General features: G+C 43.3%; 1 protein-coding gene across 2 annotated transcripts; it reads right to left on the reverse strand.

Annotated features, from left to right (window-relative positions):
- Positions 1-1,670: 1,670 nt before the first annotated feature.
- Dcp1a (decapping mRNA 1A) lies at positions 1,671-51,006 on the reverse strand. 2 transcript variants are annotated; one of them, XM_041662377.1, is made up of 10 exons: positions 50,788-51,006; positions 47,445-47,485; positions 45,774-45,901; positions 26,952-27,018; positions 20,976-21,114; positions 14,420-14,533; positions 9,849-10,607; positions 8,627-8,692; positions 5,679-5,897; positions 1,671-5,450 (listed from the first exon to the last, which is right to left on the reverse strand). In XM_041662377.1, exons 1-10 carry the CDS (start codon positions 50,980-50,982, stop codon positions 5,370-5,372), a joined length of 1,809 nt encoding a protein of 602 aa, XP_041518311.1. In that variant the 5' UTR covers positions 50,983-51,006; the 3' UTR covers positions 1,671-5,369. The 2 variants fall into 2 exon arrangements, with proteins under 2 accessions (XP_041518311.1, XP_041518312.1); XM_041662378.1 differs by lacking the exon at positions 14,420-14,533.
- Between the last annotated feature and the right edge of the window lie 21,083 nt (positions 51,007-72,089).

Genomic DNA, 72,089 nt, shown 5'->3' on the forward strand with positions numbered 1-72,089 from the left:
TAAACCACAGTCATTGAGTGTGACTGCAGGTGCTTTACCCACTGAACCATCTGGCTGGTTCTCCACATGACTGAGACAGGGTCTCTCAACCTCATCAATCTGGCTAGGCTGGCTTGTTCTAGAGACCTGTCTCCATCCCCCACCGTTCCCCACTCACTGCCTGGGATGCAACCATAGGCGCTTGATGGGCGATGGGGCTCTGAGTCCAGGTCCCTCGTTTGTGCAGTAGGCACCTTACCAACTGGGCCATCTCCTGAGTTTATAGCCTGGCCTGCAGCGTCTTGAGCGCTAGAGCTTGGGGTGACCTTCGGCAGCTGTCTCCCAGGTGCTGCAATGAGATACATCTCTTTGTATGATGTGGTGCTGGGGATGGAACTTGCACAAGGTGCGTGGTTGTTGAGTGTGAGGTGCGTGCTCTAGCAAAGTTACGCTGCATCTACAACCTACCTGTTAAAGACTAGCAGCAACATGAAGGACCCAAGAACCTACAACACCGAATAATCTATCAGGGAGGGGATGGAGTAAAGACAGGCTTTCTAAGAAAAATACAACAAAGCAGGTTCTTACTATGTAGCTAGGTTGGTTCCTTTGGACTTACGAATCTTCCCGCCTCTGCCTTCCCGAGACAGGTTTCATTTATATAGCCCAGACTGATTCTGCTATGTAGACAAGGATGGCCTGGAACTCACCCCACTTGCTGCGTGCTGGGACCCAGGTGCACGCCACCATGCCTGCAGAGGTCCGGACAGGACTCCTGTCAGACAGCGTTTTCTTCCACTCAGCGGTCGCCCTCGTTCTCTTGATGTTCATGCCCCAACGCACAAAGTATTTTTAAGAAAGTATTAGTCTTTGACAGTTCCCACGAGGCCAGTTGTAGCTGGCATGATTAGGAAGGCCATCTGCTCTAATCTCTATGAAGAAGAGTAACTGAATTAATTTGCTTTCATTTTCTGCTATAAAGACCAACTTCCTAGGAAGTGGGAGTGTGGTTCAGTGCTGGGGTATACGTTTAGCACACACATAGCCCTGCGTTGAATTAAAAACAAAACTAAATTTTTTTTTTTTTTAAAAAGAGGAAACTTGGCAGAATTCTAGTTACAAAGAAAGTCAGTTCAGATCTAAACGGAATATGCTGTATTGTGGTCATGAGGCACACTAAACCTCTTCTGGTATACACACGTCTTTGTGTGGTGTGTGCGTGTGTATGGATGCCAGGGGGTTGACACCACGTTCTCTAAATCACTTTTCTACTTTATTCTTTTGAGACAGGGTCTCTCACTGACCCTGGAGCTGTTGAAAGGGTTACAGTGACTTCCCAGGATCCAGCTGTCCCTGCCTCTCCCGCACTGGGATCAGAGGCATGTCTTCACACTGGCAACAAACAAAACAGTTGCTGAGGGTCTGAACTCAAGTCTGTATGCTTGTGAAGCAAGCACTTAGCCACAGAGCTCAGCCCCACATCACACACCCGTGCCTGTTTTCTGATGGCCGGACTTCTGGAGAAATAGAAGCTGAAACAGGCATACATGGCTTGTCTTTTGATTTTGGCTGGTTTTGTTCCCTGCCCTTATGCCACCTGAGCAGTACAGGGGCTCTGGCAAGGTACAACTCATTCGACAGTTCCTATTTATACAAACTAAATAAAAACACAATTGGAACTTTTAGTAGGTGCTAAAACTTGGTTTTGAAATTTTATTAAAAAAATATATTTGCAAACATATAAAATTTAGGATGAAAAATGCTCATTTTAAAACATGTAATAACTTAATATTTGCAAACATACATAGATGGTATGAAACCCACACCACTAAAAAGGTTAATGAGGTGGCATCGCGCTCATGGAACAAAAGCTTCACGGTAGCGAAGGGCTTCTCGTCTCCTCGAAAGAGCTGAGAACCTGGTACAATGGAAAGTCATGAGAGCCACATGGCCAAAGCAGTACGAGGAAGGACCACTCACAGCACGTGCGCTAACTCGCTCCCTAAGGATTCACAGATCAAAGGGAAACACAACTTTGCATTTTTCCCCGCTTCAAAGTGATCGATATTGCAATGCAGCATTTTAAAGAATGATGGTGAATCTGAATCCATGGGAAACATTGCACATCTCGCCTGCTGAAACTTGAAGAAAAGACAACAAAGCAAAATAACCCCAAACCAAATCCCCAGCAGTCTCCTTGAGGCCCAGGCTGCTTGGGGAAATGCTCTCAGACATGGCCTTTGAAGTCCACTGTAAGGAGTTCTGCGCAGACCCAAACACGGGATTCTTGAAAACAGGGGCACTGTTGGTTTTAGATGCTCTGAACACAACGGAAGAAAACCAAAGGCAGGCAAGAACAAACTCATGGTCCACAGTAGATGTGCCACAAGGACACAGGACTTAGGCCATGGCCCTTACAGGGTCCTGCTGTGCCCAGTCCTTTCTTCCCTCCACGGTACAGCGCGATGGCTAAGTCTGCTTTGTAAGCAGTGAGGCACCTTCAGTTTCTTTTGCATCGTTAGTATCTCAATGGCAGTTATGGCCTCTACTACCGAAATGAGAAAACTCCAAACAATGTTCTTTGGGGAAGGAGAATAATAAAGCTGCATGGTTTCAAAAGACTACTCACTTGTGGGTTCAGTAGTGTTGATAATCCCCACTAGAAGATTGACAACAAACAGAACCAATGCTCACACATGCAAAATCTGCTCATCGGTATCTAAGCCAAGCCTGGGCCAAGGCCTTGCAAGAAACACCACTGTCCAGGGCAAACTGTGGACAGTCCATACGGAGAGTGCAGGGGTGTCTCTCCTGATACTGATGGTCATGGTCACTTGAGACTTAGGACTCAAAGTCAAGTAGATCAAGTGGCAAGCGTCATGGGGCCCAGGAAAGGTGTATAACTGGGAACAAGGTTGTCTGAGAGGAACTGGACTGGGGTGGGGTCAGCTGGGGTGTACACCCACTCAAAGACATGACATTAAGTACAACAAAAATAAGAGCAGAGTCACTCATTGGTGACACCCCAGACACACTGTACTCCGAACTCTGGGCTGCTCGTCCCAGACCCTTTGACCGTAGGGGTGAGGGATGGGATGTGTACACAGATGGACATAGTGGCCTAAATGCGGTCTCCTAGACTCTGCCAACCTAGCAAGAAGCATCTCCAATGTCCCTTTTAATTCAGCTAAGGTTCCAGCAAAGACATTGTAAACATGCAAGCTATGCTAGTAGAGTTTCTCGATCGTACGCCTGAATGAGGAATAAGGCAATGGAGCTGACTTTGAGGCCAGGCTCATCCAACTGCAACTACCCAGGCTTGGCCTGGCTCTCTGAGGATTCATTCTGGCCTGACATCCTAGTAATCATGAACTGGAACTTCTGGCTTCTGAATCTGAAGTAAATGCTTGGAATATATAAATCTGAGAGTTGAAATAGGTTTACCCTTTTCAAGTCTCCATCACTTCGGCACTTGGAAGTTTGTTTACACTGAGGAAGCCTTCTAGGAGATTCTACTTCAGGTTTGTCTTAGTCATTCCTAGGATTCAGGGTGAAAAGTAGCAGATCTGATTGCAGGTGCTCTCTAAGCACCCACTCTTCTCTCTGATATCACACACACTCAAAAGCATCACTAAACTCAAACTCCTACTGGAAGGAGGACGCTGACTCTCGTTCACTGATGTGCACTGCAGCCCCACCCGGGCGATCACACCTACAGAGTGTTCCCTTTATGAGCACAGCCCCGTGGTCCCTTGACCAGCACCTCCTACTGTCAGCAACACGTCATCTCACTAAACTTTATCTTCCTTAGATGACATAGGGACAATTAATTTTTGGTTGCTAAATTTATACACTATCATGAAAACAAACTATCCCTAATTGAGTACGAAAAAGTAGGCTTCCCTGAATTCTGCACACTGCACACAAAACTAGATAGACAGCAAGAGGAGACACTGGACCGAGACGCAGAAACACTGTCCAGGATGCATGTGGAGATCGGCAGGAGCCGATCCAAGGAGTCTCTAGGCTAAAAAACTAAGACCAAACTAAAATAAGTAATTAATAAGTAATTATCTAAAATTTCAGCTAGAAAGAAATTGATGAGCCTTTGATTGAGTTCCCATTAAAGCTTGAGCAACTACTCCCGCAGAACTGTCACGCCTGTCTGCATTATTCACAGCAAATCCTTATGCTAGCTGGTTGAGCCGACTGGGTTCTTCCCATCATTAAATAGTGCTCAGGAAAGTAAGCAGTGCATCTTAATTGGTTAAATACTACAAAATGACTTGTATCATAGAAACAGACACTTTTCATTCAAAGAATATCTCAAAATTGCTATTGCTGAAATAATCAAATTCTACATTAAAATATTACTAACCACCATTACATGCCATAAAAGAATAAATAGAAACCATGGCAGATCGATAGCAGCATCACAAAGCGTCTTCACAGTCGCCCAGGGCTGGAAGAGCTCCCAGCCTCGGGATACACTGGGGAGGCTCGGCGGCTCACGCGTGCTCTGCCTCGTCTTCCACACAAAGGAAGGGCAGTGTGAGTGCAGCTCCCTTTCCTGCATAGCTTTAAAACTGCTCTCAGCACACTGGAGGAATGGAACCAGAATGGCTTTGTCAGATCGGTCCACTGGTCCTTTTGTCAAAGCGTTAAGGAAACAATCAACAATAACTTTAACTGTTTAGACAGAAAAGGAAAATAAGGCTGTGCTTCACACACAAACTTGACACTTCCAAACCACTGGAGAGTTTACTAAAAGTGGAGCCTTCTGGTAGGACTGGAATCTTGGCAGCCCAGACTCTGCTTCCAGGGTTCCGTGTCTCCTCCATCAGAGCCCCGCCGGGCCCTATCCAAACAGCCACGCTTCGCTGGCCTTTGAGCACGGCGGGGCCAGGAACACGTAACGAAACACAAAGAAATCCCAGAAGTGTTAAGGCCCAAGCGGGTGCTCATAGAAAACATACTTCACTTGAACAATACCTTCTAAAGAATCAACTTAAATTCTGATCCTTAAAACTTGAAGCTACTTTGTGGAGCTGACATTCAGTTCAGAGCTTGTAGGGCCGGAAGTGGAGGGAGGGCATGGGCTCCACTGAGCTCTGCTGCAAGGCTGGTGGCTCCTCCTTCCATACACACCCATGGAACTCAACACAATGGTCTGCTTTGTTGTTTTTGTCAAACAAAGGTCTGCTGGTGATGCTTCACAGTGAAACCTCCATCATCACTGAGAATGTTCTAGAAAACATCCTTAAGGACCAAGGCTCTCTCAAAGGCTCACACTCAGGCTTCTCAAAGCTCCACATTCTAGTCAGATGGCTCACAAGACGCCTGCTTGTTTCTGAGGTGCGCCCTCCATCTTCACATGGACTGTACTCCAGTCATACATTGTGGTTGTCTTTGTTCTTGGTCAACATCTGCAAGTAGACTTCATGAAGTGTACTGAGGAAGCTAGAGTCGTTCTGGAAGAGACGGGAAACGGGGAGACAGTGTCAGCTACCTCTTCAGAACTGACTGTGTTGCTGACAACTTAGGAGGACACAAACATGATTGGTGCGGCTAACTCCCCAAACGCACACAATGACAGTGACAGTCATCACCCCGAAAGAGTGGGCTTTCTCCCAGGCAGCCATCTGAATTTGTACTTTGCTAAGATACAAAATTAGAAGCTAAGCTGACCCCCTCCATACCTTTATTAGATGTATCAGTGTGTCCTGGAGCTGAGACTTGCTGAGAATAATGGAAGGCTTTCTCTGACTTTCTGGTGTCCCAACAGTGAGCGGGGAGGGAGAGCTTGCTTTCCGCTCTAGGTCTGTGGACCTGGGAACGGTCTGCTGGAACACACTGGGGGATAGCAGGACAGAGGACACTGCTGTGGTTGCTGCAGCAGCCAGCGGGGGGCCCGCCATCTGTGGAGGAACGACAGAGCAGCAGTTACTTCGCACTGCAGCAGGAGCAGGCGTCCAAGTCCACACCAGGGACATGTGACGACAGAGCTAGTATAGCACAAGACTGGCACAGGGCAGAGCTAAACACTAAACTCTTAGATCCTCGTTTTTCTTTTAGAGAAGGCCTCACTCTGCAGCCTTTGCTACCCCGGAACTTACAATGTAGATGAGACTGGCCCAGAATTCTATCTCCCAAGTGCAGGATTAAAGAGGTGCCCCACACTCCTGGTCTCTTTTTAAAATCTCTGTGTACTCCACTGTGAACTCCATGGAGCAGGAATGGAAGCCAGAGGACAGCCTTGGCTTGGCCTTCACTTTCCACCATCTGAATTTGAGGATTCTTATCTGAGCCACTGTCTGCTTTTCCTTAAGACTTTATGTGAGCCCGAACCTCATAGAGGAGAAAGTGGGAAGTACACCGGAACACATTGCCACAGGAGACCACTTCCTAAATAGAACCCCAGCAGCACAGACACTGAGAGAAACAATTAATAAATGGGACTTCCTGAAACTGAGAAGCTTCTGTAAAGCAAAGGACATGGTCAACAAGACAAAACAGCAGCCTACAGAACGGGAAAGATCTTCACCAACCCCACATCAGACAGAGGGCTGATCTCCAAAATATACAAAGAACTCAAGAAACTGGTCATCAAAAGAACAAATAATCCAATAAAAAAAAAGGGGGGGGGGTATAGACCTAGACAGAGAACTCTCAACAGAGTAATCTAAAATGGCTGAAAGACACTTAAGAAAATGTTTAACATCCTTAGCCATCAGAGAAATGCAAATCAAAACAACTCTGAGATTTGATCTTACTTACACCTGTAAGAACGGCCAACATCAAAACAACTGATGACAACTTATGCTGGAGAGGATGTGGGGTATAGGGAACAATCCTGCATTGTTGGTGGGAGTGCAAACCGATACAGCTACTTTGGATTTCAGTATGGCAGTTTCTCAGAAAATTAGGAAACAACATCCTATCTCAAGACCCAGTAATACCACTTTTGGGTATATACCCAAAGGATGCTCAATCGTGCCACAAGGACATGTGGTCAACTATGTTCATAGCAGCATTGTTTGTCATAGCCAGAACCTGGAAACAACATAAATGCCCCTCAATTAAAGAATAGATAAGCCGGGCGGTGGTGGCGCACGCCTTTAATCTCAGCACTCGGGAGGCAGAGGCAGGAGGATCTCTATGAGTTCGAGACCAGCCTGGTCTACAAGAGCTAGTCCAGGACAGGCTCCAAAACCACAGAGAAACCCTGTCTCGAAAAACCAAAAAAATAATAAAAAAAAATAAATAAATAAAAAATAAAAAAAAGAATAGATAAGAAATATGTGGCACAGTTACACAATGGAGTACTACACAGCAGAGAAAAATGACATATTGAAATTTGCGGGCAGATGGATGGATCTAGAAAACATACTGAGTGAGGTAGCCCAGACACAGAAAGACAATTATCACATGTACTCATTGATAAGTGGCTTTTAAACATAAAGCAAAAAAACCAGCCTATAATTTACAATCTAGACAACAAAGAAGACCCTAAGAGAGACATACATGGATCTAATCTACATGGGAAGTAGAAAAAGATCTCCTGAGTAAATTGGGAGCATGGGGACCATGGGAGAGGGTAGGAGGGGAGTGGAGAAAAATATATAGCTCGATAAAAACAATTAAAAGAAGAAAAAAAAGATTTTATGTGTGCTTTTCCATTTGTGTATGGGTACTTTGCCTGCATGTATGCTTGTGTACCAGAAGAACTAGTGCTCAGCAACTGCTGAGTCAACTCTCCAGCTCTTTGCTTTTACTATAGAACTGGGCTGGGAGCATCTCCTGATGACCACAAGAGGACAAGCTTTCCTGAAGCAGACAGAGGAGAACTTCTGAATCTAGGAGAGGGTACAGGCTCAGCAGCAGGCAAGCAAGTGACACAGCAGAACTGTGTCTTTCAGGGTTGGTGGACAGCACGTGTCAAAACCATGGCAGTGTTGGAAAGAAGGGGTGAAGTGTGCAGGCCTAGGAGGCTCTGCCATCAGAAGTGAGGGGCTGTGCAGCACAGCGGTTGTCTGCAGGGACTCTCTGCTTTTCCAGGTCAAGGTTTTGATATGGTGCCCAGCACCCACCCAGTTACAAATAAGGCTGATGGCCCACCCAATGGCTGACCTGCCTGGCCCAGTCAATGCTGACGTCTCCCTAGAGTTAACAGAAGGTCTGTAAGGCTCAGCATCTCAGTTCTAGAAGGGACACCTCGACAGGTCGGAGCTTGAGCGCCTCAGCTTTCACTAAGGTGGTAAGAGTGGACTTCACACCAACAGAACCAAAAAATGTTCAATGTGCTCTTCAGAGAAAAGGAAGTCCCAGGGCTAGGGAAATGGTGAAGTGCTTGCCATGTCTGCTTTAGGTCAGCTTGAGAGGACCTGATTTTGGATCCCCAGAAACATGTAAAAAAATCTGATGGCTGTGGTGGCCCACCTGCAATCTCAGTGCACAGGAAGTGGGGACAGCAACTTGGTTAGGTTCAACCAGAAGCCCTGGCTCAGAACATAAAGTGGAGAAGAACTCAGGAAGACACCTAAAGTCATCGCTGGCCCTCCACACATGTATATGTATGTATGTACACACACACACACACACACACACACACACACACACACACACACACACACGGCGGGATCCTTACCGGGACGGCGCTGGACAACACCTTATGCTGGGCAAATACTTCAGGATCCTGGTTTTGCTGCATAGACTGAAATGTTTAATGGAAAAAAACAGACAGTTAGTGGTGACAAATCTTACTTATCAACAAGGAATGGTTCAGAGACTGAGAGAAACTTCTTGGCAATGCAACCAAGGACTCCTCTCCACCATGAGAGCTTTGGGCCGAGGACCCGTGGAGTCCCCTGGGAAGATGCGCTGGCAGAACCTTTCAGGTGGCTCTAAGAAGTGTGGTGGGGTTGAACTCAGGGCTTGCGAGTCAGGCAGACTGTACTAGTGACCACAGCCTCAGTTCTGGGGTTTGTATGTCTAGAGTGCAGGCTGGCCTTGAACTTACATTCTTCCTGCCTCAGCCTCTTAAGCAGCTGTGAGTTTTCTTTTTCTTTGCAAAAGCAAGATCTTAAAATCAGTTATTCCCATCTAAGTGAGTATTTACACATATGTAAATGTTTCTGCCAGGCAGCATGCAAGAGTGTTGTGCTGTCTTTTAGGGCTGATCGTGGAGAAGGTACCGCCTGAGCTTCCAGATTAACTGAGTCTTGGGACAGACCCTTTTCCTCTGCATCAGAAACCAAAGTAAACTTCCTTCCCTAGGCTTCTTCTGGTATTTTATCACAGCAAAGGAAAAGAGCAGGATCCTACCTCCCGACACAAGCCCGCCCCTAGAGCAGAATGCTCCTTCTGGTTGATGCAGTCAGCAGTCACAGGGCAGTCACTCCACTCCCTTCCGGCTGTGACCAGGCACCACTCACAAACTCGGCTCCTCTCCCCTCTACACCACTCTACCATGAAGCCTCACTGACTGGACATTTAAAAAAAACCCTTGTCCACACTGCCCGACACAGGCCCCTACTGCTCAGGCCCAAGTGACTGTCAGCTTATTCTGTAACGAATGGCCCGACTCCTGTTTCTGCCATCTCCAACACGGCATATTTCATTCAGAATGTTTCAGTGCCTTCCAAGGTCTGAGAACAAAACTCAAACTCCTTAACTTACAATTTATTCATCTCCCAATGCTAACTTCCCCAGGTTTGTTCCTATAGCAAATTCAGTTACTACTGACCATGGGCAGGGGTGGGGGTGGCTAGTGTACAACAACACACACACACACAGAGACACACAAGTGTGTCATATCACTTAAAACCAAGGCTCTTGCAGTTTAATCCCTTCACTCCTTCCCGCATTACCTGAAGGGCTGGAGCAAGCACCATGTTGCTCAGGGAGGCTGAGGTTGCTGCTCTTGCTGCTGCTGTCTTAGAGGGAGGCTCTATGAAGCTCTCAGGGGTGGCCAGCTGGCCAGCTGCTGAAGAAAAGTTGGGTGCCATTGCACCTTTTCCAAGTGGCTGTGCCTGTATTTGGTCATGCTGTGGGGTCAACCTGAGTTTCTGGAGCAGATCAACGCTTGGGAGGGGCGTGCCAGCTGTGCTCGACAGGCTCCCTGGGGCTCTGAAGGGGCTCTGGCTAGCAATCAGACTGCTGTGGCTGAGCTCAGGGACTGGCTGGTTCAGGAGTGGAGACTTCTGTCGAGGTGTGGTCTTCACTGCTTGCATTAAGGTACTATTCCGAGGTAAGTGAGGAAGCTGTGTGGCAGAAGCTTCGGCTGGCAGAGTGGGACTGAGGACAGGGCTTAGCGGGATCGTGTAGCTTGGGGCATGCTTTTCACCCGCCTGTGCAATGGAGGCAGGAGTGATGAGCACCGGGGTGGTGGCTTCAGGCTGGACTGTGTGGCGAGTGCCAGCATGGACACCCAGGTTTTCAGACTGAGGTGCTCCCCCTGACTGCTCGAAGGAAAATGGGAGGAATGAACTGGGCTCTTTCTGCGCTGTATCTCCGGGCAGCTTCTCCACGTCTTCTGACTCTAGACCCACGACTGCTGGCTGCTCCTTTGGCAATGAGGTTCCAAACAACTCTTCTACTGTCAGATGCTTGTGCCCAGATGAAGCAGACTAAAAAGTAAAATCAAACAACACAATGGAAGAACTCTCTGTGAACAACTGTAACCAAAATTCTTTTTCATTACATAGAAATATGTAGAAACAAGGAGAAAAAAATGCCTGGGGTAACCTAGGATGCAGAAGGATTCTGCAGCACCTACCAAAGGCTCTCCAGGTCAAGGATAGAAATCTGCTTCTAACAAAGTCTGTACTGTGGAGTTCCAGGCAATAGTTTAGCTTACTTGTTCCCCTGGTGAACTTAGCTGCATTTGAAGGGAACTGGTATCACAACAAAGCTCCCTGTGCTTAAGTGCCCATTGTTACTGACATACCGGAACATGACTCCAGCAAGAAAGGGGACCAAAGTCTAAGAAATTAATTTATACTGTTCTTCACAAAAAGCTAGCACTGAACTGCAGGAACCTAAATACCAGAAACAATCTCACCCATATTATGAGGCCTTTGCTGCTCCATGCCCTCAAATGTCAGGGACCCATCCATCCACTGAAGACTGGAGCAAGGGGAGGGGCTCGGTGGGGAACCTGCTCCAGCATGTGTGTGCAGAGGGAACCTGCTCCAGCATGTGTGTGCAGAGGGAACCTGCTCCAGCATGTGTGTGTGCAGAGGGAACCTGCTCCAGCATGTGTGTGCAGAGGGAACCTGCTCCAGCATGTGTGTGCAGAGGGAACCTGCTCCAGCATGTGTGTGCAGAGGGAACCTGCTCCAGCATGTGTGTGTGCAGAGGGAACCTGCTCCAGCATGTGTGTGCAGAGGGAACCTGCTCCAGCATGTGTGTGTGCAGAGGGAACCTGCTCCAGCATGTGTGTGCAGAGGGAACCTGCTCCAGCATGTGTGTGCAGAGGGAACCTGCTCCAGCATGTGTGTGCAGAGGGAACCTGCTCCAGCATGTGTGTGCAGAGGGAACCTGCTCCAGCATGTGTGTGCAGAGGGAACCTGCTCCAGCATGTGTGTGCAGAGGGAACCTGCTCCAGCATGTGTGTGCAGAGGGTATTCTTTATTCCTCTTTTTGCTGTGCTCTTAAGGTTAAAGTGAGATTCTGAATTTGGAGTGGTTTTATTTTATTTTGAGACAGGGTTTCTCTACTGCCCTGACTCTCCTGGAACTCACTATGCAGACCAGGCTGGCCTTGAACTCTGAAAGATCTCTTACACAGTGAGGCTACATCAAAATGTCTTTTTAAATTGTAGATGTAAAAAGGAATAATAATAATTCACATGGCTCAATTTCCTCATACTTTTACTTCTCTAGAGCCCAAATTCCAAATAAAAATTATCAAGGTTAAATTCTTGAGTACTAACTGGAAAATTTACAGAATTGTAAAGACAAAAATTACATAACCAATCACATAACCATATGTGATAATTATTTCACAGTTCTGCTACCAAGCTATGTACATATAAGATCTTGGGTCATTTATACTCTTTGGGGGATGTATCCAGGCGGGCCTTGAGTTTTCAACAATCATGTTTCAGCTTCCTGATCGCTCAATGTCCAGCAATTAAAAAAAATTTTTATGATAAAAAAAAATGGTTCAAGATTGTGTGATAAGAATTGCCCGTAACCCTGGATGGCGAGTGGAGGTAGGAGAATTAGTCTGAATTTAAGGTAAGCCTAGCCTACACAGTGTGTTCCACACTGGACCAAAACCAAGACCAAATCAAATAAAACAAAAATTCCAAACAATGTCCTTACCACTGAGCTGGGAGTGGAGCAGAGCTGTACACTAGAACCCAGGGGACAGTGGGGAGGAGGAGAGGGCCAAAGGTACCTCAGACACCTAATGCGTTCTCAGCTAGATGAAACTATCCTCTAGGATCTAACCCAATCCAGCCCAAGTTAACTTAAACAAAACCAAAGGAAAGTAATGGAAAACAATATTCATATTCATTAATGCAAATTAATGTAGATTATAAAATCATACTGTTATGTATATACAGCACATTTAGATCTATTTTGGAAAATGAAGTATTAGGGCTACTCTGCAGAAATTTCAGGTAAGAAGTCATATTTCTATGTTAAAGAATAGGAATAATTAAATCATATGAAAAAAACTAAACAAACCACACCAGAGAAATATTACCAAGAGAACTTAACAAGTGTATTATGAAATTGAAATGCATTTTTTGTGAGCTGTATTTGTGGTATACAGACAAGTTCATGTGGTATACACACGTAGGTAACGTGCATGTTTGTGGAGGACACAAGTCAATGTCCTATGTCGTCCCCTAGGAACCAGGACTCACCATTCAGCTAGAGCGGCTGCCCTGTGAGCTCTAGAAGCCTGTCTCTGTCTGCCTCCTCAGTGCACCAGCAAGCCCAGCTTTCGTGTGGATGCTGGGACCCACACTCTGGCCTTCATGCTTGCATGGCCAGCACTGCACTGACCCAAATCCCCCTTAGCCGCCTTCATGAAATGGGATTCAATACCAAGGTTTGGCAGCATCATCTCTACCCAGCACTAGATGGCAGTGTTACTAAACAGATAGTCTCTGTGTAGGGGCAGAGGAAGGATTTATAATTGTTTTAGACAATCACACAGCTTTTGACAAAATCCAAATCTCAATATTTTATAATTCCTTGGTAGTAGCTGAAAAAAAGATATAGTTTCACTTTTTTTTTTTTTTTTTTTTTGTTTTTCGAGACAGGGTTTCTCTGTGGTTTTGGAGCCTGTCCTGGAACTAGCTCTTGTAGACCAGGCTGGTCTCGAACTCACAGAGATCCTCCTGCCTCTGCCTCCCGAGTGCTGGGATTAAAGGTGTGCGCTACCACCGCCCGGCTAGTTTTAGTTTATTTCATGTTTTTGAGACAAAGTCTTGCTATACAGCTTACACAGCCTTCACATTTGGGAGTTTCCTGCTCAGTTTTGGGCTTCTAAGCCCGGTGCGAGGCAGGGGTGGGGTCACAGGGACTTACTGGCTAGTCTCCTCAGCCATGGCGAGCTAAGGAGAAACTCTGCTTACAACATAAAATGAGCCAGGTGGTGGTGTGTATCTTTGATTCTAGTGTGCAAGAGGCAGAAACAGGAGGATCTCTGTGAGTTTGAGGCCAGTCTGCGAGTTCCAGGACAGCCAGGGCTACACAAAGAAACCCTGTCTCCAAAAACCAAACAACAAAACAAAACAATAAAATAAAAAGGTAGGTGGGGTCTAAAGAATGGCATTTGAGGTGGTTGTGCCCTCCAAATGCACACAGGTCAGAGTGCTGTAACGAGGCAGGGACAAGGTGGGCAAGGAGAAAACAATTGTTGGCACAGGTAGATGTCAGGTCGAGTCTTGTGGGCCATTGCTATGAGTGAGACAGGACCCCACGGGAAGCTGTAAAAGCAGAGGCACGAAAGCTAGGCTTTAGCAGCTCATTCCGCTCATCTGGCTAAGCACAGAGAAAGGAAGCAGTGTCAAGAACAAAAGCCAGGGGGCTGGAGATATGGCTCAGCGGTTAAGAGCACTGATTGTTCTTCCAGAGGACCCGGGTTCAATTCCCAGCACCCACATGGCAGCTCACAACTGTCTGAAAATACAGTTCCACAAGATCTGACACCTTCACACCAATGCACATAAAATAAAGTTAAATAAATCATTAAAAGTTTAAAAAAAAAAAAGAACAAAAGCCAGGGGACTAGAAAGGAGGCTGCTGCACAGTCCAGATGAGAGTTTCATGGGCCTGGGGAAGGAGCTGGGGACATGTCATTATGTCACACATATGATCTGACAGACAAGTGATGAACCAAGCTTGCCCAGTGGTTCAAATCCTAAAATGTCACTGCTTTGTTACTTTGACAAGGCTAGGGCTTTAGCTGTACAAACCTTATCTTGTAACCCAGAGGGTGTCTCTTCTAGAGTCTCGGTGCTTCCCAGATTGGAGAGCTGAGTGCTTGGCTGTAACCCAGGGCTGGAGATATTTGAGCCGCCCATCTGATTCTTGGAAAAGAATTAAAAGAAAAAGTCTATCATCTGAAAAAGGACTGCTGTCTAAAATTTGGTTTACATTTGAAGTTATCAAAAAATTCCTTAATTAAAAAATAAGCAAAAAACCTCATAATGTTTCTATCAATTCTTATAACTTCTATAAAATTTCTATAAAGTGAAGAATCTATGTCTATATATGGTAGCTCCAATCATTTTGGTTTTAATCACTCATTTTAAGAAAAAGATATAATTTTTCTACCAGATTTTTCCATAACTTAAGTTACATAGGACACCTTTAACTGTTGGGAGCCACAGCTCAACCTGCATGCTCATCTCTGACAGTCCGCTGAGATCATGCCCCTGAGCACTCCAAGAAACTGGCAGTTTGCTCTCTGCCATGGCTTTGTCTTTTAAAAATGCTACATAAGGTAGAATGGAATACAAGCACAGCACTGGCTTCTGACACACAGCATAATGCCTTTAAGGTTCATGCAAGCTAATTTATAATACCAACAGCTCGTTCCTTTTCAAATGCCAAGCATACAACATCTGGATTATTTTCACCTTTAAAGATTTTTATTTTATGTGCATGAATGTTTTGTCTACATGTATGTATGTGCACTATATGCGGGGAGGTCAGAATGGGGCACTGGATCTCCTGGAGCTGGAGTTAAAGATGATGTGAACTGTTGGTCCTGGGAACTGAACCAGTTGCTCTTCTGAAAGAGCAACAGGTGCTCTTGACCAATGAACCATCTCTCCAGCACACTTTCAATCCCTAAAAGCTATCTGTCTATGTGTAGTAATCATGTGTGTGGACATGGGTGAGCACCTGTGCAGAAGAAGCCAGAGGAGGATTTCGGGTCACTCCCTCTCAGAATGAACCTGGGCTCACTCTCGTCTCACTGTTTTGGCCAAACAGGTTGGCCAGCAAATCCTTAATTTTTAATCCAAAATTCTGAAGCCTCTGTTCCTCCATCCCACCTGTACCTGTTGAGGGTACAGGTTGACAAGGCATGCTTTTTTATGGGGGTGATGGGAATCAAACACTGGTCCTCACACTGTACACTAAACTGTTTGACACACTGAAAAATCTCTCCAGTCAGTAATGAACACAGCTTGAATAACTGTGCAGACGAGCTTCATCTCACTAGAGTAGATACCTAGGCAAAGACAAATCAGGGTATAATTGGCAAATATTGTTTTCTTCTAAAAGTTTTCCTCCCTCCCTCCCTCTCTCTTTTTTAGACAGTCTTGCTATGCATTTCAGATTGATTCTGAATTCATGGTCTTTTTGCCTTAGTCTCCCAACGTTCTGAGATTACAGGTGTGACAACCACACTTGACTTAGTTTTTTTTTGCGCATGTACATGTGGATTTTGTGTGCAAATGTGTGCATATGAAGGCTGGGGTTGAAGCTGGATGTCCTCAGTCACTCTTTCCTTTATCAAGACAGGTGTCACGCTCACAGACTCTTCTATACTGGACAGCCACCAAGTCGCAGAGATCCTCTAGTCTCTGCCTCCCCAGCACTGTCCTGAACCCCACAGCTGGGGGTCCTGCTCCGGTCCTCATGCTTGCGTAACAAGCATGTACTGCCACCCTTCCAGAACTCAGGGATCAGCCTGATGTTTCTTTCCATTTAGATGTACAAACCAGTCTGAGCTGAATTTTGAATTAGATGCTATAGTTTGGTTAAAATTCATTTTATGTGGACGTGCATGCATACGGACACCCCAATCCATTTCAATACCACTTAAATTTGCACTTGCTAAAAGTGATGTTGCACCAGGCGTGGTGGTGCACCCCTTTGATTCCAGCACTCACAAGCAGGCAGATTTCTGTGAGCTCGAGGCCAACCTGGCTTACAAAGCAAGTTCCAGGACAACCAAGGATGTTACACAGAGAAACCCTGTCTCAAATGACCAAAGCCAAAAAAAAAAAAGTGATACTGCAAGTGAAAATATTTTTCGCAAATGGTCGGAAATAGAAAACACGATCCTGAGTGAGGTAAGCCAGACCCAAAAAGAGGAACATGGGATGTACTCACTCATAATTGGTTTCTAGCCATAAGTAAAGGACATTGAGTTTATAATTCATGATCCTAGAGAAGCTAAATAAGAAGGTGAACCCAAAGAAAAACTCCTCCTGCTGGATATTAACCTTCATCAGGCGATGAAAGGAGACAGAGACCCACATTGGAGCACCGGACTGAAACCCCAAGTTCCAAATCAGGAGCAAAAGGAGAGAGAGCACGAGCAAGGAACTCAGGACCGCGAGGGGTGCACCCACATACTGAGACAATGGGGATGTTCTATTGGGAACTCACCAAGGCCAGCTGGCCTGGGTCTGAAAAAGCATGGGATAAAACCGGACTAGCTGAACATAGCGGACAATGAGGACTTACTGAGAACTCAAGAACAATGGCACTGGGTTTTGATCCTACTGCATGTACTGGCTTTGTGGGAGCCTAGGCAGTTTGGATGCTCACCTTACTAGACCTGGAAGGAGGTGGGAGGTCCTTGGACTCCCCACAGGGCAGGGAACCCTGACTGCTCTTCAGGCTGATGAGAGAGAGGGGAAGTTGATTGGGGGAAGGGGAGGGAAATGGGAGGCAGTGGCAGAGAGGAGACAGAAATGTTTAATAAATAAATTAAAAAAAAAAAAGAATCTTTGGTTGGTCCTAGGTTCAAATCTTAATACTGAAAAATAAACACAAGGCAATGTAACATACACAAGAATCCTTAAAGATGACCACTGATGGACATGCAGTTATGATGTTTTGGAAACCTAAGTCACAGTTTAGAGATTTGTTCCAGCTTTTGTTAAGTACTGTCTATGTCAGGATAACAATAAAAACAAACAGCAAAACAAGAAACATCTCTAAACTTCACCACGCAACAGAACAATTCTAACAAGAAAAATAAGTTAATTTTCTTGATATTATACTTTTCAAAAACATGCTCAACTGAGGACTAGGGACTCAAATATTAACTGAATAGATAGAATGCTGCATTTCTCCTATTCAAATGATAATTCTTATATTATTTCAGAACATCTTTTTTTTTTTTTTTTTTTTTTTTAAAAAGACAAGAGTCCCTTCAGACTAGCCTGAAACTTACTAAGTAACTAAAGCTGGTCTTGAACCCTGACCTTCAGTCTCTGCCTTCTTGGGATCATAGGCATGTGTTACTACGCCTAGTTCCAGAACACAGTCAACCCATGTCACCCATCTGAGTTAAGGTGAAAAGGATCTGTAAAAGGCCATAAAATATTTTACTCAACCAGGGTCTTCAAAAGTCACTCAGGAACATAATGCTGTCCCTAAGAACACTTCAAAGCAGGTATAATGCTCAGACACACGGGCACCTCGTGGGCACCTTAGTAGCTGATCTGAGGCACTTCAGGGCGTGGCACCTGTATGAGTCTTTGTTCAAGGTCCATTTTCTGTGTTGATGATGGCCACCAGCCATAAAATTTAGTAGGAGATATGTCCAATCACATACAAATTTGTTGAAGGATAATAATATTTCACAAAATCTTTGAGGAGGTTCAAAACGGGTTGTAGTGGCCCATGCCTATAGTTATAACACTTGGGGACCGGAAGCAGAAGTCCAAGGTCTTCCTTGACTACATGATGAATCTGGAGCCTCACCTAACGAAAATCTTCTAATCTACTAATTCTATTTCAAGTAATTAATCTTATGGGAAGATTAGTGTGATATTTGGTGATTTAGTTATGGGTTTGTATTGCTGAGGTCTTAAGAACAAGATTTAAGGCAGGCAGTGGTGGCTCACATCTTTAATTCCAGAACTTGGGAGGCAGAGGCAGGCAGATTCTCTATTGAGTTCTAGGTCAGCCTGGTCTACAGAGCAAGGCTACACAGAGAAACCCTATCTTGAAAGACCAAAAAGGAATTAAGAGAAATCTCTAGGGTATTATTTATGTAAAGTTCCAGTTGGGAGTGGTAGTGCACTCCTTTAATCCCAGCAATTGGGAGGCATAGGAAGGCAGATCTCTGTGAGTTCGAGGCCAGCCTGGTCTATAGAGTAAATTTTTAGGATAGCCATGACTACACAGAGAAACTCTGTCTTGAAAAACAAACAAAAAAAATCCTAACATACATAAACTACACACTTGGACAAAATTTTGGAAGGACACAAGAATTATCACTCATTATTTCTAGCTGGCAGAATTACTACATCCCTTTCCTTTTGTTTACTACTTGTTGAACATAAAGCTTTCTACAGCATTATGAATTGTTTGCCTGGGAAAAATAATGGTATTCCTACAATTAAGAACAATTAAAAATACTGTTCTTAAATTTTTTTTTCCCACAAAACTTGGAAAAAAGAATCAAAATCCAGGATTATGTCCTGTGGCTAGAAGCAATGTAAACTGGGCTAGCTGTAAAGTCAGTGGCTTTAGCTGTCTTTCATTACATGAAATATTTGTACTGCTGTGGTAGTGTACAGCGTGATTTCAACAGTCAGGAGGCCGAGTCAGGAGGATCACTTGTTTGAGTTAGTCTGAGACTCTCCAAAAGGGGGGGGGGGGAGGAAGAGATGATTATCTTATATAAACTGTCTGAACAGGGAAGATTTAGAATTGAAAGTGAATCTCATTAAACCTGAGGCCTTGCCTATCCTTCCTGCCCTTGGCTGCCACTCTCTTAAATCCACCAAGAAGACACAGAGAGACCGTCTGCCTACGTGCTGCTGGGGAAGAGTCATCCACACACTAAGATCCAGAGCCATTTCTAATGGCAGCTCCATATGTCAAAACAGGCAAACAAGGCAGAAAGCAGAGCTTTTATTAAGGAAGCTCTGCTTATTTATAGTCTTTAAAAACAAAAAGAAAACCCTATAAGAAATCTTCAAGGGGGCTGGAGAGATGGCTCAGAGGTTAAGAGCATTGCCTGCTCTTCCAAAAGTCCTGAGTTCAATTCCCAGCAACCACATGGTGGCTCACAACCATCTGTGATGGGGTCTGGTGCCCTCTGCTGGCCTGCAGGCATACACACAGACAGAATATTGTATATATAATAAATAAATAAATATTTAAAAAAAAAAAGAAATCTTCAAGCATTTCATTTGAATTTAACTTTGCATAACATCTTATGTATTCCAGCATTTTTTTTTCAGTAGAAGATGCTTTCTGTATGATTTGCTTTTGCAGTAATTGAAAATAGAAACCTTATCAGATTTTCAGATCGTGCACTTGACACTAGTGTTTCTAGTGTCTAGGGGTTGGGTGCAGTAGTGGAGAGCATGCTCAACTCCAGGAAAAGTGCTAAAACATTTAAAAAAGAAGTCTTCTTTCCTTTTGTGGTTTCTCAGCCAGAGATGTAAGCCAAGGCCACTTCTCGCAACATCTGTCCTACTCAGGCAGTAATGATCAACACCCATGAACACAGACAGCTAACGAGAATTGCAAAGGTATCATGAGACGAGATCTATGGAGAATTAGTTAACCTTTGGACCAAGCCGTTTTTAACAAAAAAATAAACAAACCTCAAATTTTATTTTTATTTGATTTTTTTAACAATCATGATTTAGCCAGTTGGTGGTGGTGCATGCCTTTAATTCCAGCACATGGGAGGCAGAGGCTGGTGGATCTCTGAGTTAGAGGACAGCCTGGTCTACAGAGTTCCAGGACAGTCAGGGCTACAAACAGAAATGTCTCGAAAAAGTAAAACCTAAGCCAAAAGAAAAACAAAACAAAACAAAAGTAAAACTAATTAGACAGTCAGATTGATGGCACACACCTTTAAACCTAGCACTGGAGGCAAAGGTAGGTGGATCTCTGGGAGTTCAAGGACAGTCCGCGCCAGTCAGAACTAAGCAGTGAGACCCGGTCCCCCCAAAAAAAACAAAACAAAAAACAACTAGGAGACAAATTATTCCCAAATCACCTCCCTCAACCCCCCAAAAAAAGAGAAAAAAAAAGTCACGCCTCCAAACAAACGAGATAGATAACACCGAATTTCAGAAAAGTGTCACATTTGAGCAAAATTCCAAATGATGGGCTCAATTACAGAACACAAATGTGCCATTTACTATTAAGGAGCACAAATTACCAGACTGTTTTCAAAAATCCACATAAATTCCCAAGGTCATCTAGCACTGAACAGGACTGCAGGGGTGAGAAGGCGCTGTGATGCTTTCCCTGAGATACCCGCTGAGCACCAGCCTCTACCCTCCATGACCATCTTCTCCCACAGTAATGCTAAGATGATCACAGAACAGAGAACGAATTGTATGATTCCTCCCTAACCACGCACTCTTGGAGAAGCGGACTGTCCTCAGTCTGTTAGGTTTGATCTTGTAGACCCTGTTCTTTTCTAAACTGAGGACTGCTGCGGGCTCTGGAGTGACTCTGCCCATCTCCAAGACTCCAGCAGGGTGCTCTCTCTCCTTTGGTATTCCCTGGTCAGCACCCAGAGAGCCTTACCCTCTCATACTCATCCTTGGCTCTGCTAAGCATCTCCAGGATGTCAATGGGCCTCTGGTCGCTGCAGCCATTGGCTTGACTGGGACTCTGTTTATCTCGAGCAGCCTGCTGGGATCGCCGTGTCTCCTCTTCTACCACACTATAGGAGGAGAAACAGGTTTCAGAAAGACCACGTCACACAACTGGACTCTGGCACTCTCTTGTCGACTTTCCAAGTAAGAGTGTCACAAGACACTGTCCTTGCAATAGATAAAGAACCTTGGTTACCTCATTCCAGAAAATACATGACTTAATCATGTCACCATCTTAGTCAAAACAGTGAACAGCCCCTTACCTTAAGTAGACAAAAATAGAACCCCTTTCTGGAGGTGGTAAAAATGGGTCCATTAAGAAATCCGTTCAAGCATCTCCTTATCTCCCAAAAGTAATTCAAAGTCAGTAGGAGTAAGTGATGAATGGACATTACTAAGACATGGAAAACCAAGCAGGATACTGTGAACTAGCCTTGAAAATGGCTGTTGGTGAATTCTCTACAAGCAGACAAAAGGCTCTGTGCTGAACGGGTGACCAAACTCAGGGTAGTTATGGGTATGTATTATATTTTATTGGCACTATTTAATTCTTCATTTATGTTCCGAAGGCAAAAGTCTCAAGTTAAGAATGCCACGGACAGGGTTGGGGTCTTCAATTCTTTTTACAGGCTTACATTTTAAATAACACCCTTGCTCCTTGCATCCTCCACCAAAGAAAAGGTTTGAAGTCACTGAGCAATTTCAGTAAAATTGTTAGGAACTAAAGGCTGGATGGGGACCACATGGGTACTTTATTTCCTGTATAAATTTTAATAATGCAACTAATTTAAAAATACATTCAGATTTCAGTCACAAACTACAATGACTAGGCCTTCCTGCTATGAGATTTTATAGGTGCAAGTCCCATGTGGCAGTGTTAACTGAGATCTCACAGGCAATGAGTCAAACAACTCAGTAGCAAAAGGCTCATTTTGAAAGGACACGAGAAACAGAAGTAACACGAGCAACAGAAATAAGGCTACGTTACTCAGTGTCAGTTAGGACAGCCTGCCCAAGACTCCCATGTGAGACACAGCAATGGCAGTCATCGTTTCACACTAGGTTAAACAATACTGCGTCTTAAAAAGATGGCAGAGCTAAGCAAGACTAGACACGGAGCTCAGTTGCTACGCAAACCATGCTTTGCAAGCCAGTTGGAGCTCCAGAACTTACATAAAAAAGATGGGAGCTGCCGGGTGGTGGTGGTGCACAACCTTTAATCCTAGCACTCCGGAGGCAGAGGTAGGGGAACCTCTGTGAGGCCAGTCTACTCTACAGCGCGAGCTCCAGGACAGGCTCCAAAGCTACACAGAGAAACCATGTCTTGAAAAAACCAATAATAAATAAATAAAACCCAAAACCAACCAAACAAACAAAAAGCTGGGAGCTGGTTCAGTTGGTAAAGTATTCGCTGTGAAGACATTAGCTTTGGGATCTTCAGCACCCATTTAGAAACCAGGTGCAGCAGTGTGCACTTGGAATTGGAATCTAATTGGGGGGAAAGTGGAGACAAGACAGACCAGACCCTGGAATTCACTGGCCAATCAATCTACCTGAGTCAGTGAGGGACAGGTTCAGTGAGAAACTGTCTCAAAAGATAAGGTGGAGGATAGAGATAACACCTGCTTGACATTAACTCCTGGCTTCTACCTACATGTGCACACACATACATGTACACTCACACTCAGACACAAATACACAAAACAACGTGATGGTGCATGCTTGTAACCCCACAGCAGGGAATTAGAAGCAGGGAGTTTCTCTGGGACACACTGGCTAGCTAACCTAGCTTGCGTGGTGGGTTCCAGGCCAGTGAGACCTCAAACTCAGAGATCCACCTGCCTCTGCTTTTCGAGGTTTCATTCTCAGCCTGTGCTTAGTCTGCCTGTCTTGTGCATATAGGTAAGATGTAGGCTCTCAAGTGAGCATAATGGTGTACGTGTTTACTCCTAGTACTCACCTGGGAGGCAGAGAAAGGTGGATCTCTGAGTTCGAGGGCAGCCTGTGTTACATAGTAAGTTCCAGGATAGCCAGGACAGATAGAGAGACTATCTTAGGGTTCCTATTGCTGTGATAAAATACCATGACCAAAGCAAACTGGGGAGAAGAGGGTTTACTGTGCTTATTCTTCCATATCACTGTTCATCACTGAAGGAAGTCAGGACAGGAACCTGGAGACAGAGCTGATGCAGAGCCCATGGAGGAGTGCTGCTTACTGGCTCACCCCAATGCTTGCTCAGCCTTTCATCTTTGTTTTGTTTTTGAAATACAGTTTCTCTGTAGCTTTGAAGACTGTTCCAGTGCTAGTTCTTGTAGACCAGGCTGACCTTGAATTCACACGCACCTGCTAGCCACCGCCTGGCTTCAGCCTGCTTTCTTATAGAACCAGGGACCAGATGGGTGTGGTGCATGCCTTTAATCCCAGCACTTGGGAGGCAGAGACAGACTGATCTTTGTGCATTCAAGACCAGCAAATTCCAGGGCAGCCAGGACTATATAAAGAAACCCTATTTTGAAAACCAAAACCAAACAAACAAACAAACAAACAAAAAAAATCCAACCCAAACCACGCCCCCTCTCCAAAAAAAAAAAAAAAAACCAAAAAACAAAAAACCAAAGAGAACAAACCAAACCAGGACCACCAGCCCAGGGAGAATCCCATCCACAATGGGCCTGGCCCTCCCCCATCAATCCCTAATTAAGAAAATGGCCTACAGCTTGAACTTACTAGGTATTTTCTCACCTCTCTGATGATTCTAGCTTGTTATCAAGTTGACATAAAAGTAGCAAGCACAGAGACCCTGTGTCAAAAACAAAACAACAAAACCCAAACCCCAAAGACCCCAAACAAAACCTAAACAAAAACAAAAGGCACTCTAGTGCCATGCCTGTCTGCTCCCATGCTCCTCGCCATGAAGTCATGGATCTAGCCTCAGAAGCCCTAAGCCCCAGCCATGCCTGGCTGCTCCCATGCTCCTCGCTGTGATGTCACAGATCTAGCCTGAGAAGCCCTAAGCCCCAGTAAATGTGTTTCTACTGTAAGCTGCCTTCACTATGAGGTCTCTCTTCAACAATGAAAAGTAAGTGAGGGGGCTGGAGAGATGGCTCAGTGGTTAAGAGCACTGACTGCTCTTCCAAAGGACCCGGGTTCAATTCCCAGCACCCACATGGCAGCTCACAACTGTCTGAAGATCAGTTCCAGGGGATCTGACACTTCACACCAATGCACATAAAATAAAGTTAAATAAACCATAAAAATATTAAAAAAAAAAGAAAAGAAAAGTGAGGCACCCTTGCCCCTCTCCCTTCTCAAACTCCAAAAGCATGCACCTAAGATAGTAAGATCAAGACTAAAACACACTTTCACAATCTCTCCAAAGTCTATACAGTCATTTCTGAGCAAAGAGTTAAAGAGTTCTTTCTTTGTTTGTTTTGGTTTTTTGAGGGGGGAGGTTTCAAGACAGGGTTTCTGTGTAACAGTCCTGGCTGTCCTGGAACTGATCGGCCTGTCTCTGTCTCCTGAGTGCAGGAATTAAAGGCATGTGCCATCATGTCTTGCTTCAACATTCTAAGTTTTAAGGTTAAGTTTAGAATTTTGTCTTTGACCAAAGACAGCATCTGAATTTTAGATCTAGTATAGGTTTAGGTAGTCACTCAATTTCCCATATGGCCTCTCAGCTTTAAGTTAAAATATTTTTATTATATTGTGGCTATCAGAGAAGTTCCAAGAACTGTACCTAACAGACTGTGAACTGACAGACTTGCTTTGTTTATTTTGGTGCCAGAAACTAAACCCAGGGCCTGCCTACACATTTGCCAATGACCTTCATCTTTAGCCCAAATTCACTTGTTTAAATGTTCAAGATGCCAAAGTGTTAGTAGCATTAGTCAGTGGGGTGATAGTCCGAAGTACACAGAGAACAGAGGTACATGCAGGCAGACAGACAACAATGAAAGACGTTTTTGCCCCCCCTTCCTCCTTTTTCTTCAATCTTTGGTGACCAGGGTCATTTCTCCAGTTAGAGGCACCATTTGTGAGGCATTCTCTTCAGATATAAATAGGCCAAGCCCTCAAAAAGTCACTATCAACTGGGCACCCTTTAGTCGCTGTTTTGGGACACAAAGTTTCCCTCCTCCCATAGCTGAGATGTGCTGTCATCTAGGCTGACTGTAAACTCACAACCCTTCCCTCGGCACTGGGAAGCTGCACAGACAGCTGTAAGTACTCCAGTAACTCCCTTCAATTCCCTTTGCTAGTTCTCTATCTATTTCCAGGATCAATGCTGTCTTTTCAGATGGGCCTTCTGTCTTCAGCTCCAAAACCCACTAAGGTTAGTGTCTGGAGTGCCTCCGAGGCCCTCAGAAGAAACTTCAGTAGTTGTTAGAGCTCAGACAGACTTTCTCATTTGGGACTAAATACTCTAAATTGACAGGAGAAAATATAAATGTATTAATATATTCCAAAGTTTAAATGCACCTGCCACCTTTACAAAATAGCAAGCTACCAAATAAATGCCTTGGTTGAGATCATGAGGCAGGGCCCCAGGATCTCAGAGCTAGCATGTCCTCTGCCCATGCTAGCCCATGCTCCTGACCTATATCATATCTACAAGCAGGAGCAGAATAAATCTTTGCCTCTATAAACTATGAATGCCATTATTGAAAAGTAGTATAACTTTACAGAAAAAGTATTTTAAAAGGAAGTGTTTCTAGAAAGCCAACACTCCCTCTAGTAAGACTGTCAGTTCACAGGCAGCAAAGCCCTCCAAGGTGCAACCAGCAGTAAGCACAAGAGGTCTGTCCTGCAAGCTCACAGCGGAGCAGACGACAGAACAGTAGTGGATAAGCATTCAACCAGGCCACACCAGTAGTCCTGGGTTATAACTTGAACTTTGTATGTGTACCTTCTAATGATATGTAAACATGCCTAGAATTGAGGCTACTAGGCTATTATACTTTCAGGATGATTAATTAACATAGTTAAAAAAATCAAGACTATTTCCCTCCAAATACACAGTGACAAATCTTGAAGAGAGTTAACAGAATTTGGATTTGGCAGAACTAAGAGTTCACTGCCGATTCAAGCAAAAACTAAAGAGGACATATGCCAACATATGCCAGAACACACCACTCACTGCACGCTTTCCTCTAGTTCTGAATCATCCCACACCCCATCTAGCACTATAGTGTTCTGGGTTCCCAGAATTCAGATGGGCAGTCTTGCACTATGGTCACTCAAGAAGTGGCTTCTACAGGCTAGCACAAGGACAAGAAGCCATCCTTTGGATCATTAATTCAACGGAAATTATTTTCCAGATTTCAAGACTATGAGTTTTAAATATCTTTTGGAAAACAAACTGTAGATCAGGACTTGTTAAACCCAGCCTGTGCTCAAACCAAGTTCATCTACAGAATACATAATCTGTATCAAGTTACCGAACACAGTACCACTCATTACAGTCTAGATTGGCATAGTCAATGTATATGGTGGTTAGGCTATCTCCTGATGTACCTGATGTTCTCTGCCAGGCAATCTGGCAGCAGTAAGCACAGCTAAGTATCTGCTCAACTGAACCGTCTGTAGGACTGGATACAATGGATAAATACTACAAAGGAAACTTTCAAATCCTGAAAAAATGGTATTGACATCAAATCATTAAACAATTACATTTGTAGATAACAATCACATACATAAATCTAATGCGTACACAACACAGATGAAAAGGGAACAGACATTTGTAAATACACAGGGATCAGTAGTATTATATGTAATTTTTAGAAAAAAATCTGCCTTTGTCACACTTTTGGCAGTAAAAGGAAATTAACTAGTATGTTAGTACTGAAGAGAAGTTGGGATCAGAGTAATGTTTTATCTTTCATTAATCTATGGAATATATATACTTACTCAGCCATGAGTTTTGCTATGCGGTGACAGTCATTCTTGTCATAAAACCAGATACTGTATATTGACACTTGTAAAACAAAGAGAAAAAAGGAGATAAGCATAAAGTTTTCAAGTGTGAGTACATGAACAACATAATATGGATTTACCATCAGATCCTCAAATTATTAGTAATCCCTCTAAAGGAAAAAAAGGATAAAATGAAGCACAAGACCTCTTCCCCAGAAGTCCATCAAAACCAGGACAGGTAAAACATTCAAGATGTTAAAAACAAAAACCAAGTGAGGTACGGCAGCTATAATCCCAGCTACTCTGGAGGTTGAGGCAGGATGAGTGCTTGTCCAGGGCCAGCCCGGGCAACTAAAGCTGTCTCAAAATAAAATTAAAAATCAGTCAGGGATAGCTCAGTGATGCTTACGTCATCCTAGTAAAACACACACACACAGCCACTAAATATCAGTGTTTGGTAATGCTTAGATCACTCACAGTAAAACACACTCTCTCTCTGTTTTTCTCTTTCTCTCTCTCTGCCACTAAATATCAGTGTTTGGTTAGAACCTCCAGCTCACTCTTGCTTGATCTGGAAAGCCTCATCTTTTCCTCCCCCCACCCCTCTCCAAACCTTGCCCTCTCAGAATCTCCAACAAAGAAAGGCACCAAAAAAGCCCAGTTTCACATTCTTGGCAACTATTGCCACTTTCTCTCATGCTGCCACCAGCAGCTCCCCCCCCCGCCCAGTGTTCCGCTTTTGACCATATTTGGGCACAGACTCGGCCTGTGGTGAACACGTCATTACCCCTCTCCTACAACCTATATAATCTCCCTGCTTTAGTTCGGGTGTCTGGCTTCTCCAGCACTCATCTCTGAGACTGGAGAACCCACCTGAGAGTTACTTTGCTCAAATAGACCTGCTGTTATACTTTTTCAATTTGGCTTAATCTGGCTTCCTCTCATGCTGGATGGCTTTCCCTTGGGCACTGAGCATAATTTTTAAATGTATTAACGGACTTGATATGTTAGTATTTAGTAGAGGATTTCTGAGTCTATGTTCATAAAAATACACAAGCTAGTAGGTTTTCATCTTTCTTTTGGTATTATTGTAATAGCGGTCTTACAGGAACATTTGAGAAGTATTCCTTCTTTTCCTACTCTTGGGAAGAGACTAACATTAGTATCGATGCTTTTGAATTTCTGGTAAAAACAATCTGGGCCTGGATTTCTTTTTTAGAAACTTGTAAATTACAAATAAAATTTCTTTAACGTGGTTCAGTAATATTCAAGCTATCTATTTTGTCTTGGTTGAGTACCATAGTTTGAGCTTTTCAGGAGTTATTATTCTATTTCTTCTAAGTCAGCAAATGTTTATGAATGCAAATCTCAAGTTTCTAGACAGTTGCAGGATTTGCAATATCTCATCCCCCACCCCCACCCGAGACAACTCTGATTTTGTTCTTTGATGTTGGGCCTCATTTTGTAGCCTATGCTTTCTGGAACTTATGATCCACCCATCTCAGGATCCCTGTATCCTAAGAACTATAAGCATGTGGCATTATGTGCAGCTCTCACTACGTCAGTACTCCTGTTGGCTTTGCTAACATCTGTCTGTATTTCACACAAGCTCTCTGCCCCAGTGATTCCCTCACTTTCTCCAGCTTCACTGTGTTCTTTGTGTTCATCGGTTTAAGCTTTGAGTTAATTTTGCATCTTTCTTCTTCCCTTGTCTTTTTTTTTTTTTTTTTTTAAAGATAAGGTTTCTCATGGCCAGGTTGGCCTTGAACTCCTAATCCCCCCCTTCATTTACCAGGTGCTTGGGATCATAGGCATGTGCCAGCACACTTGGCAACAGGAATTCAGAAGGTTCTCAGCCAGTGCTGCACAGAAAGGCGGACATTTCTCATGGCTTGCTAGGCCACTGAAACTTCTTAAAAATCATGTCCCAGGCCTGAATGGAGCCATGAGCCCCTCTGCCATTCCCATCCTGACTTCTTCCTGGAGGAGAGGGAGAACATCTCCCTGGTGGTCACTTCTTATTAGCAGAGCTTCCGATCCTTGTCAGGTTTGCTAGGCTTCCCTAGTAAACCTGGCCCAAGTCCCATGCCACCTATGGGAGGCCAAGTCCACCTGGGCTACCTTCTGCTGCTTAGGCAGGCTTGCATCGTGTTAAGACTGTGAGAGACATCTTCCTACTGGGTTGGTGTGTGCGTCTGTCACAACCCCCATCACCCTCCTCTGGCTAGCCTCCAGAGTGCTTCATTGCTTTGCATTCTCTCCAGGTTTTACAGTTGTACTTATCAAGAAGAGACAAACCATTTGCTTGACTGTTCATGCTGTGTTGCATTTTTGTGGTTGGAAAACAGGAGTCTAAGAAGACAACTAGGTGGTTTATTAATAAAGCAGAGAAAAAGATTCGCTTTAGGATTATAGCTAGAACACAGGCTGGTGCATCCCAAGAGCATCTGTTTGCCACCCACACCTGGCACCTAGATCTCACTGCACTAGAAGTAAAATAAAACTAAAAAAACTTTTTTTTCACATCTATTTATGTCTGCATCACAGCATGCTTCTAGAGGTTAGAGGACAACTTACAGGGAGCTGGTTCTCTCCTTCTACTATGTGGGTTCTGTGGCTCCAACTTAGGCAGTAGGCTTGGCAGTAAGTTCCTTTATATGTTGAGTCATTTTGTCAGCCCCATGACCCCCCCCCCCGCCCCGCCTTCGAGATAGGGTTTCTCTCTGTTATAGCCCTGGCTGTCCTGCTCTACCTGCCTCTGCCTCCAGAGGTGAAGGCAGGAAGATCAAGTTTGAAGCCAACCTGGGTCACATAAAGAGATCTTGTTTCAAATTTTTAAAAACCCCTTTTAAATAAATAATTAAATAAGCTCTGTGAAGATATTATTAGAATATATCGATCTATAAAGCCAATTGATAAAGGCTATTTATTTGCTGCATCCTGAATTGAGACCACCCTTCTGCAAGACTTCATGGCAAACCATCTGATCATCTGCTATTTATTTTTCATAAAAGTTAAGCTGGATTTTTCTACTGCTACTGCCGTGTGAATTAAGATATTATTAAATAGAGCAAGCAAATGGCTTCATCTTAATGAATGGAGAACATGAACAAGAATTTTTTCCCTACTCTGTTTACAAGGTTCCGTGTTCTGGCATGGAAAACCTCCAACTGCATGAAAACTGCGCTAAACTTTCAGAGTCCCGTGTGTCCACAGATCCTTATGGTACTCGGGCATAGAGCTGCTTCCCATGCCTGGGACCCATTTTTTATTAAAGTGATTCTTCTAGTCACAGAATTTCAAAACACTGCATGTGCTGTCAATGAACAGAAATTTTGTAATGTTTTAAATAATGCAAATTAACAAATTAACTTAGCTTTGACATCTCAATGGAAGGACACAGAAGCAGCCTTGCTAGAGAGAAGATGACGACAAATTATCTACTTTACTGGGTCTAGAAGCTGAATTTCACCCCACCACTAATTCAGAGCAAATCACACTAAGGCTTTCAAAGATTCCATATATGGAAATTACAGGCAATCACCGTTCTTTAAATATCCCTCTTCCCAACCTTGGCTCGGAACACCTAAAACACTAAAGCCCAGCTACAGCCACATAAGCTGCAGTGCGGACAGAGCGCTCCCAACACGCAGTACATCAGGTGTGGACTGCAGTAAAGCTCTTTCTGGGCTAAAGGGCCAGGGATCCCAATTCAACAATTAGAATTTAAAATGAAAACCAGAGTAATTTCACCAGAGCTGCCAGCTTAAGGCAAATCTTCACTTAAGTTACCTCTTCCTCTTTCAAGAAATTCAATGTAATTTATAAACAAGACATTTGCTTCTAACTTGTCCATTATCAGACAAACTGCCAAAAAAAAAGCAAACACTTTCAAAGGCATGTTTGCAGAAGAAACCCAGATAAGGAGGCCAGAATGATAGCTTAATGGGCAAAGGATAAGAGTCACACTCAATTCTGCCAGAAGCAGACCTGTAAAGGTTCAGAGACGCATCCAAGAATCAGTGCTGTCTGCCAACATATCAAAAGCTCAGTGCATGCAACTGGCAAGAAGGCTCAGGGAGCTGCCACCAAGCCTATCACTGCCACCAATGAGGAAAAACAGATAGCCAAGACCGAGGACCTTGTCTCTCAGCCCAAGTTAAGCGTTCTTAAAGAACCTACACTGAAAGGTCCTGCACATGCTGCCAACACTCCGTGCTGAGATGGCCTGAGCTAATCTCCCCACTAACTGTCCCACAGACTCAGGCTTCTGGCAAGGCAGTACTATTCTGCCACAGCAAATAATGATTTGTACCCGTTTCAAAAATAGTTTTCCTCAAGATCAGGGGAACTAGCTGATGAATGCCACCACACATCTTGATGCTGGTCCCCAGACAGTCACATGCCATGGCAGCTACTGAAAAGGCAGGGAGCAGGATGTGGCTCTGCCGCCCTTCCATGGAAACACCCAGACAAGCGCTTCTCCTACTTTTCAATTGAGGGCCTTTCCTTTGGAAAATGAAAAAAATAACTGTTAAAAGCATTTGGATTATCTAAAATTGAGAAAAATTTATAAGCTGATGGGAAAAATGTTCTATTTCTCAGGAGTCCTACATGAGGACTGAGCTACTTAGGATAATTTGATATTTTACTCAGCTTTATTTAAGCTGTATAGGGTACACACAAGATCAAGAAAATTCAAAGTAATGTGGAGACTTGCCAAAGCCTTGAAGAATTCTAGAGCTACTGCAACTGACTCGTTTATCATTATACCTGACCCATTTTCTAAGATGATCTGGGGAGGCTGGTACTTTTTTTACTACTGAGCCAAGTAAAGTAGGAGGGCTCTAGTGGCAGTGTTAAGAGTTCTAAAACTTCTGAGGGCTGGAGAGATGGCTCTTAGGTAAGGGACTGATCTAACTCAATCCCTGGAGTTCACATGGTAGAAGAGAACTGACTCCCTAGATGTCTTCTGATTCTGCCATATTATCCATATGGTATTGTGCACACACACAAGAGGCACACATACAGAGGCACTTGCATGTGTGTGCTTACACACACCCACCATGTGAGCACGCACATGCATACACAACAACAACAACAACAAAGAATTAAGAAAAGAAAAAGATCTATGAATTTCTGGGCTCAGTGATAAAGCACTTGCCTAGCAGGAGAAAGAGAGAGGGCAGAGAAAGAGATTTCTGAGTTCAACTCCTACTACTGTGAAAACAAAAACCAAACCCCCAAAGTGGAAATAGTTCTAAAGATATAAAGAGGGGCTGGAGAAATGACTCAGTGGCTCATTGCTCATACAGAGGACCTGAATTCAGTTCCTACGACCCTTATACCTCCAGGGGCTCTAACAAATTCTGACTTCTGAGGGAACATATATACATACATGACACATATAAACTCAGTCAGACACATGTAAATAAGATTTACAGATGTGAAGATTTCTTATAATAGGAAGCAAAAAAAACCCCAAGAAAATCAGCTTTCAATATATTCAAATACGCCTTAATAATCTGAAATGGAACATTGCGGCTATATAAAAAGCAGTCTGCTCCAACTAGCAAGAACACAAATGTTTCTACACTGATGACAGATCTTTTCAGAATAAGCCTGGTAGGCCCTGTGCAGAGCCAAAGACAGACTGGCCTTTGACTTGAACAGGAGATACTTGGAGGCTGCCAACACTTAGGAAATGAGTGTGTGCTGTGCATCTCAAGAAGGCTGGCAAAGGTGGCTTACCCTTCAGTACGAGAGTAGTCACTCAGAACAATGCACACTAATATGGTAGGAGAGGAGCCCAAATCTTCAAAGTTAAGTGAGATCATCTACTTACTGAACACTGGGTAGAAAATTTGAATCATGTGATTTAAATTGCTACTCTGCAAGCGTCTCGATTTATTTGAAGAGGGCTGCCTTCTCAAAATTAAATACTGTGAGAGCAATGTGAGCTGAGTGGGATTCAGGCCGGTGAAATGGTCACTGGATTTGGGAATTAGGAAACAAATTCAACAGTGCTATGACTGATGTTCCCATTTAGCTAAGTTTTTTTCCCCCCTTTTTTTCTTCTTTGAGACAGGTTTTCTCTGTGTAACCACCCTGGTTGTCTGGGAACTTGCTCTGTACAGCAGGTTGGCCTCAAACTCAGGGATCCGCCTGCCGCCTGCCTCTTGTCTCCTGAGTGCTGGGATTAAAGGTGTGGGCCGTCATCACTTGGCTCCCATTTATCAAAATTTTCCTTCCTTCCTTCCTTCCTTCCTTCCTTCCTTCCTAAGGTTTTTCAAGACAGGGTTTCTCTGTAGCTTTGGAGCCTGTCCTGGAACTAGCTCTTGTATAGAGACCAGGCTTGCTTCAAACTCAAAGAGATCCCACCTGTCTCCCAAGTGCTGGGATTAAAGGCGTGTGCCACCATCGCCTGGCTCAAAATTTTTTTCTTAAATGAAAGGTAACTCCAAAAAAGGGGAGAATCACAGTAAAGTTTTCACTTGATATAGGACTATAGCCACTATTATCACAGTACTTAGCACTCACGGTAGGGCTTCCAAACTTGCGCTATGTATGACTTACGGGTATGGCACAATGTTGGGCATGTCCACCACTTGCTAGTCAACTATTTACTCTTTTCCACCCATCTATCATTTTAAGATACTGGATGGGAAAGATAAAGCGTGGAAAATGGCATTTGGAATTTACAAGTACGAATTCTTTTTTTTTTTTTTAAGATTTTATTTTATTTATTTATTATGTATACAACATTCCTCCCATGTATGCCCGCATGCCAGAAGAGGGCACCAGATCTCATTATAGATGGTTGTGAGCCACCATGTGGTTGCTGGGAATTGAACTCAGGACCTTTGGAAGAGCAGCCGGTGCTCTTAACCACTGAGCCATCTTTCCAGCCCCACAAGTACGAATTCTTATTTCTTAGATTTCCAGGAATCTACAATTAGAATGTCAGGATAGAGGTTTGATTATGGTTTAACCATAAACCTGTTTTTCCCCTTCACTTCTGCATTCCTATACATTTTCCTGTTAGTTTATGAAGAGATCATTAACTCAGAGGTGTAAGCACCAGTGCCTATAGCTCCAAGGGATCTGCTGTGTCATTAGCGATGGGCATGTCCTCCCCAGTGCTGTGGCTGGCATCAGTATTAGCAGTGATAGATACTCTGTGGTCCTAGAAATCCAGGTGCGTGGGATGTACCTGTGGCTCAGCCGGTAGAGTGCTTGCCTAGCATGCACACAGCCCTGGGCTCCATCTCCAATACTACACAAACAGGGGCATGGTAGATGAGAGATCACTAAATCAAAGTCAACCCTGGTTACACTGCGATTTTAAGGCCAGTCCAGGATATGTGAGTCTCTACTTTAAAATAACAACAAATCCAGGATGTGAGCGCTTAAGAATCAAATATATAATTTTTATAGGTTGGTTTAACTGAAAAGACAAAGCTGACCATGCCTGAACACAGTGACATTTCTGTAACTGTGATCTGCTTAGACTCCAGGTCACTGAACCTGCAGAGCTCAGTCTTGAGGTTTAGGCTGCCCACTCTACAGGGCTAGTGGTTAACTTGTGCTTCACATTTTATAGCAGTGATGAATTTTATTATATAAACACAACAGTAAATCTATATATATGCTGACATATTTCTGTCGAGATATGTGACTGTACGTAGTGACTTCTCAAAAGAAAAAATTCAAAGAATTTACAAAACAATATAGTTATCTAACTTACAACCAAGATAACACTGGAACACAAAGATAAAAGTTGCTTTTACAGGATAAAACCACCTTAGGGGAGAAAAAGTCAGTAATTAGTGAGCCACAAAAAAATATTGCTTTTTAAACATTCTGAAATGCTTGAGGATTCAAAAAAAAAAAATCACCAAGAGGGTATTTGGTGGCAGAAACAATGAGAATGCAATGTCTGACCTCACAGCGGCAGAGTCAGCTCCCAGTCTGAGTTCTGCATGTTCTCAGGGTGTTTTACCTCTTCAATCTCTAACTGCGGCAAGAGTGAGGAGGCTCTTTCCTTATCTTGGTCCTGGAGGCCAGGCTAATGCAGCTGCCACAGGTCCTTTCTCCCTTCTGATTACAACATCAAACCAACCTCAGGGCTGCAGCTGCTGAGACCACCTGCCTTTGCTCAGGCTGTGAGCAGCACAGCCGAGCCGGAGATCACAAACGAAGAAGTGCTGGACTTCTTTTGTTGTTTATAAATTCCTTTTTCAGTCTGGAGGTAGAACTCACATTTTTTGACTTGATAAATTATAAACTAATCTTGCGAGGAAACTTCTTGCACTGTGCTTTAAGTCTGAAAATCCGTTCCAAATGCCAAGAGCACCCACCGTCTCTTCTGCTCTGCCTTGCCCTTGAACTGAGAAAGGACACGGAGAAAGACAGAACAGCAGCGCTCCAGCGTTTCTTCACTAAAACTTTCCACTTGGCAGTTGTACTTTCAACACTATGGAAATGAACCTTCCGACATTTTCTAGTGATCTAATTTTAATTAAAAATGCTCTCTCCCAAGAGACTGATATCCGGTACAAAGGCAAAGTTGTGAGTGAAGTGGAAACCAAGGAGGACTTCTCCCAGGCCTTTTCAGGTGAGTTAAACAGTAATATTTTTACTATCAGCTATATTTGTAGGTAACTGTTGGGAAGGCTAAAGAGTAACATATGAGACTAGTAGCTGTATGCCATTAACATTCTCAGGATAAATTCCAGATTGGGTTTTATCTAAATATGATTATTTTCATACTGCTTTATACAAACACAGATCTGTTATTGCTTAAAAGTGTCAGGTAAGATGAAAATCAGGACACATCCAAGTGTTCTTGGGAAACCAGAAAAGGACTTTGCTCAACTGGGATTATAGAAAAGATCTTGTGATGAGGGAAGTGGCCTTCAGTGGGAGGCCCCTTCAGGTGCGGAGTGGGGGACCTGAATGGGTATTTTCCTTTAGAGAATTCTCGCAGTAATTAACTCTAACTAAGTGCACAAAATACCCACTCCTCTTTTGGTTAAAAATATCACCCAGGCTCCCCCAGTACAGAATAAGGTTAGGGCTGAGAAGAGAAAACCCACGACACATTTTTTTTTTCTAATTAATGGGTATATACTTGAAGCTTACCAAGAAAAGGATACAAAGTAACATCACATCTGACAGATGAGATTTTCAGCACAAAGGCTAACCCTCAAGTTTATAATTGGTAACTCTTTTAAGTTACAGACCTTATCATCAGTTTTTGCCACTCTCCTACAACTGTCTAAGAATGAAACATGTATAGCTCTAGCCTTAATGAAGTAGCCTTACTTTATTAAGAATCTGTCTCTGTGTGCGTTGTGTGTGCATATGTGTGTTTGGAGGGGTGGGGGGGATGACGTCTTGATACACGGTCCTTCTGGCCTGATACTTGCTATGGAGTTCAGGCTGGCTTCAGCCTTGGTCAATCCCGTCTCAGCCTCAGAGTTCTGAGAATTACAGGCACGAGCTGCCACTGTTGGCTTCACTAAGAATCATACTCTTCTCAAGAAGACAGACAAGTCACTGAAAGCTCCAGATTATTTCGTAAATTTTACTTAACAGTTCCCCAAAAAAACAGAGAGAACTTAAGAACCAACCAACCAGTCAAACAAATTAAAGTCCTTTGAAAGTACATAAAAGTTTTGAAATTTATAAGGCACGGCACCTGGTCAGGTGCTAGGCAGATGACATATCTAATAAATATTACTGAATTGGCATTACTTGAGTTAAACAATCATCTTTATTTGTTAAAAACGAAGTAAAAAGCAGTTTGAGATAGTTTTTGTCAAAGGAAATCAATGCAAACAGTTTGCATAAAAGAAAACGACTGAGTGCTAGAAGATTCCACAAAGCTCAAAGGTATCACAAACTCAGTATTCACATGCAATTAACTGGGTTATTACAGTCTAGCTGTAAGGAAAAAGGTTGCTTGGTTCTTTTTTTGTTGCTGTTGCTGCTCAGAATGTAATCTTACATTTCTGGTGGTAGTCCATTACTAGGTAAACATGTGCATCAGAAACTGATTCCGGGTTAAATCACTGTAACTCTAAGGTGCCCATACAGGAGAAAGAGTGAGGCATCTTGTGGAAGGGAAAGTGGATCATCAGGCATAGGTTCCCCAGAGCAGAAGCATAGCCTACAGACAGGAGACGTCTCCTGTGCTGTCAGAGCAGATCTGTCTCCTCAGAGTCTGCTCTGCACAGAGAGCTGTTCTAGTTGGTATCACTACCAAACACCACACCTCTGGGAATGTCTTTACAAGTGATGGGGGAGATTTTTAAATTTTAGACCATTTATTGTGCTGTTTGAGACCATTTAGGGCCTGAGGACACTTCTGTTAAATGGGACACTTCCAGGAAATCCCCTCTCATCTAAGTTTTAAACTCAGGCAAAAAGTTCACTACTGGTTTCTAAACCTGCATGTTAAAAAAAGACACCTCTACATATATCTTTTTTTCTTCCCTGAGACAGGGTTTCTCTGTGTAGTCCTGGCTGTCCTGGAACTCACTGTGTAGACCAGGCTGGCCTCAGACTCACTGAGATCCACCTGCCTCTGCCTCCCAAGTACTGGGGTTAAAGGCATGCGCCACCACCTCTCAGCTTAGGTATATCTTCGCATGCCCACTGTACCTCTTCTGTTTCTGTTGTTGATAGGTCAATCATACTTTCACATGAGGTTTTGTGTGTTTACTCTTGCAATGCAGTTTCTGCCTTCTGCAATGAATTTCTACACTCACTTTTATTTTCCTTCATCTTTATCCAGATTTCTCTTTTTCTTTCCTAACCCCTTGTCCTGGATAGCCTAACTATACCATCGCAATTAAAAAATTAAAAAGTAAGGATAACCTTACTGTGCAATTATGGGTTTTTCACATTTCATTTATAACTTTCATATATATTTGGTACAAACTAGTTCAAAATTGTTCGCATTTGTATCCCTATTAATATTTATCAGTTATGTATTCTTAACAGTTACCTCAACCTTCCTTGGTTAAAACTTGCCTGATATAGCTCATTCTACCCACCATTTTCAACAACACATGACAATTTTCATATTCATCTATTCTGATTAAATTACTGATCTAGTTATTCTGCCATTTTTGCTTGGAGTTTCTATATACTTTCTCCTTTCCTAGACTGACAGGGTAACTGCAGTAGCTATCCTGGATCTTTAATTTTTGTGGGGCTGAGAATCAAACCAAGGGCTTTGTGCACGTTAGATAACTGATTTACCACTGGGCTATTCCCCTAGCCCCCAAAATGGAACATTCGTAATCCCATTTAAAAATTCTCAAATAATCAATTCAGTTACCCTCATTTCCTTTTTTACCCCTTTCTTCCCTCCCTCTCTGTCTCTTTTCTCTCATTCTTCCCTCTATTTTGATTTTACTTTATTTACTTTTGTGGTTCTTTGAGACAGGATTCCTCTTTGTAGCCCTGGCTGGCCTCGAACTCAATGGAGACCCACCTGCCTCTGCCTCCTGAGTGCTGGGAATAAGGCATGTGCCACCACACTCAATTTCTCTTTCCTTTAGAAACAAGGTTTCATTTTGCAGCTCAGGCAATCACAGCAATGACAGGTGGAACCCACAGCAGTCATTCGCCTGAGCCTAGCAGTGTGCTGGGATTATAAGTGTGAGCCACAATGCTTACCTGTAACTATTCTCATCTCAATCTTGGGGTGCTTTTAGTGCGAAAAACTCTTGTCTATGTTCCTGCTCTCTAAAACCTTGCTTCGACCTTTCTGTACGAGTTGCAGACCTTGAGTACATTAGGCAATAAAGCAGGTGCTCCACCCTTAAGCTACTCTCTGAAGCTCAGTTTTGCTTTGCATATTAGAACTAGACATTTCATTGCTCTGTATAGCCATTGTCTATCTTGATTTGACTTTTTCTTTCCACATCATTCTTTTTTAAAGAAAGGGGTTTTTTTTTATGTTATCTCATGTTTTTTTTTAAAAATTGCTTTTTATTGAGCTATATATTTTTCTCCCCTTCTACTCTCTTCCATGGTCCCCATGCTCCCAATTTACTCAGGAGATCTTGTCTTTTTCTACTTCTCATGTAGATTAGATCCATGTATGTCTCTCTTAGGGTCTTCACTGTTGTCTAAGTTCTCTGGGATTGTGAACTGTAGGCTGCTTTTTCTTTATGTCTACAAGTCACTTATGAGTGAGAATTTTTATTATTTTTAATTATATGTGTGTTGTGTGTCTATGAGTGGGAATGCAGGGGTGGCCTTGGAAGCCAGGATATGGGATCCTTTTGGTGGATGATGAGGCTGAACTCCAGCCCTCTGCAGAGCAGCAAGCTCTCTTACTGCCGGGCCATCTCTCCAGTCCCCACCATTAGTTCTTATCTCATTTCTTCTGTGTTCAATTTTTTTTTTCTAAACTGTACTTTTGGAACTATGCTACTGTTTATATTAACTGAAATTAAGGATTAGGGATTAAAATGAAATTCAATTAAACACTGAGCAGCACTAGCACCATTTCAGAGCCTGACAGTCACACACAGTTGGTGGTTGTGCATTGCACAGGCTGCTTCGGAAGTCCCTCCAGCCAGGATCTCCAGAGACAAATGCTCTGTTGCTGTTGGAATGCCTATGCTCTCTTGAATTACTCACTGGTTAGTTGTCTGCCCCAGCCCTGGAGCCTTAAGTGGTCAGTCTGAAGGGTGTTCCTTTGAGTTGGGTTGTTCAAGCAACCTTTGGTTCCTTCTGCTTCTGCCATAAAGCAGCAGGCCTAGTATGCCTGGGCCTCTTTCAATGCCTAAATGGAAGATTTACATCTTCTATAGAATCTGGAAAGTCTTCCATTATAATTTCTTCGAATAGTGCCACTTTTAAATCAATTTTAACATCCTGTCAATCTTGTCCATCACATTAAACTTTATAACTGTCCTACTTTCAGTAACTTTTCCCCTTTTAAGGATTCATTCTCAATTTCCCCAGATAATCCTTCTAGTTTACCAATGTGTGTGTATTTAAAGCTGTTGCTAAATTCAGGCGGTGGTTGCGCAGTCTTTAATCCCAGCACTCGGGAGGCAGAGGCGGGTGGATCTCTGTGAGTTCAAGGCCAGCCTGGTTTATAAGAGCTAGTTCCAGGACAGGCTCCAAAGATACAGAAAAATCCTGTCTCGAAAAACCAAAACAAAACGAAAAGCTGTTGCTAATTGTTGCATCCAGGTAGAGAGTTTATTTTAGTAACTAAAATCTTAATTTCTGTAAGTTCTACTTGGTTACTTCTCAAGTCTACTTGTTATTTTTAATAGCATTTGATTCTGTAGTATACCCACTAGGTTCTCCATGTGGTTACTCCATCACTGAGGTTCTGAGGAAGGGCTGTCCAATGCTCTTCTTTGTTGTACAGTGCCCTCACTACTCATCGTGAATTACCTCCTGGCATATCAGTAACTTTGTACCACAATGCTTATGTGACATCTGAGGGCTACCTGGGTTATAGGCATATCAAAGAGTCTTGCAATTGCTTCTGCCCAGTATTTCTGAATACTTACTGGATGGTGATTAATTTTATGTTAATTTTTGCCTCAGTTTAACTCAAACCCAGAATTTATGATGAAAAACATATTCACAGCATACAGGGGGAATCGCACACCAGAAAGGCCTATGGTTACAACTCTTGGGAAGACATTTTCTATTGAACCTATAACTCAGACTTCAATATACTTAGCTGTCAACTCACTAGACTGACAAACGTATCTTCTCAATTGACTGACATGCATAAAGCATTAGATCTGGCTAGATACTGGTTTCTGTGTCTCAGCTCTAACTTTCCACACTTGTGAAATCTTAACTCCTCATCAGATCACAAAAAATAATAGCATCCTTAATTTAGGAGACTTCCCATCCCCAAGGGTCCCAAAACAGTTGGCAGCAAGTGTTAAGCTCACAGGCCTCTCATTTAAGTTTTCTGTTTTCACTTTGGTATTGGTTCATGGAAAGCTACTCCTTCTTTGGTTCTGCTATGTATTTAATGTTTCGTATAGCAAAAGAACTTTGCAACACCATGGCCTACTTGCCAGAAGTGTTTCTATTGAGTATTAAAAAAAAAAAAGATTTGGAATCTGGGCATACCTGTAATTCTAGTATAAAATCAATAGTTTAGCCGGGCGGTGGTGGCACACGCCTTTAATCCCAGCACTTGGGAGGCAGAGGCAGGCAGATCTCTGTGAGTTCGAGGCCAGCCTGGTCTAGAAGAGCTAGTTCCAGGACAGGAACCAAAAGTTACAGAGAAACCCTGTCCCGAAAATCAAAAAAAAAAAAAAAAAGAAAAAAAAAAGTCAATAGTTTAAGGCCATACAGTGAGTTGGAGTCACCCTGGGCTACGAAAGCACTGCTTTAAACAACAGTAACAACCAACCAAAAGGTGCGGGGTACCTACTACCCTAGAATGTTCAAAGCCTTGGAGTCAATTTTCAGCCAACATCTGACTACTTGAATAAAAAGTAGCCTTAAGTACTTAATTTTAGCATATGTATCTTTTTTCAATAGATAGCTCAAGTTATCTGTATCTAAAATATTTGAAATAGAACTGCGGATGTGGCTTAGGGGAAGAAGACTTGCCTAGCACGTCTAAGGCTGGGTTTGAGTACCAGCACAGCAAAAACTAGGGGTAAGAGGAGTGGAGAGAACTTGAGAAGCAGCTTGTTTGTGGTTCCTGTGAGAAGTGATATAGAACACTACAGGCCCAGGCTACAAGGGAATCTTGGTTATAGCTAAGTATTTACAGTTGTTTCAATAATAAGACCACCTGGTTTGAGTCTAAGACAGGGATACAATCCAATACTTCACAACAGGTTTAAGGATTCATACAAAGTCAGCCAGTAAGATGGCAAAGCTTAGAACTGTCAGCAAACAAACTCCGCTCTAAGAAAGTACTACCATGGTAGAGTCTTAGAGATTTATTCTGCAGCTTTTGAATGCAGAAATCATTTATAAATTTAAAAAAAGGAATGACTAAATAGGAGGCATATTTAAACAGGACACAACAAATGGTATGCTGGACGACAGCTTCATGCTTTAGACCTCACTGTTCAACACCGCAAATTCAAATGTGTTAAGCAAATTAAAAACATCATTCCTGGCCCTCAGCAGTCAGTCCCACATGGCAGGTGGTCAGTGCTAGATAGCACTAGCACAACCTTCCATCACTGCAGAGAAGCAGACAGTACTGCTCTCCGCTGAACTGTGTCATTTTACTGGAGCAGTGGTGATGGAACACTGGCTCCCAGTGCGGCAGGGTTAGACTCTACACCTCTTCTTAGCTTTCTAACTCCTGACCAGGTTTCTCAACACCCGAGGATCTCATCTGCTCATCTGTGATGGGGGCCAGAGAGAGGAGACAGGAGCATGATTACTGTTCAATAACTGCAGAATATGCAGCCCCTTAATTCCTCCCCAGTACAATTAAAGCCCTGTGTAGCTACCAAAAGGCTCTTAGAATGAAGATACAGTATTTCTCAGGGATCCAGGAGAATCACTGAATCCAGTGAAAGTACCTTCTCGAAGATTTTACCTTTTTCGTGGGAGGATTGAGAACTTTGTATAAAGAAAAGCTAAAAAATAAACTAAGGGGGCTGGAGAGATGGCTCAGAGGTTAGGAGAACTGACTGATGTTCCGGAGGTCCTGAGTTCAATTCCCAGCAACCACATGATGGCTCACACCCATCTATAATGAGATCTGGTGCCCTATATACATAATAAATAAATTAAAAAAAAATAAACTAAATAGAACAATTTAGAACTGGAAAAAGTTACAGTTCAATGTTTGCTCCCCGCCCTCATTTACTCTAAAACTGAACTCGAGCGGGAAAAAGCTGGATATAAAAGTATAATTTGAGCTAAATGGGCCAGGTATCTTGGTGGCATCTCCCACGGGAGGATGACGAAAGAGCAGCTACAGGATCAGTATAATTACCCATACATGGAATAGGATCTAGTGCTTATTTAATGGACAAATCCCCAAACAACTCAACAGTTTCCTGACTGACAGAGTTACGTTCTATGTTTACTACTCATTAGACAATCATACACAGTCCTAAGACCCCACATTACTTTATGCCAGGAGTTCTCAACCTATGGATTACGACCCCTTTGGGGGGTCGAATGACCCTTCACAGGGGTCGCCTAATACCACTGGAAATATCAGATACTTACATTATGACTCATAACAGTACAAAAATTACAGTTATGAAGTAGTAATAAAAATAACACCACCACATGAGGAACTGTATCAAAGGGTCATAGCATTAGGAAGGTTGAGAATCACTGCCCTATGCTGCCCTGCCATCTCTAATACAACTCCTTTAAATGTCAACCCCAATGGGATGACCTGGGTAAGTGAGCTGTTTCTGTACTTTTTAAATGCTTTCTAAAAAACTCTATAAACCAAAGACAAAACAAAACCACAAACTGATGGAGAAGGGTCATCTGTCTATTTGACGCGATGCAGTCAGCCACCAGGTCAGACATGCTGAATCTTTCCCGGTAAGACACCCATTATTAGACATGGGTTAATCAAGATGTGAGAGTTTGCCAGTAAGAGGCTACATAAAATGGGCCAAGCAGTGTTTAAATGACTACAGTTTGTGTGTTGTTATTTCGGGGCATAAGCTAGCCAGGCAGCCGGCAGGAACGCAGCCCGCAACTCCTACTATACACAAACCAAGCACATTACACTTTTCTCCACAAGAATATTTCAATTAATGTTATGAATACTGCTGATGGTTAAAGTCTATAATAGCATAATGGGTTAAACATACAGAACACTGACAATTTTGTGTCGATCCCAGTTAGTCTACAGATGCTAGGTTTTTACATGATGAAATCAGATGATAGTCTGTTTGCTTGTAAGTCTGCCTTTATTTGTTCTGCATAAGCACAAGAGAATCACTTCCAAATAACCAAACTCTGGTAGGTTAGGTTCTATTTGCTTGCTTGTTTGGTTTTAAAGACAGGGTTTCACTGTATAGCCTTGGGTGGCCTGTGTGGACCAGGTTGGCCTTGAACACACAGAGATCTATCTGCTCTGCCTCCTGAATTCTAGGAATAAGGGTGTGCTTTATCTCCACCATGCCCAATATAAGTCAATTTCACAGGACTCTAAATGTGAAGGACTTGGGCATAGGCTACAGATAATCAAGTCTCTTGAGGATTTTCCTCAGTGAGTAGGAGGAGTAATACACAATTGTCAAAACAGTAAAAAGCAGAACTTATCCAATTTTATTGTAAAAATGTACTTAAGTGTTCTTTTGAAGAATTCTCCCACAATGAAAATTTAACATAAAACGGCCATTTGTAATATTCTACTTTCTACTAGTTCATATAAATCCTGAATTTACAGGTATTAAATAACATGTCTTTTTTTGTTTGACTCTTTGAGATATGAATTTAGATCACAGGCTGCCCATCCTCCAAAGGGCTGGGATTACGAGTGTACACTACCACTCCTGGCTCAAGAAGTGTCTAATATGTCTGTAGGACTTAAAATCTGAGAGAATTTAAAAACTCAAGAAATAGTTTACTGAAAAATCAAGAGATATATCTTATTTTGCTTAGATACTTAAAAAACAATAAGCAAAAAAGAATTTAGGGTTCCTGGCTTTCTAAACCACTGTTTTGATATCCCTAGGGGTCAAGGACAAGCAAACTGCCCCTGTCCTCAACCACACCTCTAACACCCATATTGAAACATCAGAACCCAGTGGACATGGTGTGTGCTGCTGGAGCTCCAACCCAAAGCCTATGAATGCTAAGGATTTATCTACCACTGAGCAATGTCCTTGCTCTTTAAGTATACTTTTTTGTACAGATGGTCCCACACTTATGATAATCTAACTTAAGATTTTTGCTTCCAAAATGCTGTGATAAGTAGCATTTACTGAGTGAGAAATCGTATTTTGAACTGCACATTTCCTTTGGAGGATACATGGGAGACGCTACTGCAGTGCTGTACAGCAACAACCAGCCGCAGCCCCCACTCCCACATGGTCACAGGGAGACAACCAATAGTCTACAGTGTGTACTGTGTTGCTGAACTATAATATTTGGCAGTTTAAGTTTATTAATGAGCTTTCAATTTATGATATATTTGTCAGCAAGTAACTCCAATGTGACACAGTGAGGAACTTCTATACGTTTTTGAAAGGGCGACTCTGAGCTTTGTTACCTGAATTTCAATCACTATTAGAATCTGTAACACTTGAAAAGACCTTGGACAAGGATCTCTCCAACTAACTGTATGCCATGCACCTTGAGTCTACCTGTGTATCCTACATAGGGTACTCTTCACCATTAAAACACAACAGCTTCTGACACAGTATCTGTACCTACTAGATGACACTCTATTAACCTAAAAGGTTGAAAAGTGCCATTGTCCATGGCAAAGTCCTTCCTCTGTGGAAAGCATGAGTGTCTGCTCTCATTTTATCTCCCAGACCAAGTTCTGTTGCTCAGGGATATGAACTGACAAGAACTCAGCGCCACAACATAAAACAAAGAACTAAATATTTCATAGCAGAAACAAATACAGTGCTAACAATTGAGCTAGATAATATAGCTGACCAAAACAACCTGAGTTAGTTATCTGCAAAAGTCTTCAATTTTAAAGTTAGCTTAAAACGTTTGCTTCTGGGGCTGCTGAGATGGCGTAGTGAGTGAAGGCACTGGCCATCCAGCCTGACAACCTGAGTTCCATACTGGAACCCACATGGTGGGAGAAGAGAACCAGAAGTTGTTAACTGTAAAGAGATTACTCACAGCTTGCATTTCTATACAGAAGAAATGGTTCATGGAGCTGAAATTCCAAATCTTTATTCACTGGTTCAACCAGATTGTGCATGTTCAGTCGGTTGACAATGGTAAAACCATGGTAAGGCGAAGCTGACCTTAGATTTAAAGCAAGGGAACACATGTTACCTTTTAATCTATAGAAAAGCTATCTACTACCTTATTTTCACACACACACACACACACACACACACACACACACACACACACAGCCTATATTACCACATCACATGAACAATTAGCGTTTGAAACCATGAACAAAAATACAAGGCTGGAGCTCTAATTCAGTGGCAGAGTGCTTGCCTAGCATGAACAAAGTCCTGGGTTAAGACCTCTAGAAATTAATTAATTAAGTCAGGCCATTTCCCTCTTTGCTCCTAAGTGTTTCTAAGAATTTAATTCCTCAGCATAAAAGCTGAAGTCACCAGGTTCCCCGCCCCTTCACTGCCTGTCCCTCTCCTGTTCTGCCACTCTGGCTCCATTGGTGTCTCTGCAGGTTCCCTGCCCCTTCAATGCCTGTCCCTCTCCTGTTCTGCCACTCTGGCTCCATGGGTGTCTCTGCAGGTGTGCTTCTCTCTCCAGACTCACTGAAACTAGACTCCCGCCCCCAAACTAGCACCACATCTTCTTTCCAGCAAGCACCCTCATACCTCCACACCCACCCACTGCTTTCCTATTGGCCATCTTTCTCCCACTAGAATTTAAGCTCACTGTAACTGAGGATCTGTTTCTCTCCCCCATACACGTATACCAAGATTGATATAAGTGAAGAAATACCATTTTTTTTAATACAGTACAAGTATGTCTATGAGTCTCATCCATTGCAGCAATCTTTCCTATATTAAATCACTTTTTTGTATGTTTTTCCCGAGTTAGATGGACTTGACGTACACAGTAAGAACGCTCTTAGTGTCCTTACCAAGGGGATTCATCAACAACGCACTCAACACTCTTCAACATAACACAATACAAAAAAAAACAGACATCAATAATCTTGCTGCTACCACCCTAAGTTTCAGAAAACAAGGGAAGGACCTGCCTCTAAGAACAAGACCTGTAGGCATCTAGAAAGACAAGTGTCCCCATGACTGTCATATCCTGTGGTCTGTCTTTTAAGCATCTATGTTGTCAAACAAGGTAATATTGGAAACTATTGCAAATCAACAATTTAAAGAATTTTCAGAAGCTTAAAGTAAAATATATACAAGTATGAATAGCCCAGGCATTCTAAAGGACCCTCAAACTAAAATAGATACAATAAAGACTATAAAACCCAGGAGTTGGGAAAGAATTGAGAAAGGGGCAGAACCAGTCACAGAAGACAAATTTTCATTAGAAACTTACTATTAGCAAGACTGATATCTCAATTACTATCACTAATGTATTATGTCCAGTGACATTCATATGTTCATATTCTTAATATGGGATAGTTAATAATTGGAAAAGGCTTTCTATCTTGAGATAATTTTGTCAGGCTCTGAGAAGAGAAGCAGCTAGGATAGGATTGCACAGCCTGAACGGTTGAAACCTGGAAGAAAATGAACAGGAAGGCTCTAGAGACAAATACACACTAGAAATGGACCATGTTACATGAGACTGCTCACTATTCAACTGAAACAGAAACATGCTTTAAAAACTTACCTTCGATATACAAATAGGGTCCCTTCTATATCAGTCTTCTCCTGTAACAGATAATAATTGTTAGTTTCTTAATAATAATAATAATAATAATAATTCAATGCCAAATGGTTTCAGTGGAAAAGAAATGCTTTAAGGCCAACTTGTTTTATTTACTGTGAAATCTATTGTGTGTGTGTAACTAGTAGAGGTCAGCAGTCACCCTCAGGAGCGTGTTCTTTTGAGTCAGGGTCTCTCCTGGCCAGAAGTCGGGTAATTAAGTTAGGCTTGTTGGTCAGTGACCCCCAGGGAACCACCTGCCTCCACTTCCCCAGTGTTGGATTGCTTTGTTTTGTTTTTAAAGACAAGGTTTCTCTGTGTAGCTTTGGAGCCTGATGTCTTGGCACTCACTCTGTAGACCATGCTGGCCTCGAACTCACAGAGATTCACCAGCCTCCTGAGTGCTGGGATTAAAGGTGTGCGCCACCGCACCTGGCTCCCAGTGTTGGATGTTACTACACCCAGCTATTTATGTGGGCACCTCAGGTTCCTTAATTGTGTAACCATTCAACTCTGTAGGTATTTATATAAGTGCTGCAATGTCCAATTCAAAATGTCTACAACTGTAGCATTTTTCTATTTTAACCACTAAGGAACATTAAAAAACAAAACAAAACACAGAATTAGTTTTATTTTTATGTATTACTTTTTTAAATTAAAAAATGTGCCTGCATGTTTTGCCAGCATGTATGTCTGTGTACCATATGTGTGCCTGGAGCTCACAGAGGATAGAAGAGGGTATTGGATCCCTTGGAACTGGGCTTACAGATAGATATGAGTTACCATGTGGGTGCTGAGAATTGAACCCAGGTCCTCTGGAAGAGGACTAGTACTCTTAGCAGCTACTGAGCCATTCCTTTAGCCCCAGCTTTAACTTTGGAAAAGCCAAAACCTTCCAACTAGGTATCTTAATAGGGAGTTGAGGTACTTTATGTTGCAACTTTAAAAATAACACAAACAAGCCCCATCAAACTTTAACAGTCTATCAAAGTTAACAGAAAAAGAAAGTAAATTGATACAAGGGCTGAACTACGAGCCTGGTGCTGATGCTGGATAGCAACACGAGCTGAGCCAAATCCCCAGCCCTCAGAGCATTTTCTTAGACGCTACTTTGTTTCATCTCTGGAGAAGCTTTTCATTAGTAACAAATTTTGTAGTTCCTTAAGGACTACTACTATACACAATTCATTATTTTTCAAGCTTGGTTAAGCATCGTGGCTAGAAACCATTCTCTGAGTTAGGCAGTTCCGGCAGGTTTTAAACACCCGAAAATGTAACTAAGACATTGTAACTTATGCAGCCTAATGGCAGAGGCACAGTGCTCGCATAGCATCTTGAGGCCCTGGGTTTGATCTTCTGCACTGCAGGAAGTAAACAAGAGCATGGCAAGCCATTAGTGTTCTTTCACTTGTGACAGTGGCATAGTCAAGTTTTAGGCACAGGCGTAGTGCTTTTATTTTTTGTCTAAAACCAAAAAATCCTATCAGTTCATAGTTCATGACCTACATTGGATCTTAAGATTTTAAATGTAACCAAAAAAATTATAAAAAAAATAAGGTTAGTTATATCAAATTTGTTAGGAAAAAATTAAAAATAAATAAAAATCTTTTTTTTTGTACATGTCTTCTATGTCACTATGAAACTTTTCCTTCTTGAGGCCTTTTCTTGCCTTCAAAAGTGTTCTCATTAGAAGAAAATGGCAGTAGTTGTTCCAAAGTAAAAGTAAACTTGCCTCCCAAAATACATCGGGCAAAATTACAACTCATCCTAAAATATGAGAAAAGATGACGGCGAGTGCACTGTGTTAGGATCCAAATAAACAGCAGCTTAGTTTTCCTTCCTTCCCTCCTTTCTTTTTCTTTCAGTTTTTCAAGACAGGGAACTAGCTCTTGTAGACCAGGCTGGCTGGCCTTGAACTCAGAGATCCGCATGCGCCACCACTGCCCAGCACAGCTTAGTTTTCAATTTCATTTTTATACAACTCCATGGTTAAAATCCTCAAGTGTTGAAAGCCTTTGTGAAGAACTAACAGTAACAGATAATTTGCCACTTCAAATTCTCTGCCTTAGCCTGCAGTCCTGATTACACACACACACACACACACACACACACACAGAGAGAGAGAGAGAGAGAGAGAGAGAGAGAGAGCGCGCGCAAGTGAGTGCAAACAGAGAAAAATGACCCAAACCACTTCAAACTAAGACACTGTTTAACACAGGTATACCAGTAAAGCGGTTTGTAATTTCATCCTTCGGGGCTTCCTACATCCCTTTCTCTTCCAGAAGGAGGAGGAAAATGATTATGGAAACTTCTGAAGTAACTTCCACAAATGACAATAAATTTCCACAAAATTACATCTATGTATCAGTATCACACTGAAGAAAAGCTATGACAATTCTTCAGCGTTTTGTTAGTTTAAGGACCTCAATACTTGGTGAAGTGTGAATTCCAATCACTGATGAATTCTAGCCAACCCACGGTTACCCACAGAAAGTATGAAGCTTTTACAGCTGAACGAGTTAATTAGGAAGAGTCGAGCACAAAAATGGGCAACCACGTGAACTAAGCGACCAAAGGTGCTTCAAGTTGAGGCTAACCGGTCGGTGAATGGGCACCGTAACTTTCTGGACCGCCGTTGCCACTCACAATATTCAAAAAGTACTCAGATGTGAGCCATCGAAGATGGTTGTCACTGCTCTCTTTTCCCTGCAAAAGGTCTCCAAGGAATCCAATTCTTACCGTAGTAGCCCTTTTCCTAACTCCCTTGAAACCGTTCCCCAAAATCTGGAGATACACAGTAGTTCCATTAAAGCTGTACTAACTCTTGAAACTGACTTTTAAGTTTCAAATCCAAATCACCTTACTTCGGTAGGTTGGGGGAGAGGGGTGGATCTTGTAATTAAATACACGTAATTTATCTACTAGTTCTCGAAGTCTCAAACTCAGGTTTTCAGTCACTTTTTAAATAACCCCACTTGTCTCATATCTTTCCAAAGCAACCCGTAAAGAAGATAAATTACTCAAGCACCGAGAACCGACCCCGAAAGGCTGATCCTGCCTCATTCCTCCCCTTCATCTGATTTTCCCTGCTGTGTCTCTGGCCTACTTCTTCCGCTTCTTTCTTCCAATCCCGAGTGTCCCCGTCACCCCTTTGGCTCTGGCCGGACCCTTCAGTGAGGTTCTGGCCTCGCCTTGGCGGTCCTAGTCTCTTGCTTCTCTCCCCGCCCCCAATCCTAAACTGCCTGCGCGGCCCCTTTAAGAGGCGGCAGCGGCCAGGTTGGCACCTCCGCGGCTGGGCCTCACTCACCCACTGGTTGGCTTTAGGGCAGAAAGTGTACAGAGCGACCTGGCCCGTGAGGTCTGCGATGCTGGTGATGTAGGGGTCGTGCTGCTTCAAGGCCGCCAGACTCATCTCCTGCCCAGCTCGACTCAACGACTCCATCTTGACTCGCGGAGCCGAGCCCCTCCGGCGGGGGCGGACTCGAGGACAGGAAAGTGCCATCCAGGCAAAGTTCCCCCAGCTCCGTCGGTGCCTCACTTCCGCCTTTCGGCCTGGCCTTATGGAGGGTGGTACTTCAGCTATTCTGCTCCGCCGCTCCCACTCCCCGAAAGCCTGGTTCCGATCTCCTTAGGTCCGCATCGGCCGGAAGGTGCTGCGGCAGCGGCTGCGCCGTGACGAGGTTGTTGTCCCGGGTCCTCTCTCACCTGGCCGGATCTGAGCTCATTCCACTAGCGCTCCCGGCTCCGGCCGGCTGGGTGCAACATCAGTACGGAGGCTGTCGCGGGTTCGGGCGCAGAATCGAAATGGTGCTGTGGAAATGAGCTCTCCATGGACCGTTTAGAAAACTCAGAACAAATGAGAAAGTGTACTCGTGTGTGTGTGTGTGTGTGTGTGTGTGTGTGTGTGTGTGCAAGTAACTTCAGACTGCACCTCCACGGTTAACAATTTTGGAAAGAAATATTTCAAGGCAGCTAAACTAGCTGGCTTAGAACCACGCAGGCTCCCAGGACTCATTTTTCCCCCCCCCTTTGTTCGTATTTTTTTCTCATCTTAGTCCCAGGTAAATATTTCTATCGTTCTAGATGATAAAAACGGCAGTATTTTATAATATCTCTTAACCAAACAAGCAGCAAAACCGGGCGGTGATGGCGCACAACTGGTGGTAGCGCACATCTTTAATTCCAGCACAGGGAAGGCAGGGACAGGAGGAGCCCTGTGAGTTTAAGGCCACGTAGGTTCACAGTTACGTAGAAAAACCCTGTATCAAAGCCACCAAACAAAACAAACCCCAAATATTTATTGGGCATCTTAAGGAGTTAGGTACTACTAAAAAGTAAACAGCACCCAGTCTCTTTTCACTGAGTTGCTTTAAAAACCGTTTTCCTTATTGAAGACCGAATTGAGCATTTTTTTAAAGAACAAACTCTACATTGTCATCAAAACAACACATATTGCTTATGGTTTTACATCCCAAGATCATTTACTAATGGAAGGACAACTGCATTCTGTACAGAATCATGTGTGAAGCAAGTCCAAGCACAGGGAACGGAACGTACCTATGATGCATTCTGTACAGAATCCTGTGTGAAGCAAGTCCAAACACAAGGAACGGAACGTGCCTATGATGCATTCACTCTCCTCTCTCGTACACTCTAGTTGAATTTATAGAGTAGTGACCAGTTCTGAGCTTCCAACTCTGTTTTCGCTCTGGGAGAAGCTGAAAGCAAGCAAATAACCCCCTTACGCTTCTCTTTGAATTCCAAAGAGTGGAGCCCTTAATCCCATTTGAGCCAGAAAAGCTTTGAGGAGGAGGTTATGTCTGAACCGCTGCTTTGGGTGAATAGGTGGTCCCTGGGAAAGCAAAACAAGGGTTGAGATTTGCTTCACAGCCCAGTGGTGAGAGGGAACCTACCATAACTGATGATTTAATTCGGACTCCAGAGGAAGAAGTCAGTGGCTCAAAGTTTTCACCAGTCCAGAGGATTCTGGCATTAGAATCTCTAGGAGCCTTTACTCCACATCTGGGTCCTTTCTTTCACTCAGTGGTGGAGGGTAGGAGCCCCATTACTTTCTGTGTCTTCCGTTCCTCTCTACCCTAACTTTAATGTTATTGTTTAAATTTTTTATTTATCTATGTGTATATGTGTCTGTAAGTTTATGTAACATTCGTGCACGGAACTGCCTATGGAAGTCAGAGAGGGTGTTGTTGGAACCCTTGGAGCTTGAGTTATAGGTATTTGTGGGTCTCTGGACCTGGATCATGGCATCTGAACTCAGCTCCTCATTGTTGAGCAGCAAGTGCTCTTAATTAACAGTGGAGCCATCTACATAATCTTAAATTAGGTTCTAAATTCAGAGACACACTTGATAACTGTCTTTAGCTTTCTTTTTCTTATGTAGATATTCTAAAATAATCCAAAATGTTTCCTTTTGTTATGAAACATTACCCCCCCCCCCCCCCCCCCCCCCGCACTATTGTGCCATTGCTGTCTTAAATTTGGAGCAGCTATGATTACCTAGAAACCCCTCAGGAGGCTGGGCCCATTAACACATGCCCTTGGGGAGAAGGGCGGGCTCACAAGTGGCCACAAGACCACCTGGGAGGCCTGGCAGAAGCCCAAGGGAGGAGCTTCTGTGGATCATCCCTCATCACTTCACCTGTGAGTTAGCAAGCTAGAACTGGGGAGAAGCCCTTTCTCCAGTCTGTTGTTTGTGCCCTGGAGTGGGCAAATACTTGTTCACATGGTCCCAGGAAAAAGCTAATGCACACTGGTTAATCCACTCTTTTGGATTAAGGGTAGACTTGTGATGCAGACCAAACTTCTATATTTTGGAATAGAAAATTCTCTTCAAAATGCTTTGTTTTCAAGACAAGGTCTTGCTGTGTAGCCCAAGCTAGCATGAAACTTGCCAATTAGGCTAGGCTGGCTGCTAGGTGACCTCCAGGGAGCCTCCTGTCTATGTCTCCCCAGAGCTGACATTTTTGTATGAGTTCTGGGGCTAGAACATAGGTCATTATGAATGTAGGTTTTTATTGAGCTCTCTCTCCAGCCCTGTTATTATTATTTTGCAACTAGTCTGGTCTTGAACTTATTATATATTCGATTGATCTCGAATTCCCAAACTTGTGATCTTCCTCTCTCAGCCTCTGAATGGTGAGCTTTCAGAGTTGTGCCTCCATACATGGCTTCAATAATTACAAATAAGTAAGCCGAGTGGTGGTTGCACAAGCCTTTGATTTCAACACTTGGGAGGCAGAGGCAGGCAGATCTCAGTGAGTTCAAAGCCAGCCTGGTTTACAAAGTGAGTTCCAGGACAGCGAGAGCTACATAGAGAAACCCTGTCTCGAAAAACCAAAAAATAAAAAAAATTAATAAAAAATAATTTAGAAAGGAAAATCTGAGAGGCAGTAGTCAGTCCCGCCTCTCCTCCATTCCTAGCTGCTTTGTGGCAAACATGAACCTTTCCTGTGATGTTCAGTGCTCAGTGTCAGGGCTTTTTGTCACAGCAGCCAGAAGTGACATTAGGATCTTGCCATTTAAGTGCCAGGCTTAAGGGAGTGCGCCTCCACAGCCCTGGACCTTGTCATTTACAATTGTGGGGCTAAGCTGGGTGGAGCGGTGTGCAGCCGTAATTCTTGCTACTCAGAATTCTGAGACAGAGCCACTCATGGTGGCTCCTGACTTATATCCTAGCATTTGGGAGGCAGAGGCAGGCAGATCTCTGTGACTCTGAGGCCAGCCTGGTCTACATATGGTAAAATATAGGGTCTACCATAAAGAACGCTGGAATACCAATCATATAGGTTGAGCACTATCTTTTAGTTCCAAATCTAACAGCTGTATAACTGTGCTAGTGAGTTACAGCTTTCTCAGCTCCCCAGCGTAAAATCTGTAAAATCCGTAAAATCTGAAGGCCTAAAGGCCTGGAGATACTGCTGCAGTCAATGAGCTTCTTCATAGGAGCACGCTCTTGCTTTTCCTCCACCCCTCAACCCTTTCTAGCCCCTGTCTCCACCTCTGTCACTTCTTTTCTTACTGTTTTTCTTTCTGTGTTTCTCCTCTGTGTCCTCCATCATATGTGTTCATGTATGTGGTGAAAGACCTGGATAAATCCAGACCCCTCTAGCAGGAAAAAATAGAGCTAAAAATAGAGTAAAAAATCTAAGCAGGGAGAGAAGAATCAGAAATCTACGATTAGCCGGTTTAATTTTAGGAACTAGCTGAAGATAAAGTTAGATTGTAATCTTGAGTGTAATCTTGAGAAACAGGGAGTTGCCCCCTTGTGATCATCTCTGGTATTTTCGGAATTTTCTGTGACAACCTTCCCTACCCCTTTCGGATTACTGGACTGTGGTTTCTTCCTTTATAAACCCCTTCTCCAGGTCACTCGGGGTCAAACTCCTCCCCTGTGTGGGTTGTGAGTCTCGGCCCCAGTGCACTGGTACCTGTCAAATAAACCTCATGTGACTGTAGCAAGGACGGTTTCTCATGAGTTACCAGGGGCGGGGGGGGGGGGGTCGTGTTGTCCCCGAGACTTGAGTGAGAGTTTCCCCACACTGGGGGTCTTCCAGTGGCAAGTGGATATGCATGCATGCACAGGTGGGGGCCAGAGTGGAAGTCAGAAGTCTCCCTCAGTTGCTCACTAACTTTTTTTTTTTTTTGAGACAGGGTCTCTCAGTGAACCATGAGCTCCCTGATTTGACTAGACTGTATGTCCACTGAACCCCAGGGATCCCCCTCTCTTCCCATGCCCAGTGCTGCCTTGCTGATCTTTCTTAAGTGGATTCTGAAGGTTGAACTGGGATCTTTAGGCTTGTATGGCAAACACTGAGCCATCCTTCTAGGCTTCTCCATCCTCTCTTTTAGGCAGGTCTCCATATGTAGTTCAAGTTGGCCTGGAACTTGCTATGTAGCCCAGGGTAGCTATAAACCCTTACTCCTCCTGCTTCTGAGTACTGGGAGCAAAGTTGAATATCACCACACGTAGACATGTTCACTATCTGTGACAAAAATATGAGAGAAGACATAGTAATTTTAACTTATCTTGATGCCTGATTTACTTGTATTTACGTATTTTTAGCTTAATGCTTTCTAAAAGCAAACATACTGTTTTTAATATAGTTGAGCATAGCCCTCAGCCCCTTTTCAATACAATTTCTCCACTGTTATGTCCAGATTGTGGGGACCCCCAAAAAGACCACCATGGAGACCGAATCCCATATGTAAAAACAAAGAGCGAGCCTTTATTCAAGCTCGAGCTTGGACTCTCTGTCCAAAGTGGCGATTGAGAGCAGAGTATCCAGCCCAAGTGGGTTTTTATTTTTTTTAAAAAATCATAGTAGAGGTTAGGGTGAGGGGATTTCCAGGGTTCAGGACCCTGACTGGCTGACATTTTCTAGGGGTCTTAAAGGGGAATAGGTGAGTCGTGCTCGGGAAGTCTGGCGATCTTATCTAACCTTTTCTAATGGTCGGAATGTCGCGTACTTCCCTTTAGAAGCTGGCCCTCCTTGAGTGGTGTCAGTTTATGGCTTTTCCTGGAACCCAGCACTGCCCACCAGTAAACTGAGACACTCGGGCCTACTTTTTAGCTGGTTTCTAGCAGGTTTGCCTTGACAACTGTGTGGCCTGGGCCCCACACCCACGTGGTTTTTCTTCTTCTTTTCCCTTTATCATCCCAGTCCCCCTGCTTAGATTTTTTTAAGGTTTATTCGAGAAGTCTCTGTTTATTTCTGTTTTCATTTTTGAGAATTGAAAGCTTACTTTCCCAAGGTCATATCTGATTCATCTGCTGAGTTGGAATTAGTGTCTTTTAGCTCCGGTGTCCAGGTAGGTCGTGTGTCTTGCTACTAATCTGCATGGCTCACTCTTGAATTACACTGGCTAGTGTGAGTGAAACCTGTTACCTCCACGCTGCTGCCCATCACTGATACCAGTTCCTCTGCTATCCATGAGGCTACAAGCTTTTCGAGAGGTTCACAATTCGGTCCTTTCTGGATACTTAAGAGGCATTCTTTTATTTCCTTTAAAGGTCTTGGCTTTTGTATTTTAAAATGTCATATAGAAGTGGTTTTGTTTTTAATACCAGGTTCCCCATAGTTGCTTAGGATACGATCATGATCTCACCTCAGCTTCTAAGGCATCTGGAACTAAAGGCAAGGCCACCATGCCTAGTTTAAACCAGTGCTGGCTTGCTTTTTTTTAATGCTCAAAGTGTTTTCTAGAATTAGAGTTCAGTATGTGAACTGGTCTAGACTGTGGATTCTGGAGCAGAAAGACATGTTTTGAGACAGGGGAGACAGTTTGATCAGTCAAGTATGTGTCTTGAATACATGAGGATCTGAGTTCCATCTCAGAACTTGAGTTAAACACATACACAAACAAACAAACACCCGTGAGTCTGGTGACTCGTGCTTATAATCCCAGTTAGGGAGGCAGAGGTAAGTAGATTCCTGGGGCTAGCTGTCTAGGTAAGCTCCAGGCCAGCAAAGACCCAGTTTCAAAAAAACCAGGTGAGGGTGAGTCTCCTTTGAGAAGCCCACATTTACATTCTTGCTGTGTCTTTTCTTCCCGAGGGTCTTTTTTTCCCTCTTAACCCTAGTGCTGAGAATCTGTATTGAAATCTCCAACCCTGTTTCAAAACAACAAGGCACATGGCACCTGAAGAAGCCCACCCCAAGTGGATCACTGACTTTCACGTGCCTTATATGCACATGCTTCACTACATGTACACACACACACACACACACACACACACACTCACACACATGGGGTGGAGGCTGGAGCAAGGGAAAGAAATACAGGTCCAGAAGAAAGAAAGAAGATAGGACAACAATAAACCATCATTTACTTGATCCATTGATTTCCAGACAAAATCACTCTTAGCGTAGGGTTTTAAATAATATTCTCAGCTAGAAAGTTTTGTGCTTTTCACTGTCACTTAATTAATTAATTAATTTATTTTAAAGATTTATTTATTGTGTACACAACATTCTGCCTCCATGTATGCCCACAGAGCAGAAGAGGGCACCAGATCTCTTTACAGATGGCTGTGAGCCACCATGTGGTTGCTGGGAATTGAACTCAGGACCTCTGGAAGAGCAGCCAGTGCTCTTAATCTCTGAGCCATCTCTTCAGTCCCTGTCACTTAATTTAATATAATGTCCCTGCCAACTGTATTATAGCAATGTCCTAAGTAATAGCTACACAGACTGTGTTACCAAGGTGGTTCATATATATATTAATAATGTCTTAATAAGAGTACTGTGTATATTTTATCACCTGTTTATAAAGAAAAGAACCCAGAGGCATGAGGAAACTGGTTGACTTGCCTGTGACACAGGTTGTTTTCGGTTCAACGACAATCTCTCTTATCCATTTCTGTCAGCTTCTTAGGTGTGGTTCTGTGACCCAATTCTGACTAGTGGACGGTAGAGAAAATGATGTGTACCATCTCCAGACTTGGCTTTCAAGGAGCCCATAGCCTTCCACATTTCTTATTTCACCCTTAGTTAGGGAGGCAGCAATGGTGGAGCTATGAAGCATGTCATAACATCGAAAGTAAAGACTGGTATTGAAACGCCACGGAGTAGCCTGCTTGGGGTGAGGAAATGTCCTTCTCTGACTCCTCTGTGAATAAAAAGAAAACCTGTGGGGTCTTCTTTTTACTCTAATGTCCCTCTGAAGAAGTTATACTGTTCAAATAGTTTAGAGACTCAGCAACAAAAATCCACTCTTACTGGGTGGTGCATCCCTTTAATCCCAAGCACTTAGAAGGCAGAGGTAGGCAGATTTCTGAGTGAGGCCAGTTTGGTTTACTGAGCTAGTTCCAGTACAGCCAGGGCTATACAGAGAGACCCTGTCTTTAAACAACCGAAAAAATAATCCCCTCTGGAACAGACTAGAAATGAAGCACATGGTTTCCCAGAATGTGCTGCTTTGGGCCCTGGCTCTAAGACTGGAAAGAGCTCCAGTCAGCTCTGCATTCACAATTAGTTGCAGCCACAAATGTGCGGAGTCACAAAGTGGCTAAAGAGCAAAATAATCTTTTTTCCGCCTAGACCATTAAGCAATTGATTTCACATTTGCATCGTGAAGCAATCTGCTAAGCATAGTGGGAGGCTGTAATTTAAAATTTGCTTTCTGTGTCAATTCCACAGATGCTCTTAGGGTACCATTAGCTCTAAGGCATTTAGGTAAATGTAGGTGTGTTTCCAAGTGAACACAATAAGAAGAATTTGATTACAGGTGACTTTGCCACAGCAGTTCTGGAAACTGCAGGCTTTGCTGACTCAGAGGAGGTGTCAACTACACTCTCTCTGTTCGGTCTTTTCTTGTGTCCTAGCTTCTGGTTTTATGTCACCATTATTCACTTATCAATATCTGTTTTTCTAAAAAAAAAAAGTTAATTAGCATGGTTTGTCTTACCTTGTTTTTAATTCCCTTAATGAGTTTTGACTGAAGACCGAGTGTCGGACCTGAGACATACTGACAAGCTGTTGAATGCCTATGGATTAAATTTGCCCAGGAGCTCAGATAAGGATTAATTATTTATCTTCAACATACTCTACTACTATGAGATAAAACCACAGTGTCACGTTCTTTACTCACTCAGTTGGTTTTTGTTTTCTGTCTTAATTTGGATTTTCCAACACAGGTCTACTTGGAGCCAAGTTGAGGTACCATATGCTGGATGGAGTCTTCCTTAGATAAACCACTTCATGATTTCTGGAATAACCATGTTTTGTTTAGCTTGGATTCATTTATCCTGAGGGCTCAAGGTACAGAAAATGTTCTCTCTTACTAATTTGCACTTACATAAATTAATATGAAACAGGATATATTAAAATTTACTTTGAGTTACTGAAATGGGATAATTCAGTGGCATTTTTATCACAGCGGAACTATCACAGCATGGGAAAACATTTGCTCATCTGTACATTGCCTGTAGCCTTGAGCATAAAGAAAAGTACCTGTTCTAGACCTTGAAGGGACTCAATATTCATTTAATAAGGAGAATAATAATAAATTATGCTTTGCCAGTGAATAAGTACTGATTTACAATAGGATAACTCATTTCTCTTGTACAATAAAATCATTAGTGGTGCTGTGACAAGAGGTTGAAGTAGGTCAGGCGTGCTCCTTTTTACACTGCTCCAGAACAAAAGAAGGATTAAAAATGTATGCATTACCTTTAGAAACAATGATCTGGGGCAGAAATGTAATAAAATACCTGGTCTCTTGTGTCGTCCTATGCGGCTCTGGGCTTCTCAGTTTGTGATTGCACTAGCACGGTGGCTTTGGGAGCTCTAGAAGCTGTTAGCAAAGATGAAGATACACAAACCCCAAGACAGTTTTTGCTGAAAATCCAGAAGCAGATGGTTTAGAAAGGTAAAATAACAATCAAAGAGAAGTGTGTTTTTTTATGCTCCACGTGTTAAAATATATCATATAAATGTCTCTCTGGTAAGGTTATTTGAAAAATACACAATAGTTATTGTGTAAAATATTCCAGCAGCCAAAACTACCAAGATGTCTTCATAAAAGAGCATTGTTGGATTTGGAAAAATTACTTGTTAATGTTTTATTAACTTTTTAGACATTTCCCGGTCTTTATTTTATGTTATAATATAAAATTGTAATATATTGTTTAATGCTGAAAATAACATAAGAGAACTACGTAGCACCTATGCAGCTTTGTCTTAAGGAATGTTGGGAAACATTGTTTGTGACTGTCTAGCCGTTGTGTCTAAAGCCGTTGATCTGAATGGGTGCTTTGCGCAGGAAAGTTGTTGCTTTTGTTTTTGGTGGCCCAGTTCGTTCCCGATCTTTTCCTGTTGATGACCTCTCAGTGTTTAATAATGGAGCACAGGGAACATACTTTCAAACCTCCCATTTGTCTGGTTGGGCTAAATTTTCTTTTTAGCAAAGGTGATTAAAATGAAAAAATCTTATGGGTCAGGCATATTATTTTTCTTTCTGAAGATTCCAACAGCTCAGCCACATACTGAGGATTGAGACTTGAGTGGAAAAGAATGAAACATACACACAATTCTTTATTTTAAAATTCTTTGTATGTGTATGTTATATACATGAGTGTGTGCCGTGTGTGTGCAGGTGTGCCTGTGGAGGCCAGAGGCCAGTCTCCGGTGTTTGCTATCTCTTCCCCCTGTTCTCTGAGACAGAATTGCTCACTGAACCTCACACTCACTAACCGCAGGGGAAAGTCTGGACAGCTCCAGGCACCGTGTAGAAATCATGATAACTGCTGAAAGGCCTGTGTCTGGAATATGGTTCAGTCTTCTTGCAAACCCATGCCTCACATCTCTCGGATGGCTGTTCAAACACCCTCGTTCTGTCTGGGGAGTGGGCAGGGCCACTGCAGTTCACACTGCCTATACTTTGCGACCCACAGGCCTCAAGTGCCACTAACAAACGCCAGCTGCTGAGAGAAAGAACATCAGATGTTAGAACTGCAAAATGCTGAGCCCAGGCATGTGTTAAAAGTGAGGGTATTTGTTGGCCAAGGACAAGTGCATATTGCTAGGTAATGAGAAGCTGAGTAGTAAGCCCGTTCAGCACAGACTGAGCAGTTTCTTTTAGGCATCTTTTTCTGGACGGCCTTCTAAAAGCCAGGAGCAGTGCAATCAGACGGGACAGACAGGCCAGTGAAGCCCGCCCTCCTCAGCAGACAGACTTGGAGAGGTAGCTTTCCGTGCTCGTTAATCGGGATTATTTACTAAGGAAGAAGTCATCTTAAGAAACTAAATCTGAGTTTGCACTTTGTTTTCAGACAAGAAATTGAGGCAAGGTAGGGTTGTATTACCAGAGTCCCCCTCCTCCACAAGCTAAATACATTCCTTTGTGGGGCACTGAGACTCTGAAACAGTGTAGCTCTGGTTGTCTTGGAACCCACAGGGCTCCACCTGCCTCTGCCTCTTGAGTTCTGTGGGGGAAAGACGTGTGCCACCACACCCAGCTCTCTAAACAACATCCTGCGGAGCTGGAAAGATGGCTCAGCACTTAAGAGCACCTGTGGCTCCCCCCTGAGGACCCAAGTCTGGTTCCCAGCACCTACATGGCAGCTCACAACCACCTTGAACTATTCCCAGGGCATCTGGTGCTCTTTTCTGGCCTTTGCAAGCACTAAGCATATATGTGGTCCACATACATACAAGCAGGGCTAAACATATTTCAGAGGGAATCAGGTAAAAACCAGCAGGCCTTATGACCTTATGACCCAGGGTTTCGTTGAGAGTGTACCTGTAACAAGAGCAATAGACATCAAATGACATAGTGATTTTGGTCAGAGAAGCAGATCCAACATCCTCCTCATTCTGTTTATATCTGCCAGCATGAGGTGGGAGGAGCTTCTGTGGCTCTGAAGGTTTGTTCAGTGGGTGTCCCTGTACTGCAGCACCATTGTCTAGGTGCATGGGCTTCTCTTTCCTCTTCGTACTCAGCAGAGAGGGGATTTATGTGAGAGAAGTCCTTACTTTTGAGAGGTGAATCAGGATTGGTGTTGAGGATAGGAAGGAAAAAGTCTGGGAGGTGAGAAAATGACATTCGTATTACTGTGTGTATGGGTGTGTGTGTGTGTGTCTATGCCGTGCATGTGGGTGCTGGTGACAGCCAGATGATGGTGTCACAGCCGCTGCCGCTGGAGTTACATATAGTTGGGAACTGCCTGATAGATGTGCTGGGAACTGAATGTGGGTCCTCTGGAAGAGCAGCAAGTACTCTTAACTACTGGATCGTCTCTCCAGCCCCTGACGGCACCTTACCTATGCGGAGACGAAAGCTGTGGGTATTTTGCTGTTGTTTGATGATGGCTCCAGATGTCAGCCTCATCTGGATGGGGATCTGGGCCTGTTTAGGAAGCATAGGACTTTACAGAAAAGGACACCCTAATTAGAGTAGGGGGTTGAAAATGGGAGAAGAGGGGCTTCTCTGTAGGGAGCATTTTGCCTGCTTCAAAGCCATATGGCACAGATTGTCTGCTGCTAAGATTCATTTTTTGTTCAAAGGAAAATGGCTAATTGACACAACGAATCCTGTATACGTTTGACCCCTCCTCACCATAAACAAAACTGGCTGTTTGTGTGGTTTGATTTTTTAGTGCAGACAAAAATTGACATTAAGCAATTATTGTATTGTCTATATCAAATCTCAATTTAAGTATCTTTTAAAATTGAATTATTTTTTATTTTTAAAATAAAATCTTACTATGTAGCCCTAACTAGTCTGAAACTCCCTGTGTAGACTGACCTTGAACTTTTGACAATCCTGCTGCCTCTGCTTTTCAGCTGCTAGGTCCATAAGCATGCCCTACCAAACCTGACTCTGAATTAGTTTTTCAATGGAAAATTTAATCAATTAATTTGTACTTTTGAGACACCATATCCTGTAGCCCAGGCTGGTCCAGAGCTCTCTGTATAGCTGAGGGTGACCTTGAACTTCTGATTCTCCTGCCTCTACCTTCTCACCTCATAAATTCTGGGGTTACACGCAAGAGCAAACCATTGTGTAAGTCAATCTTTCTTTTTCTTTTGTCCTAGGGGTTAGACGTAGATCTTCACACATGCTAGGCTAACTCTCTACTGGACTACATCCCCAGCTAAGGCCTTCTTAACTGTGCCTTTTGACAACATCTTAGGTAATTCAGAATGGTCTCAAATTTTCTCTGCAGCTGAGTCTGTTCTTTCATGCCTCATCCCTCCCGCCTCCACCTCCCAAGTACTGGGATTATTGGCATGTGCCACCCCTCCATCCTCCTCCACCTCCTCTACCTCTCCTTCCTCTTCTCCTCCTCCTCTTTTTTATATCAGAGTTTTCTGGTTGTGATAACCAAGATTATAATGACACATCCCTAAATTGCCAGACGGAAGAGCTGATAAAGACACATCTTACTTTAGAGTGTGGGATGGTCTCAATTCAGATGAAGTGCTGTGCAGAGGGAGAAGGCGGCTACCGTGCTGCGGACAGAAATGTCACCTGGGGACCACTGGGAGGCGCAGTGGTATAAGTGAGCAGAGACCAGCATCTCCAGTTACCTCAACTTCCATCTCCCCTGAGTCCTCGGATAGGCCACTTGGTCTCATTCTGGGTCAGTTTTCTTATCTGCAAAATAGAGATAATTTTTTCTCACTGTATTTTGATGAGACTTAGATATGATAAAGTTCAAAGCACTCTTAAAAAGGGCACTGGCCATGGAAATCAGTGCACTGGGGTGGACTGCCTAGAAGTTCGAAGCATAAAGGGCAAGGCGGAGACCTGAAGGGCCCTAGGGTTTGTGTGAGAATTTTAATGCAAAGGTTTGTAAGAGGTGAATATTTGTTTGAAAGATAAAGGGCCATGGTTATCATCAAAGACTGGAACTAAGAGTGTTTGGGGGCGGTTTCTGCTTTTCCTATTCCGTCTAGTAAAAAGCAAGCCTGGGTGCCGAGATTATAACTTTGTTTCCTTTATTATTTCCTCTTTAAAAAGCCAAATGTATTTTTACAGGATTTCGGAAAGGCCCTTGTGGCAGTTGTTTTTGGTGAGAAGTCATCATGACCCCCAGAGAAAGCAATGTTTCAAGGAAGATCTCCCCAAGGATCTCCCAAGATCATGTCTCAAATGTCACAAATTACGTGACAGGTTTTTTCTTTTTCCACTAAGAAATCCCCTTCTCTGCTGTAACATTTCTGGAAGAACACACAGTTGGATGTGCTTGGGGCAACTGCTCGATGCTTGCACTAAAGCGTTGTAGCACGGTTAATAAAAACCCAGAAACAGATATTTGTTCAACCCGAAGATCAGAAAAGCAAAGCAGCCACACCACTAGAGAGCTCTTACCTCCATGAAATCTTCAGACTGAAAGACAGCCAGTTCCTGTCTCATCCTGCCTTATATTCCTCTCTAGTGCTGGGATTAAAGGCCTGCACTACCGATCTCTATGGCTAACTCCTGTGGCTGCTGGGATTAAAGGCGTGTGCCACCACTGCCTGGTCTGTATGGCTGCCTAGTGTGGCTGCTTTGCACTGATCTCCAGGCAAGCCTTATTTATTAAAACACAATTAATATACCACAATAGAGCGTTGTTCCAGAACATGTTCCCTTCCCCAGGAGTCTCCTTTTGTCTCATTTCTTGGCTCCTTTGTACCTTTTCCTTTGCTAAATTATTCTCCCCAGGACCTCTCCTGTAATTCTACCAACATTCTTGTGCGTGTGAGTGCACATGTGTGTGTGTGTGTGCGTGTGCGTGTGTGTGCGTGTGCGTGTGTGTGTATGTGTGTGTGTATGTGTGTGTATGTATGTGTGTGCGTGTGTGTATGTGTGTGTATGTATGTGTGTGCGTGTGTGTGTATGTGTGTGTGTGCATGTCTGTGTGTGCATGTGTGTGTGCGCGTGCGTGTGTGTGTGTAAGTCAGAGGACAACTTTGCGTAATATTTTTTAGGTGAACCCAACTATTCTTATATTTTTGAGACAAGGTCTCTTCTTGCCCCCCCCCCACTTGCTACAGGGTTTTTCTGTATAGTCTTGCCTGTCCTGGAACTTGCTCTGTAGACCAGACTGGCCTCAAACTCAGAGATCCACCTGCTTCTGCCTCCTGAGTGCTGAGATTAAAGACATGTGCCACCACTGCCCAGCTTGAGACAGGGTCTTTTAATGACCCCAAACTCTCTAAGTAGACTAGGTTGCCTGGCTAGTGAGTCCAGAGATCAGTTCTCCTCAGTTCTAGGGTTACAAACACAGGCTACTATGTCTTGCAATTTCTCCCCCTTGGAGAATCATACTTAGGTATTTGTTCTGGAAAAGCAAGCATTTTACTTACCAAGCAATCACCTCAGCCCCTGCATTAATTTCTTTTTTTTAAGATTTTATTTATTATGTATACAATACAGTGTTCTGCCTCCATGTATGACTGCATGCCAGAAGAGGGCACCAGATCTCATTGTTCTCATCGTAGATGGTTGTGAGCCACCATGTGGTTGCTGGGAATTGAACTCAGGACCTCTGGAAGAGCAGACAGTGTCCTTAACCTCTGAGCCATCTCTCCAGCTCATGAATTAATTTCTTAAAAAAAAATCTATTGAACCAGGTCTTAATTCTTGACCTGGATTCTGCTGCTTGTATCCTTGTGGGGCCGATAAAGGGCCAAAGGGGGAGGCCAGTCAGTGTGATCTCGAGGAGGCATGGGGCAGGATGACGTCAGAAGTGGTGATGTTGTCTCCTATCAGGAAGCTTGCAAAGTCTGGTGGGATGTTAGTAGGGGCCGATGATCAGTAATATTAATGAATTAATGCATCTGTATTAATTAGAGCTCCTCAAATTCTGGTGCGCATGGATTAGCCAGAGTGACCTCTTAAAGGAGACATTCACCCTCATTTATTAGTGGGGACTCCGTGGAACACTTTGGACAGAAAAGAAAGATACTTTCCCCCTTTATTTACAAATCTCAAAAAAAGTGAGCTTTTGTCTTCTCATCTCTCAACTTGATTTTGAGTTCTTGTGATTCCTTTGTGAGTCTCATCATAAACACATGGTTTGCTATAGCAGGTGAACCCCAACTGCTAGCACCTGTGCTCTGCTCTTCTCATTCTCCTCCCCTTTTTCTCTTCAGACCAGTGACCTGACGGAAGAGGGTTATTTGTTTATGTATTACTTTCATTGGTTAATAAAGAAACTGCCTTGGCGTTTAATAGGACAGAAAATTAGGTAGGCGGAGTAGACAGAACAAAATGCTGGGAGAAAAAAGCCGAGTCAGGCAGTCACCATGATTCTCCCACCCGACACAGACGCAGGTTGAGATCTTTCCTGGTAAGCCACACCTCGTGGTGCTACACAGATTATTAAATATGGGTCAAAGCAAGATGTGAAAATTAGCCAATAAGAGGCTGGAACTAATGGGCCAGGCAGTGTTTAAAAGAATACAGTTTACATGTAATTATTTCGGGTGTAAAGCTAACCATGCGGGTGGTCGGGCGTGCTGGGAACACAGCCCACTGCTCCACTACAGCGACGTTCACTGGCTTTCTCAGACTTGTTTGTCGGCATTTACAGAGCTGCATCCAATGATCAAGCCCAAGACTTCACTATTTTGCATATTAAAAAAATTGAGCTGGGTGGTGGTGGTGCACACATTTAATCCCAGTACTCAGAAGGCAGAGGCAAGTGGATCTCAGTGAGTTTGAGGCTAGCCTGGTCTACAAAGTGAGTTCCAGGACAGCCAGGACTGGTACACAGAGAAACCCTGTCTTGAAAAACCAAACCCCCCAACTTCCCCCAAAAAATCGAGATCAAATTTATATACCATAATATTCCCTTTTCTAAAGTGTGCAATTTAGCAGCTTTTCTTTTCTTTCCTTGAGACAGGTCTCACTTTGTAGCCCAACCCAGTCTTAAGTTTATGGTTCTCCTGAGTGTCGGGGTCACAGCTATGCACCACCACATCCAGCTAGATTTTTTTTTTTTTGGGTTTTTTTCGAGACAGAGTTTCTCTGTGGTTTTGGAGCCTGTCCTGGAACTAGCTCTTGTAAACCAGGCTGGTCTCGAACTCACAGAGATCCGCCTGCCTCTGCCTCCAGCTAGATTTTTAATTTGTGCACAAAACTTCAGTCACATCATCACTTTTTAATCTCAGAACCTTTTTCTAATCTCCAAAAGAAACTTCGTGCTCATTGTGGATTTCTCTAGTTCTTAGCTCCAGCTTCTGGGAAAATTACATGGCCACTACCTGCCTGGATCTGCCCACTCTGACATCTCGTGTGATGGAATCATTGTGCGTGTGCTCTTGGATTCTCATCTTGACCTGTGACAGCCCCTCTTCCTTCATCTGCCTTTCAGAGCATCCTCTCTTTCATAGCTTGAGGTTCACTTCTCTACTTCCGTGTTTCCTCCTTACCTTCCTATTCTCTTAATACTGGGGAGCCCTTACTCCTCAGTGGAGAGATCTCTTTTTTCACAGGGACCCCCGGGCTCACCAATTTAAATGCTGTACATTTGCTCTCAACTCCTACACTTGATCTTAGCCAAGAATGATGTCATCAATCCCTCTACTTCCAGAACTATTTGTTCATCTCCTCTCTGTTTCCAACATGCATTGCACAATCAGCATGCCCAGCGCTGACCGGAGGGGGTCATCCTCCTGCCCTCTCATGTCTTCCTCCCACAGTTTCCTCTCTACTCGTGCAACTCAGAAGCTTTGTGGTCATGCTTCCCTTCTTCACACCCCGCCCCACATTGCATCTACATCCGATTCTGCCTGCTCTTCTTCCAAAATTTACCCTTGGGGAAGCCTATCTATTTTCATACATTGTGTGTGTGTGTGTGTGTGTGTGTGTGTGTGTGTGTGTGTGTGTGTATGAACATGAATTTAGAGAGGCCTGAGAAGGATTCAGGCGTCTTACTCTATGGCTATTCAGGCTATTTTTTGAGACAAAGTCCCTCACTGAACCTAAAGCTCTCCATTTCAGCTACTCTAGCTGGCCAGCGAGTTCCCAAGATCTGCCTCTGCCTGTTTGTCTCTGCCTACCGTTCCTCTTACCCGCCCGCATGCTGGAGCCACAGACATGGCTATGCCAGCTTTTATGTGGGTGCTGGGGATTCTCAGATTTTCTTGTCTGCAGAGCCAGCCCTCTTACCCACAGAACCATCTCCCTGGTCTATCGGGTAATTTATTAACTGCTGATGGGCATTTCTGCCACCACCTCTATGGATACTCGTAGTAGCTTTCGGGATTTTTTTTAAAGACAAGTTATGTCTCTCTTCGCTAAGAACCGTTCACTAGACCACCACATTTCTCAGAATAAAAGCCAAAGTCTGTACGTTGTCCACCAAGCCCTATAAGCAATGTTTCCCTTCACGCCATTACTCTTGTTATTGTCTACCTGGATCTCTGAGTCGGCCACAGTGGCTCTTCACAATTCTTCATCTCAAATACACACCCCACAGTTTGCACTTCCTGTTCTTTCTTCCTGGAATGCTCTTTCTTCAGAGGCCTCAAGTCCCCGTTGTTCAATTTTTTGTTTTCATGCTACTTAATCAATGCAACCTCACTCTAACGACTTTGATTAGTTAATTACACACAGGGTCTCATTATCTCAGACTGGTCTCAAACTTGCTACATAAATGACCTTGGACTTCTGATCCTCCTGTCTCTGCCTTCCAAGTGCTAGAGTTACAGGCGTCATCCATAAATGATGGTCTATGAGGTGCTGGGAAACTGAACCAGGAGCTTTGTATATGCTAGGCAACACTTTACCAACTGCACTTCCATGTCCTGTTCATAACAGCAACTGCTCCCAGCTCCCCACCCCATTCTCTATACCATTGTCTGTTTCTTTAACCGTTTTCAAAGCCCTTACCAGTGGACACACACACACACACACACGCACACACGTGCGCGCACACAAACACACGTGCGCACACACACATACATGTGCGCACACACACACACACACATACACACTTTTACTTAAGAAGACGGATACACAGGCGTGCACACATATGTACATAATGCACCAACATGTACATGCACCCATTTGCTTGACTGCATTCCTTCCCTGCTTGCCTGCAGACTCTGAGTACAGAGACTTTGTGCTCACTTCAGCAGCTCATATACTAAACTTGGAATGAGTACAGAGGCTTCCTTTTGTGCCCTGCTGTATTCCCAGGAACTGGAAAAGTTTGACATCATAAGTTGTCAGCATGTATAGATACCCCTTTCTCAGCCAAATGGCAAGAAGAGAAGAGAAACAGTTTAAGAACTGTTTGTTTTCTGCTTGGTGCACATAGCTGCTTGTAGACCACGTGAAATGGCATCAGCCTTCCTTTTCTTCTTCCAATGACATAGCTTCTCTAAGCTGTGGGCTCACGTGGTGATTTCCAAAGATCATTTGTTCTGTACATCTTCCCTGTGGTTTTGGGGGCATCAAACATTTATACCCACCTGTGCGCTTGGCCTAGGAACTGCCTCTCCTTTGCATGCATGGATGCTTGATTCTTGGTTAGAGATTCCACAAAGAAGGGAGGTTATTTGGGGCATTCGATGTTGCTCACTAAGGCCAATGTGACAGGAGTGTTAGCGAGCGCATATTTGAACGCTGGCTGGAACAATGCTGCTGCCGAAGAGTTGTAAGGAGATTTCAGCATGCGATGTCTGATGGCCGAATTGGCAGGCTGGAGTCCTCTTCTTTTTTTCTCTCTGCCCAGTTTCCTCCCTCCCTGGCTGGCCGCCTCTCCCACCTTCACTTCCTTCTCCACTGGCTTCTTTCCTGTGTCTCCTCCCTCTCCTGCTGTATCCATCTCTCAATCAGGACACAAAGAGTCAGAGAAAAAAGGCAAATCTCCAGGGTTACAGGGTTAGTGGGGACATCAGAGTCCAGACTCAAGGTTCTTGATACTTCTTTCTTTCTTTCTTTTTTTTCTTTTTTTTTTTTTTTTTTTTTTTGGTTTTTCGAGACAGGATTTCTCTGTGGCTTTGGAGCCTGTCCTGGAACTAGCTTTGTAGACCAGGCTGGTCTCGAACTCACAGAGATCCGCCTGCCTCTGCCTCCCGAGTGCTGGGATTAAAGGCGTGCGCCACCATCGCCCGGCTTGATACTTATTTCTTTTGGAGTCTGGAGTATTACCTTCCCAGAAAACAAGGGCACAGTCAGGAAGACAATGATTTAAACTTTCCTGGAGAAGTTAACTGACTTGCTCTCAAAAACTTAGATCTAATGGACAAGCAGCTGGAGTTTAACCAAAGACTGAAAAGCATATCTTTGTCTTTAACGTTTCTGACATTTCTAGTTTTCTCTCTAAGCCTCCAGACATCTCACATGGCCTTTCATCTTATTGTAAACTCTCATGCACTCATTTGTATGTATAGAGCCTAATCTTCCATGGGCGAGAGAGGATGGAGAGGAGTATGACAAAATATATTTTACGAATTGTTAGAAACCCATTTATGTGACATATAAATATATAATTAAAATTTGCATTTTATAATAAAATATAATATATATATATATATATAATTATAGCAGCTGATATTTGTTGACCATGCTTTGTGTGACAAGGGAAACAAATCCCAATGATATAGCGTTCTCACACCCATGATGATAGCAATATAACAACAACAACAATAATAATGGCATTAAACTATAAGTACAGATAAGGATGCGGAGAAATTGGAAACTTAAATGTTGCTGGTAGCAACACAAAATGTTGTAGCCATCTTGGAAAGTAATCTGCAGTTCCTAAAGATGTTAAAATTACCTTGGAGCATAGAAATTCCATTTCCTGGTATGTGTAAGAAAATTGAAAAGATGCCTTTTTACACAACGTGTACACAGGTGCTTATAGAGGCATTGTTTCCAACAGCCTAAAGGAGGACACAACCCATACTGTCTACCCTTTGATGCATATATAAAGAAAATGTGGTATGTCTACATAATTTGATCAGGCAGTCACAAAAAGAAATGAAGTTCTGATAAATGATATTTCAGTGAGCAATGGATGACCCTTGATAGCATCATGCTGAGTACTAAACAGAAAAGGCTATGCAGTATATATGAGGTATCCAAATAGGCATATCTACGAGACTTATCACCAGGGAATGGGAGAAGAATTGGGGGTGACAGGTGCAGGTATGGGGCTGCTTTTTGGTGAGATGAAAAAAATATTTTTTTTGAGGCAAACCCCCAAATATCCCAGATTGGCTTTCAACTTGCCATGTAGTCAAAGCTGGCCTTAAATTCCCAGTTTTCCTGCCACCAGGTCCCAAGTGTTGGAATTACAGGCATGTGATGCCAGTCTGGTGGGAAGAAATATTGTGCAAGCGGGTAGTGGTGTTTGGTGCAGAACCCTGTGAGTGTACTGACCCACACATCTTAGGATGCTTAAAATGGCGTGTTTTATGTTATGTGACTTTTATCTTAATTAAAAATGGCACTTTACAAGTTTTAAATGATATATAGCTGAATCAATTTGTTTAAATTTAGTTTCTGGCATATTTATTGTAAGCAAACTTTGGGTTTTTTGAATTATGTTAAGAAATATCCATTGGAGGCTAGGGAGATGACTCAGTGATTAAGAGTATTCGCTGCTTTTCCAGAGGACTGGGGTGTTTGATTCCCAGCATCCATATGACACTCACAACCATCTGTAACTTCAGGTCCTGGGGACATGGTCCCCTCTTCTGAACTCTACAGGCACCAGGCTCACGTGTGCTATACAGGAAACACACACACACACACATACCTACCCACGTGTACACACACACACACACACACACACACATATCCATATGAAGAAATATTCTTTAATTTTTGTTATTTTTTTCAGATGGGTCTTGTCTTACTTTGTAGCCCAGTCTGTTGTTGAGTTCCTCATCCTCCGGCTTTGGCCTCCCGGGGGGCCCCCATAATTAACTTCCTGTCTGGGTTTGATTTTAAGGCAACTCCAAGTCAGAATTTGTGTGTGTGTGTGTGTGTGTGTGTGTGAGAGAGAGAGAGAGAGAGAGAGAGAGAGAGAGAGAGAGAGAGAGAGAGATTCTCTTGTATGCTGGTCTAGAATGCACTAGGTAGTTAGGCTTGCCTTGGATTCCTGACCCTCCTACCTCTGTCCCTCACTCTTGATTG

This window comes from Microtus oregoni, unplaced genomic scaffold, assembly GCF_018167655.1.
Source record: "Microtus oregoni isolate MIOR12 unplaced genomic scaffold, Mior012 000013F_ref0000133, whole genome shotgun sequence".
NCBI classification, from domain to species: domain Eukaryota; kingdom Metazoa; phylum Chordata; class Mammalia; order Rodentia; family Cricetidae; genus Microtus; species Microtus oregoni.

Excerpts from the sequence above, each read along its gene's own strand:
- Dcp1a (XM_041662377.1), bottom strand. The coding sequence starts at position 50,982 with ATGGCACTTTCCTGTCCTCGAGTCCGCCCCCGCCGGAGGGGCTCGGCT. Across the intron at positions 10,608-14,419 it reads CCTCTGGGTTACAAGATAAG|TCTGCTTCATCTGGGCACAA; the intron begins GTTTGTACAGCT and ends TTTACTTTTTAG. Across the intron at positions 8,693-9,848 it reads TGCTTGCTCCAGCCCTTCAG|TCTATGCAGCAAAACCAGGA; the intron begins GTAATGCGGGAA and ends TAAACATTTCAG.